Source organism: Polyodon spathula, chromosome 2 (genome assembly GCF_017654505.1).
Source record: "Polyodon spathula isolate WHYD16114869_AA chromosome 2, ASM1765450v1, whole genome shotgun sequence".
In the NCBI taxonomy this organism is placed as follows: Eukaryota; Metazoa; Chordata; class Actinopteri; order Acipenseriformes; family Polyodontidae; genus Polyodon; species Polyodon spathula.
Window position 1 is genome coordinate 42637185 of NC_054535.1, and position 72089 is coordinate 42709273.

At 39.8% G+C, this 72089-nt stretch overlaps 2 protein-coding genes across 5 annotated transcripts in view; one reads left to right on the forward strand and one right to left on the reverse strand.

Annotated features, from left to right (window-relative positions):
• Window positions 1-1959: 1959 nt before the first annotated feature.
• Window positions 1960-55528, reverse strand: LOC121296738 (protein FAM160A1-like). Of its 4 annotated transcripts, none has more exons than XM_041222541.1 (15): window positions 55006-55528; window positions 38371-38649; window positions 33047-33142; window positions 31688-31747; window positions 30644-30847; window positions 28680-29333; window positions 25930-26088; window positions 20638-20724; window positions 14889-15056; window positions 14525-14604; window positions 13677-13879; window positions 8269-9285; window positions 5323-5501; window positions 2713-2824; window positions 1960-2580 (listed from the first exon to the last, which is right to left on the reverse strand). In XM_041222541.1, the coding sequence occupies exons 5-15, from the start codon at window positions 30746-30748 to the stop codon at window positions 2345-2347; spliced, it is 3000 nt and encodes a 999-aa protein (XP_041078475.1). In that variant the 5' UTR covers window positions 30749-30847; window positions 31688-31747; window positions 33047-33142; window positions 38371-38649; window positions 55006-55528; the 3' UTR covers window positions 1960-2344. The 4 variants fall into 4 exon arrangements, with proteins under 4 accessions (XP_041078475.1, XP_041078467.1, XP_041078469.1 ...); XM_041222533.1 differs by having other exon boundaries at window positions 33042-33142; XM_041222535.1 differs by having other exon boundaries at window positions 31688-31867; window positions 33042-33142.
• Window positions 55529-63537: 8009 nt separating this feature from the next.
• sh3d19 (SH3 domain containing 19) overlaps window positions 63538-72089 on the forward strand; it is a 44183-nt gene continuing 35631 nt past the window's right edge. The window contains exons 1-2 of the mRNA XM_041269958.1: window positions 63538-63682; window positions 70658-70695. Of these exons, the coding sequence (XP_041125892.1) occupies window positions 63538-63682; window positions 70658-70695 (183 nt within the window). The remainder of the gene's footprint in view (window positions 63683-70657; window positions 70696-72089) is intronic.

Here is a 72089-nt window from a genome sequence, read left to right on the forward strand (position 1 = left end):
CTGGCAGAAGTCGGTAGTTGTGTTACTTAATTAGCTGTTACATATTTGAATCACCATGATGTGCACGAGTCAAATACATAAACACTAATAAAATTACACTTTTTGCATATTGGAGATTGTTTTGTTTAGTTGTTAACTTGTGTCATTGTACTCTATTGTACCATATTTCTGAAGAAAGAAAAACAATTTTCAAATTTCAACATTTTTTTTTTTTTTTTTTTTATTGAATAAAACAAAACACCTCATTTGTAAAAGTTCACGAAACAACCCAGTTGTTGTTTATAGAAAACTATTTACCTTTGAAGCTTTCTCAAAGAAAGTGCCATGGTCTTGATTCAGTTTAACACAGTGGATTTCAGCACAGTATGCTGTGCAAAATGTTAATTAGAAGTAATTAGTCAGGTAGTTCTGTTCCTTTAAAAGCCCTCTTAAAATAATCTTTTCAAATGTTATAGATCACAAAAAGGTGTAAACAAAGCATTGGAGGCCAACTTGCTTGCTGACATCACATAGAAATGAATTATTAATTAATTAGTACATGTACATATTCTTCCCCCACATTTAATTAATCATTAAACAAAAACCAATGAAAGACCAAAGTACTTTACATATTGGATTGATTTATTATTTTTATAAAATGTAAAACATATTTGATGATCTATAAAATACTTACACCCTTTGCCAACTAAGAAATTTAGTTCAAATCTGTCCTCAACTACATTCAACTTGCATATAGAGGGTTTTTTTTTTTTTTTTTTTTTTTTTTAACAATGTACATGTGCAAATAGTACTAAAGTAAGGCTAGCACATACACTATGCAATCCAAAAGAACGAAGGCAGTTTTAAAGAGATTTTTTTTTTAATGAATAGAGCAGAAATAGAGCTGTAATAATTAATAACCAATCTCCTTCAATTAGTTAAGGCATTAGCAGTATGTATAACCCACTTAATTCCAGAATATTTGTTCTCACCAGCAGCTGTCAGGTAAACAATAAATAGTGTGGTTTAGTTTACAGTGAGCGATTGCGATACCCCTTATCAACCTTCTTTTTATTGTAGACCTAGACTCCCCTCCATCAGGGTTATTGATGTTAAACCCCTACAGTTTCTCATTACCTGGAACCTAGCAACCAGCAACGATTCTCTGTGTGGGAGTTAATTATTTATTTTTTACCTTTAACCATTTCTCTACCGGAAAGAGAAACTTTGGGAGGAGGAATCCTATGCATGGTGTTCCTGCACTGACTCGCATGCATTCCAACAGACCGTTTGGAGTCTCTTCATGGTATCCTACATAACAATCTACTGTAACAGCAGCCACCTGAAGTTGCAACAAGAGGCATTCCAGGGGCCATCTGTAACACATTTGTAAAGAAATGGGCTTTCTAAGGGAGAGTATTTTTGCAGAATGAATTTTTAAATCTACCAAATCTCCCCACCAATTTCCAGTTCTAACCTTCAAAATCAAGAAATTCAGCTAAAAAAGCATTACGCTCAGCAAACACTTTCTCGATCTTACACGGGAATGACAAATCCATGTTAACAGATTACAGATATCCCAAGAAAAAAAAAGTTCACATCAAAGTCATTAAAGAACAGCTTCCACAGTACTACCTACCCTCCTGCTGGTATTTGGCCCACCATGTTAACTGGAACTCACCAGACTTTTTCCACCCAGTCGATTCTGAGACAACACCTTTAAAAGGATAAAGTGATTCGAGTCTGCCACGAGTCATGTAGATCTCCTGGTTGATGGGTATCAGCAGTAGTATAAGGCCACAAAAATAACACCAATGTATCTGAACCCCTGGGCTGCCAGCCACCATATAGACTGTCAATAAATAATGTCTTCCTTCTTGACTTTTAATTCAAGAAAAACATGGTCACAGAATCCATGCTGCATGGATCATCCACTGAAGAGGCAAAAAAAAAAAATACAGAAAATCAATGTAGTCTCAGTTTTCAAATGTCAACCAGGCTTGGGATAGTGATTGCACATGATTAGCCAAGGTGGTTAATATTTATTGTAACCAAACCTCCACAAATAAAACCATGTGTCCACCAAATAATGGACTGTATACTTACAGAACATTTGTTGTGTTTTCTCAAAGTCATTATGGCTATTGGGAGCTGACCAACCATTAACTTGATCAGGGAATAACCGCTGTATTTCCAAACATACCTAATGATATTAAAACACAGTAGTCCTTTGCCCAAATAAAAGGGTTACCTCAACCAAAGAGGTATCTTCTTTATCAAGTAGTGCCAGGTACAGTACATTTAAAAATATATTTAAAAGTCATTTAAAAAGTGTAAAACAAACAAAAAAGGTAAAACAAATAAACTATTCTTCTGTCAATATGTATGATACAATTATGTGTTCTTGTGCAATGGCAGACAGTTCTTTTAGAAATTCTGTGTAGAGTACAGTTGCAAAAACAACATTCCTCGTCTGGGATGGAATATTTGGAAGGGGTGGTGCTTTCTCCCGTTTGTTGCTAGGGAGCAGTTGTGTCCGGTTTTCTCCGCCATCTTGAACCCACTGCCCGTTCTCTGCACCAAGGGGATCCTGAACCACATCTGCAAGAGTCAGAATGTTTTATTCTGAAAACAATCTATCATAAGTACTAAAAAGAAATAAACCTCCGTAGTAATAGGAGTCGTCGTTTTTATAATGTGCACTGTTTTTTCTGAACGTGAAGTAAAGCTAACCTTTGCTGTCAACTCTCGAGAGGAAGTACTGCTGGGCTTCTGTCACCAGGGCAGGGATGTCTTTCTTCGTAGCAACAACCTGCTCAATTTGGTTTTTTACAGCCGCAAGCACCTGGGGAATGCAAAGCAGAGTTTCTTTGTGTGTTCAAGCATGCTAGCTTCTTTACAACATTGACTTCTGGTTTCACAGACTCGGATTATAATTAATCTTGGAATACCATAGTCGTTATAGTAACATTAGATTGTCCAAGATTGGTGCTAATTGAGGTTCCGAACTTAATCCAATTCAGTGTTACTGCTTAAAAAAGTGTACTGCTGTATGTGGTTCTCAATGCTAAGATCCTGATGACTTTATGTACAAGCTTACTAATAGTATCGGTCAGTACCAAAACCATTCATCTGTTATTTTTTCATTCAGTAGAACCTGTCATACCTAGTAGAACTGGTTCTCGGGGTCCATTGCATATGTCAAAATACTGTATCCGAGTGGGAGTCGTTCTGCTGCAATGTAGTTGCTCTACTAACATCGGGGCATTATAAATTAACAATGTCAGGTACATCAGTGTGTCTAAAAACACCAACGTACTGCACGTATACTACACATTTTATTTTTAAAAGTTAAAATGATTGCAAAACAAAGCACTGTAACACAGTATTTGGAAATTTACAAAATAGCACTCCAAAAACAGTTCTTACCCTGCTTTGAGTGTATGGTATGCCAAGGTAATCGGACAGTTTTTTTTGTACTGTGCTGTTAACCCGAGACAGAAACAAGAAAGGACGCAAACAAACTGGCTTTGGAGGTTGATGAAAACATTTCATTTTAGCTTTTTATAGTTAAACTGGACAGTTACGTGAAGTAACAGCATGTACAAAGTGAAATCTGCAACATAATCCATTCTGTCCTACTAAGATCTGAAATTTACTGTTTTAGACCCATAATAAAAAGTGTATTGATCAGTTTCCATCAGTAGCATTCAGTTGGTAGCAGCATGTGTGAATGGCACATGCCAGAGGTCCACTGGTTAATAGAGGGTATCATATCTTACAGGATTGGGTAGGACAGGTTCTACTTTATCTTAAAATTAACTTAAAAAAAAAAAAAAAAAGAAGTGACAAGCCTCCTAGCTAGCATAGCAGACTAGGATATAGCATACAGCTGCAGCAAAATGACAGGCAATATATGGCCAAAATATCACATTAAACCACATAAATATGTATAACAGCCTGCAAAGTCTGGCTAGTTTTTTACAATTATTTTCATTCTTCAAGCCTCTAATTGCACAGACTACAGTGTAGACGAAACAGAGAGCCTTTAGCATGAGCCATTTACTGTGCTTTGTCTTAATGAAATATGAGCTCAGACTAGCAGCAATTATTGTGCTTTGCAGATGACCGGAAAGTTGTTTAACAAGCTTTAAACCTGTGAAAAACCTACACTAGATAAAACACACCCTACCTCTACTTAGGAATAAATCAACCAAATAAGCACCTACATCTTGCAGTACCGAGAGGTGGACGATGGAAAAAGCCTACATGCTGCATCACATTGACATTATGCTTTTCAACTATTTCAAATACCATATTCCTTTGAATTTAAGACACCCTTGGATTTAAGACGTTTCCCACCCTCAAGTTGAGGGGAAAAAAAAATCAGCAAATAAATATGCATTTACACAGATACCTCAATTATGCATATCTAGGCAGTTTTCGGCTGTCTGCCATCACACAGATCATTACAGTTATGTGCTGCTTCTCATTTTCAGTCGCGATTCCTTACACCTGTCTCCCAATTTGTGAACTGTGGTATTGCTTGGCATGTCAAAAAATACGGGAGTCTAATCACTATTTCAGATCTGTCCAAGCTGGTACTGTTTGATAGAAACGCTGAATATTTACAGTATATGTACTGTATTTACAGTATAATCGTAAATCTCAAAAAACTACTCACTTCTAAATCTTTTGTAGTCATTTTCGTATTACTTCAGTATAAATACATGTTAATTTGGATTCATATGTTGTTTTTTTCTGACTTTATGTGAACAAAAAGACACACATTTGCCCGTTTTCCCATTGGAAATAGTGATATTTTGAAATATCACTGTCCTGGTCACAAAAGCAAAGTTTGTGGGGAATAGCCATTTTCTATACTTTTGAGGCATAAGCAATTAGGAAATAACACTTACTACCCAGGAACAAAAATTGTGTTACATAGTGTATTTAGCAACATACTGGGGTCCATTTTAATAATAACAATAAAAAGAGAAAAACATTGTATTTCTTGAGGTTAATAAAAAGGTCTAAACACCAGTGAGATTCATAAAGATTTGGTTGTCTGACAGTCAAGTATTCCACTGGGGCAGTGCTTTTGCTTCAGGAATGAATGTGAAGCATCTGAAGGTCAACTATGGAACCCAACCATGAATGATTCTAGATTTTCACCTCAACACCAAAAAATATACTTTTCACTCATCAGTAAATGGTGGGTTTAAGTGCACCTAGAACACCTGCCTACAACCAACACCATCAACTAGGAGCTTGGATGCAGAGCCAGCGAGCCTTGCTAACCACAGTAAATGGTGCGACTGGCTCATCTCACAGCAGCAGTACCTGGTAGAGGGAGCGAACGCTGGGCTGAAAGACCATGTTGGTGTTGAGGAGGAAGGAGCGCAACAGTGGCTGTGGATAGGCGGCCAGCTGAGCTATGATCTCAGTGAGCAGCAGGTTGACATGAAAGGAGTTCTCCAGCATGTTCTCTAGCCGTGACAAGAGAACACTGACGAATGGCCCTGGAACACAAGAGTCAGTCAAGGGATGAAGAGGCAACACTGGACTCAGTCTGCTCCACTAACTTATTACTTTACTTACTGGGATTTTCACACAGTCACAGGGAGCCACCCTATTCTAATTAACTTACATGTATATAAAAATAAAATATGAAATAGAGACAAGTTTTGAAGTGCATTACAAGGCTGTAGTTTATTTGGAGAGTTTGTGTGTTAGAACATTTGTTTTCTAGTAGACTTTTGAGATTAAGATCAACTAAATTAAGATGTCAAAATGTTGCGCAGGACTGGGTCTGAACAGTGCTGTGGCTCGGCAGGGAGCAATTTTAACCAATGTGCCAGTAGAGTTTTACTGTACATAAAAAAAAAAAAAAAAAAACCACACACAGACCACAATGTTAAAAGGCTTTTCTTTCTGAACAGAAGTTAAACAAGGTAACATTTATATTAAAACAACATTTCACACTTGTCCATTAATTATGACATAACTTAGTATTATATATTAAAATAAATATACTGAACAAAAATATAAACGCAACAAGTGCTGGTCCCATGTTTCAAGAGCTGAAATAAAAGATCCCAGAAATTTTACATACACAAAAAAAAAAGCTTACTTCGCTCAAATTTTGTTTACAAATTTGTTTACAAATTTCTCCTTTGCCAAGATAATCCATCCACTTGACAGGTGTGGCATATCAAGAAGCTGATTAAACAGCATGATCATTATACAGGTGCAGTTGGCATGCCGACTGCAGGAATGTCCACCAGAGCTGTTGCCAGAGAATCGAATGTTCATTTCTCTATCATAAGTCATCTCCAACGTCGTTTTAGAGAATTTGGCAGTACGTCCAACCAGCCTCACAACCGCAGACCACGTGTAACCATGCCAGCCCAGGACCTCCACATCCGGCTGATGAAACTGTGGGTTTGCACAACCGAAGAATTGCTGCAAAAACTGTCAGAAACCGTCTCAGGGAAGCTCATCTGCGTGAGCGTCGTGCAGTCTTGACCTGACTGCAGTTCGGCGTCGTAACCGACATTTCAGTGGGCAAATGGTGGTGGTGGGGCATGGTATGGGCAGGCATAAGCTACAGATAACGATAACTCACCAGACATGTCACCCATTGAGCATGTTTGGGATGCTCTGGATCGACGTGTACGACAGCGTGTTCCAGTTCCTGCCAATATCCAGCAACTTCCACAGCCATTGAAGAGGAGTGGGACAACATTCCACAGGCCACAGTCAACAGCCTGATCAACTCTATGCGAAGGAGACGTGTCACGCTGCATGAGGCAAATGGTGGTCACACCAGATACCGACTGGTTTTCTGATCCACGCCCCTACCTTTTTTTTTTTTTTTTTTTTTTTAAGGTGTCTGTGACCAACAGATGCATATCTGTATTCCCAGTCATGTGAAATCCATAGATTAGGGCCTAATGAATTTATTTCAATTGACTGATTTCCTTACATGAACTGTATATTGTATTTGAAAAAAATACAGGGCTCTAATAATCATAAAATGCTGCATATTTTTATATTATTGAAAGCGTTTAGTCTCCTATTATCTGAAATTAGAAAAACAAACAAAACTCAAAAGATCTCTTAAAAACGCCCAAAAGTTTAGTTGTCATTTTGTAAAGTACATATAAAAGAAGAAGAATCCATTAAAATACTCCTGAACTAAAAGTACAGAAATCTCATATTGCAAATTTTGGTGAACCGTGTTTTTAAATGTGGAAGTTCCTAAATTCTCTTTCTGTGCCTGAAATAATAGAACACGCTTCTAGTGCTACTCTTTCACTGTGCTCAGGCAGGTCTTAGCATTGCGTAGGACAATGAACTTCATAAACTGTAAAAGGATCAATATGTAAGGGACAAACAACGATAAGTGTTGAATCTGTAAAAATAATTCACTGTTGGGTGCCGTTAGGCACCAGAAACTGGATTATTTTCTTACCGATTCAACACTGTGTTGTTTCTGCCACTTAGAACATGTATTCCTAATTGACACTTGTTTGAGATGTAATGTATGTCTAATTTGGTAATTGAATTTGTTTTTTGCTCTTTCGTTATGATTAGTTCAAACAGTTAAAATGTTTGTCTTATTATGGGAATGTTGTCATGAGTTTGTCCCAGTTTGAGTTTGAATTCCCACTTACACAACAAAAGTGTTGGTTGTAAAGATAGATGCAAGGATTATGTTTTAGATGTAAAACATGAAACTGGCATTAGAAAAAAAAAAAAGGAATGCGAACCAAAAACGGAGAGTAAAGTTATTGATCATTTTGCCGAACCTAAAACAGGATGAAGACCTAAATATAATTGCCAGCGATCGGTTTGCGAAGTATTCCAGTGGGGCACTGCACTACTTATTTTTAATAACATGAAATGATAAACTGAAATCTCAAGTCCTTTTCTAAGTGTTACGTTTGATCTGAGCAACACTAATTAATTGATTATTCTGAGAATGGTTTGGTTGAAGAATCAACTTTTCTGTGGATTCATAGCACAAAAACTGTGGTTCGTTAAATCAACAACATATCTGTTACACACACACCCTTCTCTTCAAAGCCATACAACCACCATACAAAGTTCAAGACATCAATTTTAATTTAACTTTGACACTGCAGGCCTTTAAAAGAGGTCTAAGTACAACAACACAACCACCACCACCACAACACCAGTTCCCAGTCTTGGATTTTCTGTACAGACACCAAAAACTATTCAAATCGCAAATATTGGGGTAATCTTTTTGCATCGTTACCTTACCTGTGAACGGTGCTCCATGAGTCCTGGTGCTGACAGAATACACAGCACGGCTTTTGGGCCCAAAGGGAGAAGGCAGCCTTTCTGGATCCAGCATGTCATCAGAAAACACACTGAAATCCACGTCATCCTCTTCCATGGGAGTGACGGGTGATACAAAGGCCCTCTCAGTATCCTCAGGACCTCCACATTTGGCCCCCAGACCCTTGAGGAGGTCATCATACTGGGAGAGGAGGTCATCCCCATCAATGCTTAGGATTCGAAGATTGGAGTTGTGGTCTGGCTCAGAGAGCTTGTGTTCATCATCCAGTTTTCCATTCCTCGAGACAGGATGCCCTTCCCTGCTCAGGCTGACAATCATCTTCTTTTGCTCCACCACCAGTTTGGGGTTTTGTGTGGTGGTCAGACCATTACTGAGGGACTGCGGTTGCTGCTCAGGGACCGTGGGAGCCGTTTTCACCGTCCCGTTTGCACCGCTACTGTTGTGCTCTACGGGATCCTGGACGTCCTTCTGAGCAATCAGATTGTACACCATGACATCATCCTGAAAGTCTGACTCTTCAATGTAAGATCCCTTGACGAACATTATGGCGTTCTTCCTCATTTCCTGGATGTGCCTGGGTGGCTCGACAGGTGTTGGCTCTTTGACACGAGGGTCTCCCTCAGAGAGATCTCCGTCGCCACCCGGGGACATGCCAGTATCATAGCTGTCATCCCACTCCAGCTCTAGCAGTTGGGTCTTCTCCCCTGTGGTCAGATCAGGGGAAACCCGGCTCCTGCAGGCTCTCCGAGAGGACTGTGCCTGCTTGCCCCCCTCCTCTGCTGGCCTGAGCTGGAGTCGCTCAGGAGGAGGGTTTTCCCCGTCATAAGGGGCAGACCAGACTCGACAGGCTTTGATGCAGCGTGTGATGTTGCTGCGGGCATCGTACAGGTAGTGCAAGTAGCTGGCATCCATGCCTTGATACCCCACAATGCAGCCGTATTCTTGGTTGTCAAGGACATTTTGTTCCTCCTTGGAACCTAAAAACAGGAAACATATTAAGAAGGATGGAAACATATTTCCGTAGATAATGTTATGAGGAAAAGGAACCTCCGATATTAAAAACTGAATATTTTAAACTGTTGCATTCTCTACCTTGTAAAATAGGATATGTTCACAAATGCAACTGTTCAGGGTGGCAAAAAGCATGCTTTTAACTCTTTAGCTACTTAAAACAAATTAAAAAAATTAATTACATTTAAAAATCCTTGATCTATGTTTTTCCCTCAGTCATGAAATTAAATGTTAATGTCCCATGAAGTTTTTTTTTTTTTTTTTTTTTTTTTTTACAGTATACACAACTATAAACTCAACAGAACAAAATACAGTCCCCTTAAACTGTTCATACGAGATGGAATAAAGAACAATATTTTTTACTTATAGACTGAAAAAGGCTCGACATGACAAACATTCTCACTTGTCAGAAGTTTGATAATTTCAGATCAAGTGAGCCCACTGAGATGCAATGAGAAATATTTTTAATAAAAACCTTTTAGGTTTTGGGGGATTTTTTTATAGTAATACATTACTTAACTGGTGGTAAAACAGGATTACAGCTACTTATGACAACATCAGAAATAGGGATGGCTCGGTATATTGGTTTTTAGGTACATTATGGTATTAATACTGTTGCTTTTATTATAAAGCACAATTATCGTAATTCAGTTAACACATTTTTTCAACTGAAAACACGCTTCTTCTAGATCAAGCAATGGTACTTTCAGCCTTAGCAAAGTGTCTCAGGAAGATCTTTTTGTGAACTGTTGCAGGCTGGCGAGTAGACAGAGGCACAGAGACAGACTGCAGTTCAAAAAAATGTATACTTTTATTATAAATTAACGCAAAATAAACGTGCACAAGGGCAAAACAAAGATGTGTAAACACAAATACCTAAACAAAGAAAACAAAACTTACAAAAATAAGATTTCCAGGCTGGGCAATGCCTTCACTGGATTCAAAATTTCAAAACCACAAACCTACTTCCTCAGCTCCCTCCTCCCAAATGAGAAGCAGAGGCCTCCTTTTATGTCAGGTGGCTGGGCGCTGATTGATCGTTAATTAACCTAATCAACCCCAGCCACCTGAACATAATAAACCCAGGCAGGTAGGGGGAATTAACCCCATCCCTGCCAATTTAAGAAGGGCAGAGCTTTGCTCTTCCACACACCTCCCATGTACAACGTACACCGGCCACAATCGGCCAACTCCCCCCTTCCCCTCACCACCCCCCCCCCCCCCCCCCCCCCCCAAGAGTCCAATTATGTCCCTTGGGTGGGCTGTTATGGTGGGTGGTGGTGGGCGGGGTTGATGTCAGAGCCCCCAAGCCTTCTTTGGTTGAGGGGGCCCCGGATCTCCAAGGTAGTACGGCGACGGCGGCCCGGCTCCCTCTAGTGGCGGAGGCGGCGACGGCAGCAGACCCTCAGCAACCCTAGAAAACAAAAAGGAGACAGCTCCTCCTCACCCCTCTCTGGCTCTCGGGAAGGCGGCTCACCCCTCTTTATTGGAGTGACCGGGGCATCTCCCATGTCTACCACCAGGTAATTAACCACCATGAGGGCAACCTCTGGGAAGGACGCTGGGTGGTGTTGTTCCTCCCACTGTTCCCACCTATCCCCATCTCGACGCCACAGCGTGTTGATAACTATGGGGAGATCGTGGACGAGGTCTGCCTCAGGGTGCATCAACCAGTCCCAGATCTCCTGGGACGGTGGTGAAGGTGGTGGTGCTGGAGGTAGTGGGGTGGCCCCTGATGCCCAGGGTGAACACTGCATCTCTTCCTGGGCCTAGTTGTAGGGGCATCCTACCCAGTTGTGGCCGTCCTCCTCACACCGGCCATACCAGTTTGCCGGTGGCACATCTGGGCAGGACCACCAACGACGGTCCTCCTTCCCGCACCAGGAACACCAGGGGAAGAGGCTGGCTGGGTCCTCCAGCGGTGGCTGCAGCAGCTTACATTTCTTCAGCTGTTGCTTGTCCTGCTTTTGTCGCAGTCTGCTCTTCTTTCCCATGTTTTTAAAAAAATAATAATAATCATCCCAAAAATTCCACCCCCCCAAAAATAAACTAAATACTGCTCTGAGCCTCTAGGTGGCGCTATCCCACTGCTGACACCAAATGTGACAGGCTGGCGAGTGGACAGAGGCCCAGAGACAGACCGCAGCTCAAAAAAATATATACTTTTATTATAAATTAATGCAAAATAAACATGCACAAGGACAAAATAAAGAAGTTTAAACACAAATACCTAAACAAAGAAAACAAAACTTACAAAAATAAGGTTTCCAGGCTGGGCAATACCTTCACTGGATTCAAAATTTCTAAACCACAAACCACCAAAAAACCACCAACCTACTTTCTCAGCTCCCTCCTCCCAAATGAGAAGCAGAGGCCTCCTTTTATGTCAGGTGGCTGGGCGCTGATTGATCGTTAATTAACCTAATCAACTAATCAACCCCAGCCACTTGAACATAATAAACCCAGGCAGGTAGGGGAAATTAACCTCATCCCTGCCAATTTAAAATGGGCAGAGCTTTGCTCTGCCACATGAACCGATACTGTATTTTGATAATGGTTTTGAAGAAAACTGTCAGACACAGAATACATGTTTCAATTGCTGCGTTCTGTTACCCAGAGCTTGCTGCACCAGCTGCTATCTTTCTGGCGTCACATGCAGCTTTTAGAGAAAACGCCTTTTGCAGCACAACACACATTTTCAACATGCTAGATTTACATTTGTATGGATTATCAACAGTCAGTTTAATGTAGTTAATTAACATTAACTTTATTTTAAAATTATACATCACTTATCACGGATTTAGTAAAATATGTTTGTTTAAATAATTGATTTATTTATTTAATATAGCGTTGACAAGGCTGTCCATGGCGTCATTGTATAATGATAAAATGTCGTTCGCCTCCGCTAACAAGGTGGCAGCGGTAACATTACAAAACTGGGCTATGCAGAATCTGCACAGAGTTCTGTGGCTGTTGAGTGACGTCTACAGCACACCTCCGCGATTCTGTGCGGAACTGCGCTGCAAGAACACGACCAATGTCTCAATTAAAATTAGCACAGACCCGCGACTGCAGCAGGATAGCCTACTTATTATCAACATAGTTTTGTTTAAAAATAAGTTATAACAGTATTCCAATTTTCTTAGGTAAGGGAAGATCTTTTCTTCCAAACTACATGTGTAATAATCATTGGAAGCTTATCGGACATGTGCAGGACTCTGCTGTGTAGGCTGAAAGCAGGAGGCATGGCACAATCTACATTTTTATACAGATTGCACAACGGCTTGGGCAACTGACTCCAGATACCAAGCATAAAATGTGCTGCACAGACCCTCTTTTATGGTTTGTGTTATGAGAATTGCACCAGCCTAATGGAGTCTATCAAGCAAAATACTGCAAGGGCACACTGGGTTGGTACCACTTTTGATCCATTAGTTCATAAGGCAGTAATTTCCTCCTCTTATTTTTCTTTCCTAGTGTTCTGAGGCAAGACACTTTTCTCTAATACAGAAAATGTACAAAATGGGTAAAGTAAGAATGAGCACAAATATCAGGATTATATCTATTGTATTTAATCTTACTGTGTGCGTATGTATGTATGATCAGCCAAAATCTCCAATTAAAAAATAAATAACAAATGGACACTGTTCTACAATGGTCTGTTTAATAAAATAAAAAGGTGCACATAACAGGGCCAGGAGCCCTATACATGAAAAGGGGGCGGAGCAAAGCCCTGCTATAAAGTGTTTTTGTATGTGGAGGATGAGCGATTTACATTGTATTTACTTTGTATTATGATTTAATTATTGTATTTGTGATGGCGTAGCCACGTGTTTTTGTATTTGTGTTGCAGCGTGGATGGAAAGCCCCCATCCACATTAATAAACTCATGCAGATAATGGCCGAGGGGTAAGAGAATAATTAATAAGCCTGCAGTTCTCCTGGCTCGAGGTGGATGTTTGAAAGGAGGAACGAGAGTGAGAGAGTGGATTAAAAACAAAAACTAAAATACAAATAGGAACAGTGACAGCAACTGCAACTGCCCAGCCTGACCTACTGTTTGTGTTTAGTGTTCGTGATTATTATGTTTAAACTTATTTTGCTCTGTGAGCATTGTTTTGTTAAAGCCTTCTTTTGTTCTGTTATTTAAATAAAAACAGCGCAAGCCGCATCTTTATACCCTGCAGTACTGTGTTGGTTTTCTCTTCCTGCATTCTGGCCTGACGTCACCACTTGGCTACCCTGTCACAGTGTAGACAACTAAACTCCAGCAGTCAGACTGTTTGTGCCAATTCCACCAACTAACATTTCAATATCTGTACCTTTTTTCAGTAATCTATTACTAGTGAATGCCTACCCTTACTGTTGAACTGGCACGAATAATTTCCCTGTGACTGGAGGATGCAGCTGGCCTGGTGTTTCTGGACTGCGCAGCTGAGCACAGGGGAGATGCAGCTGGGGGTCAGGGCAAGGATCTTGGCCGCAGACACAGAGTAGCAATCCCTCTCTCTCACCACCCTGCGCTGGCTCAGCATCATGTGATTACAGGGGATCAGGTACCTGGAACCACAAAGCTGCTTTAATTAGTCACGTGGCACTGCAAAGGAAGGGGGTGGGGACTGACCATTCACTGCATTCAATTTGTCATGAGAGCTCAGTGGAGGGAAAAAAAAAAAACAACAATGTCAAGCAATGAATTATTATTATTATTATTATTATTATTATTATTATTATTATTATTATTATTATTATTATTATTATTAGCAGACGCTTTTATCCAAATCAACTTACAAAATATAAAAATACAAAATTAACCATTGAAATGTTTCTTATAAGAAGGACAAATAAAATAGAAAAATAATATGTTCTATATGTTTTCTTATAAACTGGTAAAATCTTTGTAACGCAATCCTGCACAATCATGTGAATGGAAGCTACCTTTCAGAACTTTAGCTCAAAAGAAGGCTGCTTGTCTTTGAACACTGCACACCTAAGTATGGGTCTAGGAAAGATAACTGCAGTCTGAACCACAGCCAGCTATTACAGAAGAAGAAAAACAGCAGTACATCAATGTGCTCATTTTTTTTTCAGTGCAAGAAAACAAAAGGATTGTATTCTTCATCTGAAAAAGCATCGTTCTACAATGATACTTTGTGCAGAGAGTTAATAATGAAAGAAACAATGTTTTGCAAAAGTATGCTGTACCTCAAGATGAGCTGTAACATCACATCCTCACAGTGCAAACCAATCAGAGTCCTGAACAAGGAGAGAGACACGGTGCCAAGCTGTAAAAGAAGAACGGTCATTAAAACGCACAGTCTTGTAGTTATTGTATTTCAAGTTTCAGTTTTCGCAAGAGATTCCTGCTTTGGGATTAATGCATCTGCCCTTCATTCAACAGCAGATGTATTCTTGGGAAGGAAGAATTGGAATCTCGTGTTACTTCTGGGAAGAGAGTGAAGCTCTGGTGGAAATAAACTCTGGTAGAAAGGTGCAACCCTCAAGGATCATCCCTTTTGCTTTTACTATGGTAAATTATTGTAAGGGTTCTCCTGCTTGCTTTCCTGACCTGAAAGGGGGTGTTGATGCGGCTGACCAGGGTGTCCAGAATGTGGACATTCTCATGCTGGTGCAGCAGGATGAAGCTGAGGAAGGTCTGCAGGAGAGCCGGCTCGGAGACACTGCGCAGGAACAGCTCCAGGTACACTGTGGTGGTCATCACCTCCTCCAGTGTTAGCTGACAGAGAGACACACCACCAAGTTAAAATACATTCATGTAGACAAACATCTACAACAGAGCACCGTGTAACAATTTTTTTTTTTTTTTTTTCCTGGGTAGTAAGTGTTATTTCCTAATTGCTTATGCCTCAAAAGTATAGAAAACGGCTACTATTCCCCACAAACTTTGCTTTTGTGACCAGGACAGTGATATTTCAAAATATCACTATTTCCAATGAGAAATGCAATGTGTGTCTTTTTTTTCCGTTCACAATAGAGTAGTCACAAAAACAAGTACATATGCAATCCAAATTAACAAGCATCGTATTATACTAAAGTAAAATACATACTTGAGGTTTGACTCTCAAAGATACTAAAAGTGAGTAGTTTTCTTTTTCGAGTTTTCTTTACGATTATACTGTAAATTATCATTATTATTATTAATAGTATTGTTAGTAATTGATTTCTCCTTATTATATATATTATATTATATATATATATATATATATATATATATATATATATATATATATATATATATATATATATATATATATATATATATATATATATATATATATTGTAAACGATCCTCGCACTCACGGAGTTCGTTGCCCCTTTTAAAGTAGACCCAGGACACAGAAACGGAATTGCTTTAGCGCTGATGCGCACTTTTAATAAACATAAAACAAAACAGAAATAAACACCTAACTCCGTTCTGGAGCTCTCACTATACACCAGCCGATCCCTGACTCACACACAGGACGGCTAAGCCATTAACCTGACAAACACCAAAACACAAACGGGCTTCTCTCAACACTCTGTTCAATACGACTGGACACACACGCAGTCGGGCTCTTCACTCAGCACTTCACCTTCAATACCCTGCACCTGTCTCTAATTTATAATTACGATCAGGTGCCGAGGATTAACTAAATCATTAAAACAATTACAATTAAACCCCATAACACCCAAATGTGCATTCTCACAAGGTTTTTAGCAGGGAAGGATTTTAACCCCCTCCCTGGTACCTTACACATCCTCCCCATCAAGTGTGAAACACTGATCGGCCATACCAAGGCCACCCCCTCCCCTAAAACACAACCACCCACACTCAAGTCCCGAAATGTCCATTTCTGCCCTCTTCCACGGGCGGACTTGAGGGTGGGTCGAACCTTCCGGCACTTCCGGGAAGGGACCCTGAACCGGCGACAAGGGACCCCACCGGGATGACAGGGCCGACCGAAGTGACGACCGGGGAACAGGAGGATGCAGCAGTGGACAGAGATCTCCCACTGGGGACCGGCGCAGCGATGTCCGATCACCCAGGGGGAGCGAAGCAGCGAACAGGGGGAGCAACAGCGACGTCTGGGTGCTCGAGAAGAGCGGAGCAGGGAACCAGGGGAAGAGCTGTGGCCAATGTTGCAGACTCCTGGGCTCCAGGTCCAGCGCAGGAAGGTCTAGGAAGACCGGCAGGGTGTCCAGGAGCAAGGGGCAAGGGACCGCAACTGGCAGTGCCGGACTGGTTCGCTGGGGTGATTGAGGTGGGCACCTCACCTCCTCCTCTTTGTTCATCGCTTCTCCCTCTCTGGGCTCTGGGAGCGGCGGCTCCTCTTCTCTGGGCTCTGGGAGCGGCGGCTCCCCTTCTCTGGGCTCTGGGAGCGGCGGCTGGGCTTGTCTTGCCTGCTCCCATTTTTGGAGCAGCAGATCCAGCTCCGTCGGCTCTGGCTCTGGCTCTGGCAATCCAAGTTCCAATCTCCATCTCTTATTCTGCTCAATCTGAGCAGCCGTGTTTCTTTTGATCATAGCGATCAATTCCTTTAAGCTTTCCATTTTTACTGGGTCATAGGGCCGCCCACACACACTTCTGGTACCATATGTAAAACGATCCTCGCACTCACGGAGTTCGTTGCCCCTTTTAAAGTAGACCCAGGACACAAAAACGGAATTGCTTTAGCGCTGACGCGCACTTTTAATAAACATAAAACAAAACAGAAATAAACACCTAACTCCGTTCTGGAGCTCTCACTATACACCAGCCGATCCCTGACTCACACACAGGACGGCTAAGCCATTAACCTGACAAACACCAAAACACAAACGGCTTCTCTCAACACTCTGTTCAATACGACTGGACACACACGCAGTCGGGCTCTTCACTCAGCACTTCACCTTCAATACCCTGCACCTGTCTCTAATTTATAATTACGATCAGGTGCCGAGGATTAACTAAATCATTAAAACAATTACAATTAAACCCCATAACACCCAAATGTGCATTCTCACAAGGTTTTTAGCAGGGAAGGATTTTAACCCCCTCCCTGGTACCTTACTATATATATATATATATATATATATATATATATATATATATATATATATATATATATATATATATATATATATATATATATATATAGAGAGAGAGAGAGACACACACACACACGGGTGGAAAGTAACAAAGTAGAAATACTTTGTTACATTACTTAAGTATTTGTTTTCAGGATCTGTACTTTACTTAAGTACTTTATTTTTGGGTTACTTGTATTTTTACTCAAGTACATTTGTTTAGAAAATATTGTACTTTTAAATCCACTACATTTCCCACAATCATCTCGTTACTCGTTCTTTCAATACACTGACTCTTGAGCTGGTCAGGATTCTGATTGGGTAAAGCAGAGCCGCATGCGCAGTGTCTGCTTGCTTTGATGGTGACATAATGTTGATGCCCAACCAGAGACCATTTTGATTTTTAAAATAACCAATCAACAAACACAACATTTAGCTGCGGAGGATGTATTAGTAGTTTAGAAGAGTAGCAGGAATCTACAAGCAGTTTCAAAACAGGATTTTTAAACATTTGATCCTAGAATTGTGTTTTATTTATGCATACAGGTTGTGATTCAAATTTAAATTCCTGATTTGAGATTTAAATTAAGCATTTGAGCCCAAAGGAGCAGGCTTAATCTTGTGGTAATGCCCGCTTCGTGCAGTTACATGCCCGTGCAGAAGGCGAGAAGGCTCCTCAGGGCTCAAATGCTATTACAATATGGATATGTTAAACAAAATAAAAAAATTATGTTTTATCATGATTTTATGTTTACCTCAGTATTTATGTTTTATCATGATTTTATGACAAACTAGTTTTTCTTGCTCAGTTTACCTCAGTATTCCATGAGTAATGCGGTTTTCTCAAAAAGATCTGTGGTCTGTTCAGACTCTTTGGTTTAAACCAAGCGGTGGACCCTGTAGACTACTTCCAGTTGCAGCATGAATAACAGTTTAATACAGTACAGTATTTAATTAAAATATTCTACTTACATGCAGCTCTTCATAACCGGTTTTGTGAAGTGTTTGTTATCGATAACTTTTTTTTTTTTTTTTTTTTTTTTTTTTTTTTTTTTTTTTTTAATAGGATGAGTGCACGTTTGCACAGCCAGATAAATATCAGTATGTTAGGCTACTTTTTTTTGTTAATGTGTTATTGGTAATCCTGCTGCTGTGTTCATAGTTTATTCAAAAAGTGCTGTCAAAGAACAGGTATTGAATGTCAGTCTGCATCCATTTGTTTTACACCTTGTGAATAAAACCACAGAGAAGTTGCTTAGCCGCTGATTAACACTATTTTTGATTGACTAAAAAAAAAAAAAAAAAAAAAAAAAAACTTTATTTGCTATTCTAAATTTAAATAGATACAGTAAGGACAGCTAGGAAATAGACATTGACAGACTGCGTTCAGAGTGTGTGTACAATAAGAAAGGAGATTTTCTTCCACCAAGCAGGAAAAAGGCCAATAATATCATACTGGAGGTCTGCAGGACAAGTTTTTTTTTTTTTTTTTTTTTTTTTTTTTTTTTTTTTTCAGGCAAATTTCCATGAGTAGAATTTAAGGGTAGCTACTTTTTACTTCTGATACTTTATGCTTTCCATTACATGAGAGTAGATGTTAAAACTTCATGCTGATTTGAACTCGGCTTTTGCAAAAAGAAGCACCAACTAAGACGTAGCTTTACAGTAAACTAATGTGATCCATCTGCAGCTCCATCCATTTGTGTTTCTTTCCATCTGATGATGTAAATATCCTTCTGCCTGGTGTTGATGGCTGAAATGCAATGCTGGCTCCAGGGATCAGCTTATTTTGCCTCCCCAGTGCATCAGCACATAGAACGGCTGCGATGCTGGCTCCGGGAATCAACCCAGTGCTGGTCTCCCCAGCGCATCAGCATGACAACTGTCTGGATTGAGCTAAGTAGGGTACATCTCTGAGGTGTTCAAGTGGGCACCTTCCATCTTCGGTGTTTCGTCAACAAGCCCACGACACCTCAAGAGGGCTCAACAGTGATTCTGGCGTCCCAGCATCACCCCCCTCCGTCCCCCACTCAACTCAGCCCAGCTTACTTACTTGTACATCAGCGTTGCTTTCTTTCTATCATGCTTGAGATCCCCAGCCAGAATCTTTCCGTCTCAACAAGAGCCAGTTGCTGCTCCTTTCTGCTGCTTCACATAAGTTCTTCACTATGCGACGCAACTCCTGGCCACTGAACCCAACATCTCTGAGAAATTGGGTTGTGGAGTCTGTCACAAATCCTCGACGACCCACCTCTACTGGGTAAACCCAGACTCTCCATCCTCGCTGTTCTCAAGTAACATGTTTGAATACATTTTCCATCCCTGTATGTATATGTATGTGTGTGCATATGTGTGTGTGTATATATATATATATATATATATATATATATATATATATATATATATATATATATATATATATATATAGTAACCCGACCGCCACTCGTATTCGTTTGTCCGTTGCCCCTTAAAATGACCCAGGATACAGAAAATTCAGTTTTTAAGCGCCGACATGCTAATTTTAATAAAACCAAAGAAACGAAAATGAAAACAAAACCTAACTCCATTTTTTACACACGTCAGAAAGCTCTCTAAAAACAGGACTTCTAAAGCTGTTTACCTGTTAAAACAAGACACCATACAAAACAAAAAACACACAGGTTTTGTTCAAATAACACAACAAGGCTTTCACAGTAGCCTCCTTATTGCTATGATTGAGCACACTTATCAAATCGGGCTCTCCACACAGCACCCCTGAGCAGACTGACAGCTTTCTTTAAATACCCTGCACTTGGCTCTAATTTACAATATTAGCCAGCTCCGGTGATTATTAAACAATAATAAAACAATCCACGTTTTTTGCCAGGGAGGATATTAACCCCCTCCGTGTTGTGTTACAAACAGATAGATAGAGAGAGATAGATAGATCGATAGATAGATAGATGACATATATAGATATATATTTTAGATAGTCCAGTAGGCTGAGGTTTGCAACACTAAAAACACTGGTGTCTGTTGGCAATCACACAGAAGTGAAGAACTGGAATGTACGGGAGCGAGGGAGGGATGGTCCCTCCAGGAAGGCAAGGATGGGGAAGTTTACACTGCACCCACCTGAGCTGTTCCTGCTTGTTGCATAAACAGAGCGGTCAACATAGCACCTTTCACCAGCAGAAAATATGCAGTAATAAAAATGAAAAACAACCCAATTTAGGGCCGAAAACAAAAAGGAAACTCTTCAAACCACTGACCTTATGAAGAGCTGGTGCCAGCACAGGCACCAGGAAGCCATTGTAGATGTAGTTAACCAGCTGGGTTCGGATTGTAGGATGTGCCACCTGGGAGAAGAACACCGGGATGATTAATGACTGGGCAGTGCACCACTACCTCTGGAACACCATCACAGCAACACATCGAATACCAAGCAAGCAATATAATATGAACAGTCCTGAGCTCAATTGTATTTTTTTTTTTTTTTTTTTAAATACTGTGAATGTTTGTACAGAACAAGACAGCATGAGTCTAGATCTGATTTTATTACTAAGTATGTTAGCAATTTACATTTGGGGTTATATGGAGTCATTTGGAGACTGTCTGTACGGCACGTGACGCATTCATTTTTACAGAAGCCGTACACAGAGAACTGCTTATCCATAATGAAACTTGAAATGGACACGCTATAGCACAAGTTTTTAAAAAATACTGAGATCTGGGGGTATATGGCAGATCTCTGTCTGTCTGTCTGTCCATATGTCACTTTTTTACATAATCTGGAGAAGCACTTCGTTCAATTGTTATTAAAACTTGTTTTGAACATTCTTTAGCACAAACCTGATCCTGTGGCTTATATGGAGCCATATGGTGACATTCTTTTTCAAAAAATACAGACAGCTCTTCAGCAGGCAACAAATTTCAAACCATTGTGCCGATAAAACGCTCTGTATTTCTAATTCATGTTTATGAGTGTTTAGTGGCTACCTCTAGTTGAAAGTATACTTCTCACCCACTCTTTTCACTTTGTCAGGCCCGCGAGCAGGAGCTGTCATACAAAGTGTGCAAAGTATACAAAGTATAATCTCAACTTGGAGGTAGCCATCGAACACTTAAACATTTAAGTCAGGACGGAAACCTGATGCTAAATGCACTTAATATGTTTTTATAGAACATGTTGTGGTTCAAACATTTAGAATGCTTTGTCATTGACATTCCAAGTTCAAGACCTACATTTGTTAAAATTAAGTGCAGTTGCTGCTATAGGTTCCAATGAGTGACTTCCAACATGACTTCTAATATATTGTCAGTCTACTTGGAGAGGAGCGCACTTCAAATAATGAATGCTTCCTGCTAGGAGACCATAGAGTAACGATAGAATACTTACAAAAAAGCAACAAGACTTCTGCCAAAAGATATAATGAGGTACTCTCAAACCTATTATATTTACCTCACAAAAGCACATTCGAAAATTGATTTTTTTTTTTTCAACCCACAGTTCGACAGGAACAAGGTTTTTTCCCCATTCTGCTAATAAGTTCACAGGCGCCTTAGAGAAGCAGAATTGTTGCTGCACTTCTACATAGAGCCAGATTGGAAAACAGTAAGGTGTTCAAGATAATTACACGGCTTATCCAGGAGCCTGAAATATCTTAGGGCGTGTAACAGGGTGATGTTACATACGTGGGTGTAACAGGGAGAGATCTGTGCTGACTCTGCTGGCGTGTTCACGGGCTGCAGGAAGAGGGCGGCAGTCGCCCAACAGCCGCCTGTGAGTCATGGCAATGACACGGGGAGGTGGGAAAGGGTGTGTGTGGACTTTCCCCCTCTCTGAATGGCTGGGAGGCGGGTCTTGGGTGATTGTTGGTCCTATAAAATAACGCTCTGTTGTTTCCTCAGGTCTGCCCACTTAGACGCGCTAAGGGTGCGGACGCTTTGATTCGGGACCGGGAATCAGCGAGACAGAGAGAGAGAGAGAGCGGGGAACCCTTGGGCAGACCCCGGCGTATTGTGAAAGAGCAGGCTAGATAGCCGAGAGAGTAGGACGGTGATCCGGGTCGTGCGGGTAGCGGCGACCGGGATAACGCTGCCGAGTGCAGCACCTTTTATTTGTAGTTTTATTACTGTTTTATTTTCCCTTGTTTTTTTCGCCTTCTGTTTTCATTATTATTTCTTTGAGCACCTGCGAGTGCATTTCGTGTACCAGCTGTGGTATTTCCGTGGTGCTGTCTATCATCGTTGATAGGCAGCCCACGGTCAACAGTGCCCTCTGCCGGAGAGAAAAAAGAACCGGTCTAAAATAAAACTGGGCACCTGTGTGGTGTTTCCCGAATACACCTGTCTGTCTCCTGGTCAGTGAATTACCCACACCCCTTCCACAGTGGGTCATCACCAAATAATACCATGGCAAACACACTGGGTGTTGCACAGCGCACAGATTTACTTACAACACAGGTGCTGCAGTATACAGTATGTACATAAAACAGTATATTTAGAATACAAATTAATAATTCAATGTTTAATCACAATTTCATAAGCAGTTCTCCAGATATCAAAAGTATGGTATACAGCCAGACCAGCGTCCTCTCATATCTCTAGAATCTGATACTCAAACTATATAACTAAATAATATATTACCAAGTTTCACGAAAATTGTGTGGTTCTCCTGAAGTGGAAAAATGTGTTAAGTGTGACTTGAGCACTACGTACAGACGTACAACCGCCTCCGCTGCATCCATCCTTAGGGGATTTTATCCCCAGCGGGAGATAAGAATTCTATATGGATTTACGTTATTCTGCTGTGTGTATAAAGTTGCCAGTTTTGTTTCCTGAAGCCAACATTCTAATTTTCAAATATCAGGTGTCTACAGTAAGAATAAAGATAAAGATACGCCAGGGGGGTTGTCCCTTCAAGTCCTGGTCTTTGTTGTTTATCAAAACTCCAATTCTATAGTAGTTCAACCCTACTGTATTAAACATGGTGTAATGGAACAGCCCTCTAGGACTGTATAGACATTACCTTGTTATAACTAAAAGCATATCATTGAATACAAGGCCGTATTTTAGTCTATGGATTCAGATAACATTATAAACCACAAGACTGAAACAATTCATGCAGCGACCAAGAAGAATTTAACAGCAAGTGGTTTTAGATAAACAAGAGTAGCTGCAACTTGAAAGAAACAGCAATGCAGTTCTGCAATAAAAAGCAGAGTAAGAGCAACAAGATTGCTGACTGTGGTGGTTTAGAATTAATTATATCTTGGATACAATGATATCAAATTAGCGTTTTAAGCTTCTTCATGCAGTCTTTGGCATGTGGTGGATAGATTTACAAGATTTACAGAAAATACCTCATTAGTGCTGAATGAACCGATTATTCAGATTGAGCTCCACAGAAATCAGGTGTTGACAGAGGTGAAGGTCATTGGGCTAAGTTACCTTTTAAAAGTGTGGACTTGTGGCGATTGCTGCTTTTCTTAGCCGGGGTTATAAACAAGCAATTTTTATTGTCAATTCTAGTTGACAACAAAAAAAATTCACAATTTAATTGCTGTCGCAAAATTAGCCACTCAAACACTGGAAAATGTATAGTTACTTTAAGCAATTTTAAGATGGCGCCTGTCTGCAGTAAACTTGTTTCTGCAGCTTATGTAGTAAATGGAATATTTTCTGAAAAGATGTCGACGTAGAAAAACTTGAGCTTGGACCAGACTGGATGTGTAGCAGACACAGGCAAAACACTGAGTTTGGAGGTTCTTCAGTTTGTCTTTTACCTCCACTGGTGATTTCCCAAAAATATTTGCTAATTCCTTATATTCACCTTCTTTTTTTACTGCGGTCTTTATATTCTGCACATAAACATTTTCTATCATGAAAGTCTTCCTGCTTGAATGCTGTGGGACACATTACTTGAATATGTTATCAACTGAACGTGTATTACACTATAACTGGACTAATTAATGGAACTGCTGAGTCTTAAAAAACAGGGCAAACTGCTGTGTTGAAAAAGGGCAAACTGCTGTGTCTTGAGAAAAAGGGCCTGTAAAGGTGGGGGTCAGGGGCCCTGCAAGATCTGCCTGTCAATCGATTTCTGATTTCTGTTAAATATTTGTGTACTTAATAAAATACTGCTATTGATTAAACTGTCCTCGTGTCTATGTGTGTTCAAAGTAAATCCTCGATCTTGTAACACATCAATTAAATATTTTTAATAAATGAACTAATCAACCAAGATAAACGCTAAATGATCAATTATTGAATTGTTCCTGCAAGCCACTAATAAATAGTGGGGGTGTGAGGGAGCACCCTCACTGGGGCATGTCTGTTTACAATGAATCGTGTTATATTTAACTTACTCTGGGGTGGTGTTTTTATTGTTGCAATATGAAGCCGTGTTAGTTTAATTCCGTGTGCAGCTTAGCCACAGTATTTCATATCAATAACGGTACGTTGCAAAAAAACAGTATTTAAAACCCTAAATATTTAACATCGAGAAAATAAATGAAGTGTTTGCATGTTTATAGGTACTAATATGCATTGTTAAAAATACTGTGTGTGCGAGGGCAAAGTATAAAAAAAAGAAACAAATGACTTAAATAAGTTTTTATATATGTAACTATTAAAAGATATATATTTTTGTTATAAAAAGAAACGGTACTAAATTGTATAAATGAGGCTGTTAATGTGGGTGTGGCTAGCGCTTTAAAAGGCTGTCTGTCTGTAAGGGGGAAAACAAATTGAAAGGACTGACCAGTATGTGAAACAATGCTTAGTAATACTTAAAAGGAAATAAATGCTTGTACCTGAAAAACAAAAGGAATGCTCGAGTGTCTCTGATCCTGACAAGCGAGACGGACTTGTGGCTTGGACATGTCACCCCGTAACAGGGGGTAATATTCCTACATACCAATGCTCACAAATGACAGCTAACATTGCTTGTACCTTGTGTTCAGCCAATCGCCTCTCTACAACATCAATCTCTCAGTTACTTCAAAACCAAGAAGGAATCAATTATGAAACATACTTCAAGCATAATAAAAAAATTATAATAATAACTTAACAAATTAAATGCAACATTAAAAAACGCTTTGAGGCACAAGTTTGTAAAAAAAAAAAAAAAAAAATTAAACCTCGGAGCATTAGTTTAGAAGCCTGGGAATTCAAATGAAAAAAACTAACAAATGCATCCTCCTTGAAACAGGAACATGACCCTCACCTGTGGAGAGTTTGATCTGAACAACCGGTTAGCGCAGCACTACTCATGACTATTTGGTTTTTTTTAGTTGCCTGACACAGGTGTGTTTTTTTTATTTTTTTATTTATTTTTTTTTTTACTTGTTCTTTATGACTGAGAATTGGTTACATAAAATACTTTTGTTTTTCTAAATGCAAGCTGTGTTTATACCTGGTCCCAACACCAAGTCATACCATTTTCAGAATTTTCTCAATATTTTGTGCCATGTTGCTTTTTAACAGTTTGTTTTCTGCATTAAGTTGCCTAACATTTGATATTTAAAATGTTGGCAGAGAAAGGCAGGTAGTTTTCTCACCTGTATGACAGCATTACAGAATTCAAGGGAGTTCATGAACTGCACCAGTGCAGGGACCAGGATCCAGTCTTCTCTCTGCAGGCAGTGCCACTCCTCGCTGTGCACCTCCAGCTTCGCTGGCAGGGAGGAGTACAGGCCACTCAGCCCCGTTGCCAGCACCTAGCAAAGGGAGGGGGGCACAAAATCAGGTACCTTATTACAACAGGGTAAAATACACCCCCGCCCAGGCTCTCTGATTGGAAACCACCTTATGCCTAAACAGCTACGTCACCAACTCTACTAGATGCAAAGATAAAAAGGGAAATTGTATTTTATTTGTAATTGAGTCGTTTATGTTCATACTGAGTTTAGAGAACCAATGGTCACTGCGTCAGTATCAGTGCTCTCAGGTGAACTGAAGAATGACACTGGCTATGCTACTACTATGCTATCCATTTTTTATTTCCTATCTTAGATTTGTTGTTACCTAAGCCACTCTTGCGTTGTCTCGCCATTATTCCCCAGACCACATTCAAGCGCATCTCTTACACTCTGTGGATCTGTGGCTTGTCATCTCTAGTTTTGTTAAGTGCTTTGTGACATACACCGACAGAAGTCGCTCTAGAAATGAACTGCATTGCCAAGATTAACAATGAACAGTGGTTAACAAAGCCAGTACATTTTACAACATGTCCTATATGCCCCTGTGAACACACACGGGCATCACGCTTTTGTGCTGGTGGGAGGATTTAATAATAATAATAATTAAAAAAAATAAAATAAATTAAAAGTCATGATATTTATCTTTATCAGACAGCTTGGGGACTACCTTCTTCAGTGCCAGTGTTACCCCTGACGGCATATCAGGAAATCAGACAGTGCTTCACTTCCTGTTTCCTACAGCTACATACCCGGCGTGTGTAGCAAGTTATTATAGAGCCCATGACAAGGAATTTGACTTTTACCAAAAACATAAAAAAATTCTAAATTATGATACGCAATTTGTTTGTGTGTAAAGATGCCATGAATCTCAGGACAGTCCCCAATGATGTAACTACTGTTGTTTTCACCATGTAAAACTAAAACTGTTGTTTTTATATTACCGAATTTATATATTACATCATTATATTGCACATTGTGCTTACTAAGACTCTGTGCTTGCACTGTATTTTGATCTGAAAAAACAAAAACAAAAAATAAATTACTATTAGTATACCAGTAGTGTTTAATGTCAAACTCCCATTTCTCAAAACGCCTTTCTTGGTCGTTTCTCTTGGGGACCCACATCAATGCCTGCAGCTTACAGTTGCTTCAGAATGGTTGGAACCGCGGTTGGTTTTAAAAGAGGCTTTCTTTTTTACCTACAGCCCATCTCTGACATCATTGTCAGTCTTTCTTCAAAACTGTAGGTGCACATATGTAGGTTTACTGCCAGTTTGACACATACCACTTCGCTCAGGTTGTTTCAACTTTTTTCTCTCATATACACTGTATTTTTGTGTCTTTCAGAACACAGTGAATACTAATATTCTTCTGTTCGTTTGCCTTGCCTGACATTTTATTATTAAAAATTGGCCCGTCTCTGTGAATGTCAATTTGTCTCTTGCTTACCTTCTCCCTCTATGATGTCACTACCAGGATCCTGAAGCTGCTTCAAAACCAAGACAGGAAGTTGGGTCCAGCCTGTTTCAGCCTGTCCTAGCTATTTGACTAATCTTACTGACTGCTTTGCATTCAGAGTCCAGAATTTACATGCTTTTTCTGTAGGGTGTGACACAGAGACCTTTCTGTGTACAGTATTGTTAGGCTAAAACCACTTCACCACCTTTTTTTTTTTCTTTTTTAAACACATCATGGCATTTGCTAAAAATGAACAACTTATTTTTTGAGAGAATTTCAATTTTTCAACATGAAACATCAAATGCCCTCTTTATATTTGCTTTCTCATTACTGTACATATTTGTATGAATATGAAACAAGCTTTCTATTACTAGATTTAATTTATTTAAACATCATTTTTATTGTGTGCTGACATTGGTCAATACAAAACATTCTAATCTGGTTTACAAATACATTTTCATTTTGCATTTCTTTCTTTCTTTTAAAACAAAGGCATTACCTCAGTTTTTTTTTTATCTTAATGTTTGCAATTGGCTTTTTTAGTACTCCCACGCTCTACCCTAGAAACTGCTTTATGAATACAAATTCCAAAACGACTATTAGTAGCTATTATCTAATTTGAATAATTTAGTACTGCAGCATTGCACCATCACACAGATTGCCACATGGCCCACAGGGGCTTCGTTTTAACAGTGCTATTTTAAATGCAGCATTTACCAGTGTTGTCTTCAACATTTATTGTAGAGGGCATTTGGATTAGTCCCTTTGCCCACCTTCATTTAATTCCCATCTCTGCCTGACCACAAGTAAACACATTCAAAATTAAACCATCAGTTCACAAGTGCAACAGGGCAGAGGCTGGGTGAGAACCAGAGATCCTGCACACCACACAACAGCATCTTAACTCGGAGTGAACACAATTAAAAATAGTTACTGTAACTGAAGTAGGTACAAAATCAACAGTACTACAGTTGCATGTCTTTATATATTGTCATTTAAAATATGTAAATAACACTCTCTTTGCATGCAGTTAAGTAACATGAGGTCCTGCTCTCATCCCTGTATATTATCTGATTGCCACCAATCTTCCAGGACACTTGTATGACGCAGAATAAATAAATAAATATATACAAATACAAATAAAAACTCACCGGACAGAAGTAGGTATTCTCTGCAATGTGCTTGGCGACAACGTGGTTCTCGGCGGAGAGAGACATGATCAAGAGCAGCGCATCACGTGCCTGCTGCCCCACAATGCCCTCGCGGTGGATGAAGGGGATGAGCAGGGAGAAGATGAGAAAGTTGGCTGCTCCCTGGTCCTCACTGGTGTGGAAGAAGAGCTCTAGTATGGAAGGGTCCTTGGCCAAGATGGAGCAAAGCTGGTTGAGCAGGATGACCAGCGCATCTTCCACGGCAGGGGTGGCTGTTCCCGAGCAGGAGCTAAGCAGCATCATGAGCGGCTTTAGCACAGGCTTGTGGTGCAGCAAGGGCTGCCGGGACTGGACCACCAGCATCTCGTACATCTTGAGCTGCTCGATCTTCATGTCGTCTGTGAATTCACGCCGCAGGCTCCACAGGAACAGCTTCTCCATCACATTCTCTGTCACAACAAACTCCAGGATGGAGCCCATGGAGCCCACTTGCCCGCTCTCCTCTTCCATCAGCAGTAACAGCATGTGCTCTACGTAGTTCTGCACTGCACTCGCTTCGTCGCCTGGGATCGGCCCAAAACGCAGCCCCCCGCCACCAGCGCCAAAACCACCACTGCTCCGTAGAGGGTCATGCTTCTCCAGGATCTTCAGCACCTGCAGTGAAGTAGTACAGGGGCACTTCGACACTGCACTAAACACAATTGGGTACAAGCCACATTTCTAATTTCTGAGAGGTTATGACTTGAATATGAGCCGTCTTGGTGGCAACAATCATTCCAAACATAAGCCATTGTGAAAGAATACACAAAAGGATAAGAAGGTCCAGAAATGACAGGTTCTACTGTATTTAAAACAGTGGCAGTTTTTAGATTTGCCACTGTCAGTAGAGCAGACCTCACAAGTCCCTGAATTCCCAAAATAAAATATGTAATAATACAAAATTATTAAAAGAGTAAGCAACAATAAGCATTGTGGTGGCGTGTCCTGCCCCTTTGTGTTTATTAGTGTTTTATGTTGTATGTAGTGTGTTAATGTTGGTGTTTATGTATAAAATACACAGAATATAAATATGGGTTATGAGCACGAGTGTTATAAAATGTAATTTGTATTTAGACAAGAGGATGGCACAACTCACGCCAAGTGCATATTTAAGTGGGTATTGATATGTGAGCACGGGAGTACACAGATTAGTTCACGTGCTGGGATTCAAGTGAATAATTAATTGGTAATTGAATCCCAGCACAATTGTATACATAGATGCATGAAGCACTCACTCGAGGTTGTGTGTTCGTTACTGGAGAATGGGTGGAGTTAGGAGAGAATTATAAACAACTGCTACAACGTGCTGGAAGTGCCAGTGCCGTACATGTTTGTTGGGTTTGTCCACGTCTGTTTTGTCTGTCTGTTTGGCCAACACACCCTTTATTTTCAGTGTTGTGTGTTTTGTTTAAACTCTCTTTGTTTGTATTATTATTTAATAAATAAACTGAGTGCCACTGCTCAGTTTTCACCCGCCAGCAAAAGCGTGTTTTGGTTTCTGTTCCCGGTTCTGACATCACCCCTGCAAAGGCACCCTTTCACAGGCATACATTATTTTAACCTAGAAATGAGGTAGATTAAACAAAGGTAAGTGCAAAGCAAACAAATAAATGCCAGACATTTATTTTAAAACTAATAATTGAAAATAAATATTTTTAAAAAGTAGGTTTTTAAAAGTATGCTTTTGTGTTTAAGCCCGTGGTGCTTTGAGCTTTCATCAAAATGTACAAGCTTGATTATGTTGCAGTTTCAAGCAAAGTTTTATGAGAGGTGAAAACGAGGACAGATGGAAATAGAGCACTGTTAACCACAAAGGGAAATGTTCTCTAAAACTATAGTTGCAATGCATTCCCCTATAGCCCTTATAACTGTGTTCAAATGAACATTATGGACAATGCTATTGAAGCTGGCTGGAGATGTTGTACCTGAGCCCAGTGATTTTTAAATACAATCATGCACGTTTCTGGATCCACTCCCTTCAGAATCAGGGACCGATTGTCCTTGTTTGCACGGGCAACAAACGAAGCCATGGTATTCACTGCAGCTTTCCTAGATCATAGCGGGGGGTTGGTTCAACAGTCAAGTTCTGAGTCACAACACTTCAAGGACAGTGGCCTGTCAGCGGAAACCTGTATGCAAATTAAATTAAAAAAACAAGTTTAGATGGGCTTTAGGACATACGTACAACTACAAACCCAGAAATGTATAAAAATGAAATTTAATTCATTCAAAAAAAAAAAAAAAAAAAAGTGTGCAGCATTATTTCTTACCTGAATAAATTATGAGGTTTGATTTCTTACCTGTTAAATACTGTATATTATTTTATATGTTTTGTATAAAAGTTGCAGTTACATTTAACTCACAGTTGCCTTATTTGAAGGGGGCGGAAATTGTGCCACGCTAGTGATTTCTAAAATCATCTCCCTTCAGAAATTCACATTTTAGAAGACTTTCAGAATCAATCCCAATAGTTTAAAAAGGGTATTCTAGTAAGTAAGCCAGGTAGTAAAGATCTAAGCAGAAACAGCTACATAAAATTGTATTAAATTATAGAATATGTATGTAACTGAAGAATGATGTCAATTAAAAGTAGTCATTTTAATTGTTACCTGCTTATAACATTAGTTAAGGTGAAGCAACAGTAAAAGACACCTGTAAGCATGAACAGAACATGAACAAAGTTGTCCTTAAAGTTGCAACGGCAGCTCTCTGCTTTTTCATATGCATGGGCACCCACTGAAAATTAGCATGATGAAAGTAGGCAATCAACCAAAACGAAACGGCTTTCTGATGTTGGCATTTTAGTGGCAGTCATCAAAATGCCGCTTCAATGACACCATCATCGCCCCTTTCAGGGAGCTGTTGCTGCCAACACTAGATGTGATAGCTAGATAGACAGATATAAACAATTATAATTTCATCAATCCATTCATTGTTTCAAATCGAAGAATGTACATCCAGACACTTACTCTGTTTGTGGGGTTCAATAGCTTATTGCAGGATATCATTATGGTAGCCCTGGTTGGAGGCTGGAAAGACAGGAAATTTGATAGATCCATTTCAGCCAAAATCTGCGACCAGGAACATACAACTAGGCATTCAGTTCGGGTATAAAAATAGTACCAGCAGGAACCTTTCCTCTCAGACACCTATAATATAGAGAGACACCTATAATAATAAAGAGATCTGCCCTTAAAAACCAAAAGTGCATTAAGATTCTGGTGTGTTATTGGGATTCCAAAGTTTTTATAAGTTATCAATAGAGAAAGAAATCTTTTGGTCATTGAAAAAAAAAAAATAAGCAAATATGTGTTTGTCACGTCAGGCAGCCAAGCACCCAAGCTTCCAGCCCTGACCTGACCCTTGTTTACATGTAATATTAACGGTGGCTTTAAAAAACAGCGCCTCTTAACGAGGAAGCGACTTCCGCACCAAAACAGTTCTCTGGGCTCAGGGTTGCTGTGGATGGGATTGCTTGTTACTGAAATAATTTCTTGAAATGCACTCCCAGAAGACTTGTCTGATTCTAAAGAGTTGCAACATATCACATGTTTAGGAATACAACAAGGCGATTAGGTGGGAAAAGCCTGCCTCCCTTTGTTTTCTATCTCCATTTTCCTGCCGCCTTCTCAGACTCTAGACGGACAGTTCCCAGAGCATTTATGAATTACCAGAAAATGTGAAAAAAAAATCTACATATACAAATAAAAACTACTGTAACTATAGAACAGAATCTCTATTTAGGATAATTCTATAATTTAATTCTAAGGATAAAGCAAATTATGGGTTTACCTGTATATCACGTGTTTTTTTTTTTTTTTAAATAAGGTACCGATTCCAGTAAATTGGTACATATAACATATCTAATCTAAAATACTGTTCTTGTATCCTTTAGAATATGAACAACTCGACCTAGAATTATGGAGGACAGACAGTTTGTTCACATTCAGCATTTAAATCAGGAGCTGTTTCTACAAGCATAAAACTTATTCAGAACTATAAAATTAACCTGAAAGGCTTTAGCCTATGTCTATTCAGACTCCCTGATCCTCTCTTCTTAAACATGATTTGAACTACGAAAAAGAAGCAGAATGTAAAACTTGGAAGTATTTGCAGTTGTAACTGAATACTTAAATTACCCATGAAGTCACGATTGTGGTCTTGTCATGGGACTAAAATGTCTGACCAATGACAGGTTCTAATTTGACAGGAATTAGCCAGCAAACTTTAATTCCAATTGATTAAAAATACAGATTATATGCATATATGTACAAAATAATAGCAGCCATTTATGAAGACCGCTGGAAAAAATTAAAATCCTACCTCACTTCAATCATAGTTGCTCTTGGCAATTAGGAGAAATTTCCACTTCCCAGGAAAGATGCTATCTTCAAGAGTCTAACCCCCATCCAGGGAAGAACCCACTGTACATTAAAAAAAACAGGAATTTTAGACATATGTAAGCATAAAAATGTTATTTCCTCAGCTAACGCGGATCATTCTGCAACAATATTGACCATTTGCATACTGCACATATATCCTACAAGTATGAACATCAGTGACTGTTTTGGGCATGTATTGAGTGAGTTACTAAATTTAATATGCCAGAAGGAATCAGAACTCCAACATTAAATAATGAATCCAAGCAGATACCCTTAACCCCACCCTGCCCAGAAGCCCAGGACTCTCCTCCACCCCCTGGGCTGCTGCCGTGCCAAGACCAGTCCCAGCATGCATCTCATTAACAGATCCTAATGGGCATTTCTCTCTTCTTCCCCTGTGCTGCTTCTGACAGCTCAGGAAAAACTTAATCCAAGAAACAGGCTCACAGTATTTCTCACCCACAGCTTAAAAGAACTGTCCTCAAACATTGCACAGTTCATATTTGCAACAACAACTGAATTATATATACTATACATAAAATATATGCACCTCAAAACACTCCACATTTTAGAAAGTAAGTGAAGAGAGAAAGATGCCTGACTACAGTAGACCAATGTCCTGTGTAGGGTTGTGTTTGGTTCCTTTTGCAGTTCTAGTGCTTCAGTAAAATATGTACTAAATACCTAGTGTACAAGACAGTGTAGTTCTGGTCACCTCGCTATAAAAAAGATATTGCTGCTCTAGAAAGAGTGCAAAGAAGAGCGACCAGAATTATTCCGGGCTTAAAAGGCATGTCATATGCAGACAGGCTAAAAGAATTGAATCTGTTCAGTCTTGAACAAAGAAGACTACGTGGCGACCTAATTCAAGCATTCAAAATTCTAAAAGGTATTGACAGTGTCGACGCAAGGGACTTTTTCAGCCTGAAAAAAGAAACAAGGACCAGGGGTCACAAATGGAGTTTAGAAAAAGGGGCATTCAGAACAGAAAATAGGAGACACTTTTTTACACAGAGAATTGTGAGGGTCTGGAATCAACTCCCCAGTAATGTTGTTGAAGCTGACACCCTGGGATCCTTCAAGAAGCTGCTTGATGAGATTTTGGGATCAATAAGCTACTAACAACCAAACGAGCAAGATGGGCCGAATGGCCTCCTCTCGTTTGTAAACTTTCTTATGTTCTTATGTTCAATGTTAAGTGCTGTGGTAGAATATGTTTGAAAAAATAAACATACAAAATCTATGCTAAAACTAATCATTTTAATTTAAAAAACTGAGCACCGTCCACCCCTCCCTCCTCCAGCTGGTGTTATCCAGAGGCAAACCTTTAATTTCTTCATTCGCCATCTTGCCAGCAAAGCACTGTATAGCGTAAGCTGTACCAAAAGAAATGTCTCGAAACTGCTCTGCTGTTTAGATTTTTTTGTTAAATGCCCAGACGACAAAAATAAGTAAATAAGTTGAATGCAAACTGTGCAAGCGACTGCTGATGTATCATGATGTATCATCCATTAAGCATTTATATCCAAAAGTACATGCTTAATTTCCTATCTAAATCCATGTTGTGTCTCCAGCTGTGCCTTCTTCCCTCACGTATGGGTTTATTAACCAATGAGATCTGATGAGGTGTAAACAGTCCCACAGATAACACCACAGCCAAGCAGCCTGTCTCATGATAGTCAGGACTTCAGTGTATAGTACTTTACATGACATCCATGGTGTCTATTTTTAATTAATTTTTTTAAAGTTACTTCCCAAGACACTAGCTATTGGCAGTAAACTACCTCAATGAAGAGAGCAAATCAGCATCTGGCTGTTATTTTCTACCTGGAAAAACAAAGTTAAAGAGTTTCTAAAGAACAATGCATGCTGAATCCACCTGTGCAGTGACTAATATAGAAACTGATGGTACAGTTCTGTATCTGTTACTGTCTCCTGGGTGAATCAAACCAAGGACTAGGAAAATCTCCCAGTGTCTACAGCAGCTTCCCAGTATTTCTTTTGAAAAGAATAATCGTTCAAAAACTGGAGTTCAGAGCTGCAGAGAACCTGTTTTTTCTGTTCTTTCCCTTTCAAGACTGAATGCAGTCTCTTGCAATGTCCAAATTCCAAACTATTCTTACTCTACATGTGATGCAGCTATCACTTAGAATTTTAGGATTGAGACATCAATACATTATCTATCTATCTATCTATCTATATATATATATATATATATATATATATATATATATATATATATATATATATATATATATATATATATATATATATATATATATATAATATATAATTTAGATATTTTTATTTAACATCATGTAATCAACTAAACTACAAAATTATATTGCAAATATCTACCGGAACCCAGAAAAGTGGTACAGTATTTTATGTTAGATTGCAAAATGTCTTATCTTTCAATTTCTGTCTTTCTATTTTTGTCTATTTTATTTTTGTATTTCTGTCTATCTTTCAATTTTTTCATTAAGTATATGGAAAACTCCACAGTGGTATTTAAGTCAATATGTTAACATAACATTATTCTTCAGCAGGTTTCATTTGACTTTATAAAGCAAAATGAGTTAATTTTACAAGGCAGGGTTCTTCAATGGCGGCCCGCCAGATCCTTCCGTATGTCCGGTCTGATGCCAACTGCATCAAAAAACTGGGCGTTTTTTCTGCAAAAGATGGGCTGTTTTTAAAATAAGTTTTGTGGTAGAAAATGTTGCTAGACAGGTTGTCTATTTTTGGGCGGTTAACAAAACGCTGCTTGTTTTTGTGTTTTGTTTTTAACATGAAATCTCTGCCATGACTGACACAACATGACTAACATAACGCATCCAATCAGAATTGGAGTAAGAACAGCACACACACACTAGAGGTCTTCACGGGTCCAAATTAATCAACCTGACCCGACCCGATATAAAATTCTTATTAGACCCAGATCCGACCCGGCCCTGAAAAAAACAGTGGAACGCTTTTCCTTTCCCCAGCTTAAATGCACTAACCAGATACAGTATTAAAGTAGTGTTTTTTTAAAAACAATTATTTTTAGTACCAAAGAGAGCCTCTTTAATAGCAACTTTATTATTGAGTAAACAAAATCAGACCCGACCCGAGTGTTGCGTGACAATTTTGCACAAGACAACCCGTTCGGTACGTGGTCAGGTCTCGGGTCCAGGTAGACCTCGAATACACACAGATATATTATGATTGCAGATTAAAAGTACTGTTATAAAGATGTTAGTGAGACCAGACAGTCAATAATAGTAAAATCACTTTAAATGTACAAGGTTTTAATTCGAAACAACTAAACAGGCTTTTAAATCATGTAAGTCTTCACTTAAATGCCGAATGAAGAATGCTAAAAATGACAGCACAAGATTTAAATAAATGACTAGTCTGTATTACTGTTAATACAATAACAAATAGCAATTGTAATAGTGTGTACTGCATTTATTCTTTAAATTATAGACTAATCATTTATTAAAATGTTGCACCCTCGTTTGCATGCAATTTCTTCACACTTTCACACACAAATCCCGTTACTGAGCTGCCTCAGATGTCTAAAAAATTCTTTAAAAATACCCATTTCATGGTATAATACCGTCATAACTCTTTCACACAGCCAAAGGGATCCCGAGAGTAACATCCAAACCTCTCAGTCAGATTGTTTTCACTGCAACGGAAACAAATCCAATAAGCTGAATAACGTGGGTAAGCTACTTTTTTTTTTTTTTTTTTTTTTTTTTTAATAAAATTTGGAATCGCCAGTTGTGTTTTTTTGGTTTTTGGTCCCATTTTCTCACCAATTTGAAATGCCTAACTTTTCCAGTGGGTCCAGTGGGGATTTTTCACATTTCCAGTGTCAGTGCATTCAATTTTTCACCTAAAAAGATGATGATATTAATAATTGGGGAGCCTGGGTCCATTGGAAAAAAAAAGAAGCACACTGTTAGTTGGATGGGAAAATGTAAATGTGCAAGTAAAGAATAATATTATGTGAAGATTGGAACTGTTTTAGGCTACCAATAATCCTTAGAATAATTAGAACTGTAAAATGCTGCCTGTCTCACTGTTGTGTAGATTGTCTGTGGAAGGTTCCCAGCCCAGAATAAAGAAAAGGAGACTCTCGCTCTTTACACTAGGAGGCCTTTCCTTGCCTGTTCTTGAGAAATAGTTTTTCAGCTGCAAGGCTATATTCGGTCCAATTCTTGAATTTCAAAAATGTGAATGCCTGTTGTGCCCACACCATGAAATCATTTGGAAAACAATCTGACTATTCATTCTCCTAACTAGCCACAAAGAAAAATGTTTAAACATTCACAATAAAATGTCTGGTATAATGTTTAAAACAATGTTAGGGTTAGACAATCATTATTTAAAACCGGAGAACAAAGCTATATCGTCCACAAAAAGAGAAGCAACTAACAAGGCCTTGAAGTGGCATATTCAATGTAAGGAAGAACATCCTTCTTGCTTTGTATCATTGGTGTATTTTTAATAATACTAATAATAATAATAATAATAATAATAATAATAATAATGCTTTGTTAGATAGCGTCTTTCATTGTAACGATCTTAAAAGCTCTTACAAAAAAAATATAGTGTCACAAATAAGAAACAAGCCAACAGAATGCATGACAAAAACACACCACAAATCAGACAAAATAGCAGGTCACAATTAAAAAATAATAATAACAAGATCTATGTAATTTAATAACGAACAGAATGCTTTATATATTATAGCCTAGTAAAATGGGTGTGCAGTAAACACTTAGTAAACACTGATATGACATTAAATAACTTTGCTATATTATATTATTATAAGCTTTCTCAATTATTTTCAGCAGATTGAGAGATCTTGCTAGGAACACAGGATCGATGAGGGAGGCAGTTTTGGAAGAAAAAAATCCAGGTCAGCTGTTATGCTAGTTTCCACTTAGTTTACTTTAGAAATGTCTTAACTGACTCAACACATTATTAATCATGTGATTACATCTTTACAAAAAAACTAAAAATAATAAAATTCGCCCAAAACCAATTTCAGTTCATGGTGCCGCTTGTCAATTTCAGTACAAAGACTCCAGTGACTGACTGCATGTGGTCTAGAGAGCAGACACACCGCAATACAAGGAAAAGTTGTGTCGGGAACATTAAAGGATGGGGAGAAATAAAATAGACTAAATGCCGTTTCACCAAAAATAGTGGGTGAACCACTTTTCCAAAAAAATAAGAACACTGCATGGATAACAAAAGACACGGTTACTTACTCAGAAATTGTGTTAAAGATAATAATAGGAGGCGCTATGTTTTTGTTTCACCTGCTTGTGTCCAATCCGCCCTCAATACCTATAAAAGCTACTTAACCAAAATATTGTCCTAAATATTATTGGTGTTCCCACTGCCTGTATGTTTTGCTTTCCTCCTTTTTGCCTCTTTTGGATTTAGTTTTGCACGCTAAATCCATCCATTTCTTTCATGCTTCTGTTGCCGTTCTCTCCCCAACCCCGAAAGGTATAGACAATGTCGACCCAAGGGACCTTTTTGACCTAAAAAAAGAAACAAGGACCAGGGGTCACAAATGGAGATTAGACAAAGGGGCATTCAGAACAGAAAATAGGAGGCACTTTTTTACACAGAGAATCGTGAGGGTCTGGAATCAACTCCCCAGTAATGTTGTTGAAGCTGACACCCTGGGATCCTTCAAGAAGCTGCTTGATGAGATTCTGGGATCAATAAGCTACTAACAACCAAACGAGCAAGATGGGCCAAATGGCTTCCTCTCGTTTATAAACTTTCTTTTCTTATGAAAGCATTTATTTGATCCGTGATCATTTGACACCTTCTTTTCTTTGCTAGTTAGGGTTCCCAACCACTTGCCAAATAGACGTTATTTGTTTTGACCAATAAGTTACATAAATTGTATTTATTTCTTCATTTGAAAAATTGACTCTCTTTGTCACACCTGCCATTGTAAGTTAAAAAAGTCGATTGTCGAGTGACAGATTTTTCACATTGCTAAAAGGGACCGCAAGGGTTTTATGAAACGCTCGCAGCAAGGACCTCAAAGTCCTCACAACGTCCTTGCAAATTGCAGATTTTTATGAAAACGGGCCCCTAGGCCACTTGCAGGTAGGCCCACAGGCACCCGGCCAGTCTACATGGGTCACTGGTTCGCTGGGCGGCACATTCTCGGGAAATCCCCCGATCACATTAATAATTCCTTAACTTCTTGCGGTCTCCAATTACTACCTCATTCTTGACCATCCATTGTACTTGGGGGGAAAAAAAATGAAAGCGTGTCACACAGACGGTAAAAATACCCAACACGACCGGTATAGTCACTTGGGATGTTGACTTTCAATTCATGCCCACTGCTCTGAGCTCACTGGGGGCCTGGCCAGCAGGGTTGCACAGAACTTAGTGTACAGCAGTGATAAATTCAGTCCTGGGGACATGCTTTTAAATGTTTATTATTTGTTATGGTTTCTTTCAGGAAGTAGGCAGGTTTTTGTAAAAGTAGTTTTCCTTCATTACAAATGCTAGTTGCTCGTACGCACAGTTAAAAGGTTGCTGCTATCTTCATAGTATTTATGTTCCCTAACGAGCGATATTTATTGCCAACGCCATAATACAGGAACAGGTGTTCACTGCACTTTATCTGATAATAACCTTTCTCCTTCCTTGTTTACAACTTACTCTACGTAAGCTATCCTCAAATCAATAAATGTTAGTGTAGTCACACACACTGTGTGCACGTTCATTCCCCGTCATGTCAGTACACTCCATAACGGTATTTTTTTTTTTTTTTTTTTTTTTAGTTTACAGTTTACTATTATTTAAACTTCTTCAAATAATTACTCCTCTAACGTAACATTTATCTTTCCTTAACGTTGCTGTTTAAATGCTTGCTGTTCAGCCTTGTCCACTGCTCACATGGAAAATGATTCAAATGTATTTATGCGCACAAAGTGGGGTGTAGTCTGCCCCTACCCCTTTCACCTCATTATGGAAAGTCTGGTGCTGCTGTTATGGCAAACTTGCCATGACCCCGCCACTGATTGATATGCTTTCATTACTTAACTTGTATGCTTGTTCTGCAGTAATTTTTCAAAAGAGGTGCAAGCAAGTGTTAGTTTTAGACAAAAAAAAAAAAATGAAATTAGTTGTCCATTTTAATGTAATAGTTTTAATAAAATTAATAGCAACAGTGATAAATATATTTGTATTATTAAATGGCAATCATAAATCGATTCATTGTACCCCTGTACGCACATCATGAGCGCCCTGTGGCCCCCCCAAGACTTGGAAATTGCCTTCCAAGATTTGGACATTGCCTTATCTGGCCCTCCAGTGAATGTAATTGAATATTTCTGCTATAGGAGTGATGCAAAACTTTTGTCAATAGCTGTACAACACGTCAATAATTATACTCTTAATTTGTTGTGTGGTATTAAATGGTTATGCAGAAAGGTACATCGAGACCTGCAGACTATTTGCAGAGGTGTCCTGTTGGCAGGCAGCTGCCATGCAATTAGTCAGCATATAGCCAGCTGAATACAAATACCACATGACACTATGAGGAGATTCCATGTAGCAGAGTGTAATATTTCACACAAGAAAAAGCTTGGGTCACATAAAAGCTGTGACCAGAAGAGAGTTTATTCAGAGGGTTTTTTTTTTTTTTAATGTTTTTTTTTTTATTGTTGTTCATCTTCAACCCTATCCGAATCATTTGGCAGCCAGCCTCTGAGAACACTTCCTGGCTCAGAGTACTCCAGGTCACAGCAGCCCTGACTTACAAAAGTCATTGCACCGTATCAGTGCCCAAAACAGAGGCAATAGCAGGAGTCTGTAAATAGTTTATGGAGACCTCTGTTCAGGCTGTCACCATGCAGAAAGGAAAAAGGTTAAATTTGGAGTATAAAATTATAAACTGTGTTGTTTTAAAAAGCAAAATAACAGAAAGGAGTCAGTTAACTAAAAGCAGTACATGTATTGCCTACTTTTTTTTCTAATTTTCTAATTCTAAAAACACTTTTGCAGTGCTAAAAATGTTGCTCAGTGTACAATATCTAGTGAACTTAAAGCCCTAAATTACAGAACACAGTGTAGCTAACTGGTGGCATGGTATTTATCCTTGCAATATCTTTTCCAGCATAATTCAAATTGGATATTTTTTTACACATGCACAGGGTAATTTGTTAAGTAGGGTGTGCCACCAAATACATTCCATACATATCATTATTCCTAGGAGCGTGGAATAAACGGGATATCCTTTTGCCAGAGATATGTACAGGGCAGGAGACAGCAACAGTGATTATGTTCTTGGGCCTCTGCCCACAAGTCACTGTGAAAATCTGGCAGGACGTCAAGTGGAAACAAGACACTATCTCAGATTACCAAAAAAAGGATAACTGAACTTATAACCTGTTCTTTTAGACAGCACTCTATAAAAACGGTGAGAACATTTAGAAGCAGCTCCTTTCACTTAGCTGTAGGAGTCCTACTATACACTGATGGATTATCAGATTTGTTTCAAACATTTATAGCAAAAACAGCTGCTTCAAAAAAGGGACAGGAACAAGTGTGGGTAAACACATTAGTCAGTGCAGAAAAAAAAGAGACTAAAAATCGATGGAAAACTACTGATCATCAGCCTGAAACGCTACTCAAGCCAGGTTTCTGGCAGTGTAATCGAGCATTCGTACGTGTTCTGTTGTCCAGGAGGCTCCTGAGGTACACCGTGCTGGAACACCTGCTCTATGGGGAGGTGGATATTTGGAATGAAAACCACCTCAGTCCACTGCAGGCAGCACGAATGGTAAATAAAGAGATAGTTTTACCTGTCAGGCGCTTTCCATACCAAATGTCTGCATACTGTATTTACTGGTTTAAAATACCTTGACACGTACATTAGTGTTTTTTAAAATTTAGTGTGTCCAATTATAAATCCCCCCCCCCCCCCGATTTTCTCCCAATTTGGAATGCCCAATTGCTTTTCCCCTCACCGTAGCAATTCCCAACATGGCTCAGGAGACTCAAAAGTTCAGTGGACGTCCTCTGATCCTACGACCAAGCCAGCTTCCTTTTTCATCCAGGAACTCGAGTGCAGGTGTCTGCTCTGAGCTCACTGGGGGCCTGGCCAGCAGGGTTTGCTGTAGAGCAATAAGGAGAAACAGTCCCTGCCAGTTTTACCTCCCTAGCAAAGACCGGCCTACTCCACACAGTCAGGACAAGAACCTTCGCTGTAAGACCCACCATGCACACCACGTGGCTGCGCTTCTACCTGGCAAGCTACTCAAGAAATCCAATTTCTTCATAAATATTTAGTATTTTTTTATGTAAAGATTTATTATTTGCTTTACAAAAGCCAAGGAATAAATAGTATGTGCAATAAATTAATTATCCAATTAAAAGTTGTTTTACATCTGCCATTCCCCTCCAATTCGTGGCGGTAAATGGGCACTGGGTAAAGTCTAGTAAAAGATGGATAGATCCGGACCCTCCAAGACGAGCATAAACCAGTGGTTGCAAAGCCTTAGAAATCGCTTTAATTCTGGTAACCCCACTGTAACTAATATATAATTTTAAATGTATTACTACATTAATACCAAATCATGTTTTTAATTTACAATGAAGGGAAAACATAATACATGGTTTCATTATTAGAATTTTGGTGACGCAGTATATGTTCCCTTCATTGTAAATAAAAAGGTGATTTGGTATAATTAAAACACTATCGATAATAAATGAATAATGGTTGTAGCAGCAGTTTAAATATTCTGCAAATATTCTGTCTAATAGTTAAAAAGCACAGTGCTTATGGGGCTGCAGGGCTTGTTTTCAAAAGGTAATGGCACAGACATTTCTCAGGTACAGTACGCCAACACCATTTAAAATGGGAAGTTAAACAATAGGATTACATAGAATTCACATCTGCATTGTTCACAGTGCAACCTACATTATGTCATCTTATGGCTGCGAGAGCTGCAAATTTACAACCACACCCAACTCATCTGAAATACTGAACAATGCTGGGATAGGCCAAGGTGTCGGTTTGCAGCACCATGCTAATCATACATTTTACAATAACTCAGTTTTTCCAAAATTCTATTACCTGTGCAAAGCAATCACGTCTGTATGGTACCAAAATAAACCACTGTACATAACAAGGCTGACATTCTCTCTCAAGGTTCTAGAGACCTTGAGAAACAAATCAAGATAGGACTCTCATGTTTATATGTAAGCAGAAACCTTTGCTAGAATCACAACCTTGCAACTCAGAGTTTATTGCATGTCCTTTATGGATTTCTGTGCTCTGAGCCAAAAGCATGTACTCAACCATGGCAAGATATTTGCATTACATAAGCTGCCATGGCAACTGAATGATACAATGAGTCATTAATATGTCACTGCTTTCTGAAATATTTACAGGTAATGTGACACAGGGCAAGAAGACCCTGTTTATTTATAGTGTAGCCCTGCAATTGCTTTGCAACAGAACAAAGGCAACATGGAAAAATGGCTGAGACTGAAGGACTCAACCAAAGTTGTCAGCCATAGATAAAATGATACAACAGAGTGCATATTTTTGGTTCACTTTATACATTCTCATGTCCAAAATGAATCCAAATTTCTTGAAAGAAAATCCTTCAATAAAAAGACTGCGCCCCCCCCCCCCCCCCCCCAAAAAAAAAAAAAACCAAAAAACACTACAAAAACAAAAAGTGCCGTGAGGACGACTCGCACTACTCCGCTAACAACTGAGGGTCTCATTACACACCTGTCTGCTATACAGGGTGATATCTACCATCCCGAAACTAACTCCCTGTCACTTCAGAACAGAACGCAGCTGGGTGTCAGGTGCTTGAAAATAAGTCAAACCGGATTGTACAGTTTTCTTTTTTGTTTACTGCATTCCTGAGGGAGGATTAATTTTGTTAACAGGTCAGGCTGTATTACTGGAGGGTACTTTGTTATTTTAAAATCAATACCAGTAATAAATCAATAATACATGACTAACAAAGGTCTTAAGGATCCATTGTCATAGGTTTAAACTTTAGTGTACATTCATTGGTTTTTCATTTGCTTGTTCAACTACAAAAGGCACAAGTAATATGTTATGAATACATGTCCATGGCCATCGTTTACCGAGAAGAAACAGCAATGGCAAACAATGAAAGAAAAAAGTAAAAAAAAAAAAAAAAAAAATATTTATTTATTTAATTAACAAAAACTAAAATTCAATTTTTTTCCTTAAATAAATGTTCAATCTTCCCTGTTTACAGCACCTTTTAAATACACCTTTCTCCTAAACCAAACACTTTCAGTTGTGCCTGAAATTGACTGAAGTAACTTAAAAAAATGATGGTGATTAAGTAGATTCAAGAAAATGCACAGAGTCCTTTTCTTCAATCAGTTGTTAGGTTTACAGGTACAGGACAAACAGAATACTCATCATTACAATGTTTGCATGATATTAAATACCCTTCTGTATAGATGGTCCACCTCCCGTTTCTCTGACACTTAACCAATAGCAAAGTTACTTTAATTTATTGTGTGTGTGTGTGTGTGTGTGTGTGTGTGTGTGTGTGTGTGTGTGTGTGTGTGTGTGTGTCTGTGTGTGTAGTCTAGTGTGACGACCTCTGAACTCAGTGCATTCTTCTGACGCCTAGTGCCCAAAAGGTCCATACATCTGCTTTTTGTCATCTCGAGACCCTTTTGATCCCAGTGGCATTATCTCTTTGAATCTCTCTGAGAACCTCTGGGTCCAACGCCAGTCCCTGGGAGCCTTTTAGCCCCTTTATGCTTTGCATTCCAAAGTCTTAGAGCCTGGCCCCTTCTGATCCACAGCATTGTTATCTTGTTAGCTTGCAGTCAATGCTGGGCGAGAAACTTGTAGACGCAATGTCTCTATCAATTGTTAGCAGTACATGCAATTTGAACCAAACAGTCTGCTATCTGCAATATTAGTCTCTTTTCAGAAAAGAACACCAGTATAGCTCTCCCAGTCCACATGCGTAGCAAACTGCTAATCGATTCTCGATCCATGTTTTCCAACATTGACTGATTGGCTAACATGAGAATGCAGCAAATGGCTTTTTCACAAATGGTTGGTCAGTCAATTAATTAATTATTCCCCTAGGTAGGCACCACAACTTAAAAAAACAACTTTACGCTCACTTTTTGGTTTTTAAAATCCAACTAAGTAAGGTTTTGGTAGTTTCAAATGTGTCACCATAACAACGAAGTCCCAAGTCCCATATGCAAGTTCATAACCCCTCAGCTCCAAGCTAGTGCCACTAGAAGCCCACATTGTTGCTTTTTCCTCTAGTTCACTCCTCAGAGAATGCACAATTGAAGAAATATGCAGTTTGGATAGAGCTATGTGGTACTTTAACTTCACCAAAGTGGCCATAAGCAATGCTCGAATGCATGACAAACGCAACTTCAACAATCTGCCAAAAATCCCAAATCCCCAGATTCCAACATATTTCGCTTGATGCTTGTAGATCTCATTAACATCAATCCAAACATATTTTTTGGGTCCCTTTTTCACTTTAGGTTGACCTTTGCAAGGTCACAGGTTGAAGGGGAAATTTTTAAAAAAATAACGGCTATCGTTTCTGAACTCAGCGTGTCTGAAAACCCCCAGTTGAATTTTTCTAGGAAAATCTGAGACAGACGGGCAACAGCACTGGTTGAGCTGTCATGGAATTACCTATTATTGTAACGTCTTGCTGTAAAGTAAAGACACACACATAGACCACGCCCCCCTGCTGCTATGCTCTCTCTGCCTGCGTTCTGAGCAAGATAATGGTTTGTATTACTTTTTGAAAACGAACAAATATCCAAATAAATATTTAAAAATTATGAGCGAATATCCAAACATGTTCGTCCTAGAATTAATTATTACAGTGTTACTGGTGTCTAAAATACAAAAATGAAACCTGTCTAAATGTTAATCCATCCCAGGTGGCACTGCTGCATGTGACACCAGGTAGACCGTATCCTAGCAACCTGAGCAGTTACAGTATGTAATTTAGCTTGGGGGGTGGGGGAGACTCTCAAATAAGAATTATAGGTGCATCTACTGACTTTGTAGTGCACCTATTGAACGGAAAAAATTATAATTCCCTGACTGCAAGCAAAAATGTAAACGTACCACCAAGCTTCGGGATAAATTTGAGCTGCCCAATTTCAAATGCAATTCAAAATGCTGAAAAAAAGTACAGAAAAGTTATTTCAAGTGATCAGGGAAGATAGAAAACAGCCCAGAAAGGTCAAACAAATCCTACAGGTAACTTTTATGAATGTGACACTGACTTTTTAAATTATACACATTAGCAAAATTTAAAAAGGTAGGTGGACAACTTAATGGAGTGAGGCAATAGCTACACTACATAGTTACAACTGTACCTCTTCTTTTATGACATGTAGATTATTGTGTATAAGTGCATGATGTCATGGGAAGCTAAGAGTGGAGATAACAGACTCCTTTGTTACTGTAACATTTCAAATTCAGGATTAACCAAATGCCGAATGGCACAACCTCCTGGCACAGAGAGATAAGGTTAAGTACTGTGATCTGTTTCCACGAGACAATGCCTGATGGAAAGTCATACAACGTGAAAAGGTACGACATACAAATTGTCTTTTGTAAAGAGTTTAGTGATAGGGATTTACAATTTTATCACATGCTGAAACAGAACATAATTTACACTTGAATAAATGCCAATTGCTACTCAAATACAATGGTAGGTCTGCCACCCTAAAGAGGAAGTTTGAAGATATGTTGCTCAAATCATTTTATTTTTAAAAAGGAATACCCTGTATACAAATGTTAAAATGTAGTATTTTGCTTTTTGTTTAATGGGTTATTCACAACTATCTCAATGAAAGTTCCCCTACTGTGTTTTGCCAATTTGCACACCGTGGGGTGCCATTTGTGCAAGCTCACCTGTTGCACAAAATAAAGCTTCTCCTGCTACTAAGTACATTTGTGGGCTGCAGTACTGTGTCATAATGAAGTGGGTTCAAGGATTCAGAGCTTTATTTATACAACATGTGCACTGATTATATCTCTCACTACAGCAGAAACAAACAAATGCAACACAAATGGGAGCACTTTCTTTCACAACACAGGGAATGGATTTAAGCTTTGAGAATAGAATAAAAACAAAATACAAAAAGGCAGTAGACAAACCAAATACACCACATTTCACAGCTCCATCACACAAAACACCCTATTAGCACAACAGCTATCTAATGCAAAAAGATAAGCATGCTATCATCTGTGTTTGACAGCCCATTCAATATACTGACTGCCTCTGCAAGCATATATTACACTATATATTGCATAACAAATGCAATGACAATCCTTCCAACTATAAAGTCTGTTTCAATGTCTTCAAAATGTATTATGTATAATTAATGTACATCTAATTGGCAAAGCTAAGAAAAAAAACTAAATTGTGCTCTTTGCTATTTATTAGCTTCATAATAAATCCAACATGTACTTAACAAAAAACTGGCACAGAAAGAAGCAGATACTGTGATTAAATCAACAGTATGCTTCTCCTATGATCTATTACTTGCTCTTGCTATTTTACCAAAGCATAGCTACAATTTTCTAAAGATGCCCCATTTCCACACTGGAGAGAGGGAGAGGCACACAAAGGCAAACCTCCTCTCTCAAGTTTGCATACAGAAGGGTGAAAGGTCTGTATGTGTTATTCTGGGAGGCTCTTAGAAACCAAATCATTCATTTCAATGAGCTTTTTCCTGGAGGATTTGCGTAATAAATATGTCTGTGCATGACACTAGGTCCCAGGGGAAAGAACAAGATTCTAATTCCCCAATTCAATATCAATATAGGAGATCCCACCCATGTTTTCAAAAGATACCACCCAATACATTTTGACATGTATTCGGATACAAAAATCAGATGTTTGTATTCACTACAAATGACAAAACACCCTGCACTTATTTACCGTCTCACCAGAATTAATTAATTTCTATATTAATTACTATAATAAAATATAATTAAAAAAATTATTATTTTTTTAAATCATGGGCTCAACACAGCAGCTCTTGGGCCTCTATTTAAAAAAGTTTTAGACAACAAAAAGTAAACAAAACCACAGATTATGGGTGCACACACATAGTGATCTCTACAGAACCTTGTCTGGGACAAAAGCACGCTGTGCTGCTTTAGAGAGAGCCAGAATCTCATGGGACAGAAAAAAAGGCAAGCACGTCACCATGAAATGCCTTGCTTATACAGTACCCAACTTCCTGAAAATGTTGTGCAGTGTTTTTTGTATATTATTTATTTTTTGTTGCGACTTAGTTATGTGGAATGTAATTCCGCCTTCACTTTACTACGTCATTTCCACGTTTGTTTTATTTGAAGTGTTTAAAGTTCAATTTCAGTCTTCGTTCGTTTGTTCAGCTACAAAAAGGCACAAGTAAACCTCATGTTATTACTTTATGAAAATGTGTCGATGACCACTGTTTACTGTGAAGAAACAGTAATGGCAAGGAATGAAAAAATAAATAAATAAATAAAATGTGGTGTCAACTTTATGTACTATTAATTTCGGGAATAACCAAAACAACGTTTAACTTGAACTGCTATTTGGCATCCTTTGCTTTTTAGTTAATTCACTGGGGTAAAGCAAGGCCTACACAACGTATTCTTTACTCCTGGGATATTTTTCTATTTTAACGTCTTGCTGTAAAATAAAGGCACACACACACACAGGGCCACGCCCCCCTGCCTCTGCTGTCTCTGCCTGCATTAGGGCAATATTAGGGCTTTTATTAGTTTTTGGAAAAACAAACAAATATCCGAATGAATATTTAAATTATAAGCAAATATCTGAACATGAAAATCCAGTGTTCGTCCCAGCACTACAGCAAATACAAAATAATCTGCCATATGCAACATATTCTCCATCTCAGAATATAAAGCAGCTTTTGGTTATGCTACTTAATTACACAGAGCTTCCACTGGGACATATTTCAGATAGGCTTACTGAGGTTCTAATAAAAAACTAAATATGTTCTAATAAAAAAAGAAAAAATTAGGAGGAGAAACAGATTTTAGTTCATAAGCAAATGACTACAGTAATGTCCCCAACCTTTTCAACTCTGAAATATTAATGTGTCAATAGAGGGATAGTTCTGGATATCGGATTGCTTGGTCCAAGCTGACAAACACATACATGCCTATTCCCTCACTGTCTGCACAAGCCATCTGTCCCAGAAATGTTTCTTAATACCACAGTCTAAGCCAAGCTAAGTATTTTCTAACCCCTATCTAACAAGGATCAGAAATTTCAGGATCATGAGTGTAACATCCCCTACAGTGCAGCATCCACAAGCCTCACTATATTAATATTTCACAGAACTGCATGAAATGCAACGGTTATATGTGACTCATTGAAACCCTGTAAGAAATGATAATCTTCAGCTCTATAAACTTTGTTTTACCGTATAGCAAGAGTAAACCTAATTTCTAACCAAGGCCCCCCAATAATGAGATGCAAAGTATCTGAATCACAGCATAAAACTAATCATAAAACCTAAATAATAAAAACTACACTCATTTAGTGTCAAATCACCCAAACAGTTCCATAAAAACAAAAATGCCTACTATTTTTTTTTTACTGTACTTGTCATTTGAACTTAACTGTAAACCTGCCGAATACCATCCCCCATTGAACGATACCAGCTATTGATTTTAAAAAAGCAATTTAAGCTCAACAGCACTCTTTTTTAAGCAGTTAAAAAATATTGAATATGTATAGGCAAACACTTTTTTTTAAACAAAGTAACAAAAAAATATACAGTATATATTCTGATGTTTACCAAACTGCAGCTTTAGTTTAAGTCAGCCTTCATTTGTACAAAACTTGCATGTAAACACACACATCTCTTACCATGTTAAATGTATGGTCGACTCGTCATTTTGCACTTTGTTATGCGTTGGGAGCGGGAGTGTTGATGACATTGGTATGAACTTTCAGTTGAACTAGGAAAGCGAGTCAAAGGTTAACTACATAACTTTGTTGTTTTAATTGGCCTTGATTATTTTGCTGGCGCTACAATGAGGGAAACTACAATGCTTATATTTACATTTGCTTGGCTTGGGAAGTTGGCAGGTGGCGGTGAGCGGGGTGGCGATATAGCGGGTATACATAGCACTGTTTTATATTGGTGACATTTGTTCAGAGAGAGCAGCTGGCGTTATGCGAGGGTGGCGTTATAAAGGGGGGCGGTATGACGAGAGACAACTGTACTTGGCTTTTGGTCATTATATTTACAAGAGAACTGCTCTAGTTTTAACACATGTGTAGAGTTCATCATTCCAAGGCAAGTGACAATATAAAATTCCCTAATTTAAGTTTATTACATTGTAAAAAAAAAAAAAAAAAAAGATTGTGTAATTTTTGTTATACATAATACATGTAACAGAAAAGACCCAAAGAGCTGATCATTTCAAAATAATAATTTCTATAGGTAGAATCTACTTTTAAAAACATACAGGGATCTATTTCCTTAATAGTGAATAGGATTTGTGATTAGCAGGGCCAGTTCACTAGTTGCTTCATCCCTACAAATTAGTATTAAACATTTTCACCTTACAGAATATTAAGATTATGCAATACTCATCTATCCAAAGAGTCTGCATAGCTGCACGTGTGATGCTCAATCTGTTTAAATCTAGACTGAGGCAAGGTGTGGGGTAAAACAAGAAGACACTCCAAGAGTAATTAAACCATAATCTAAAGAGAATTTAGAACAAGAGAAAACATTGGGTCTCATAACTCCCTTGGGTATGTGGATGACTGATCTTGTGCTTACTACCAGCCAAGGGCAGATTCTACAGTATGTATTTTTTTTAACACACATTTTTCTACCCAAGTATAATGCCCAATTCAAATGTAGACTCATCGCTGCATTGCAGTGAGGTGGTGGTGGGGGTGGGGTTCCTGCAAATTTACCCCCCGAAATTTAACCAAATTTAACCAACAGGGACACTTTTGGCCAATCCCCCCAGCTTGAAAGATCTCAATCAAAGCATCAAGACTGAACACAAACTGTAAATATAGCCAGCAATAGACACAGCTGAGAGGAGTTCCAGCTCACTCAACAGGAAACAGCATAGTACTGTAAAATATAAAAAAAAAAAAAAAATCATCTTTTTTGACTTCATAAAATAATATAATATGCTAAATAATGTAAAGAAGCACCCACAGCTTGGGTGTCTGATATTACAGCCATGACATTATACAGTGAGAATTCTTTCCTGGTTTAACAGCATGGCTAGTAATCATCTGAAAGCAGTGGGAGATTACATTAACAATCAGTTACCTATGCTTATTGACACCAAGTACAGCTAACACAGGTCATGTAATGTGGACAGGCTTCAACGGTCAACAGAATCAAGCCATAGGCGCCAGAGACGGGTGGGGCCAACGGGCCACTGCCTACGCACTGCCCATCCACTTTTGCCTTGCAGGAACTGAGATTCACTACAATATTGTATTGTAGTGATTTTGGTGAACGCTGGCATCACACAGGCGGAGGGCGGGCGCAAACGCGAGACCTCTCGCACTAAAGCATAGCGGCGATACCGCTGCACCAAAGAGCCGGCTCCTTTGCAAGGTGTGTGAACTTTGTGTGTGACTCTGTCACCCACCAGCCCTGCTGCTGCCTTCCCCTGTGCACGCTACACTATGTTATCGGTCAGGGAGGGGTCTTCTACAGTGCTCGGTTACGTGTTGATTCTGTTATTTGCTTCAGCTTTTAAGCACTTTATATTCAGTTACAGGAAAATAACTCTTTAACAGACATTTTGCAAAAAAGTGGTTGCTATTTTAAAATACTTTTCTTTCAGTTATGAGAGGTACAAAATGTATAATGTATTTAATTACATTTTAAGTTCAGTCAGTGTGTATTTTTTTCGAGGTTTATGCTCAGGCTTCACAAAGAAGATAGCTTGTGCATATAGAACAGTGGTCTGTGTTTCTCTGTTGACACGGTTTTTATCAACAGCTTTTTCTAGAGATCCAATCCTACATAAGTACTCGGGCTACTAAAACTCTCTGGTGTCCATCTGAAAATGAGGCTTTCAGCTGCTCAGAACGGCCCATCTGCCACGTATATTGCACTGAACAGGCAAATCCCTTAGCTCCTGGTGCACAAAAGCACATCTATATGAGTAGTACTTTCTGTTCTATTCTTGTCCTTATACAGTACTCAATCACAATATAAATACAAAATACGAAAAAAACAAACACCACAATTCCGAACAAGCACGTTTCCATGTATTATTTGTGCAGCCATGCCTGTCTGCAATAGAGACTGTTGCCCTTTCCAAACAGACTCAGAAAGGTGATCCTGCAGTGCATAAACAAATCACCTGGCTACTGCTTGGACAGTAACTAGAGCACACTGCACTCCTCTTTAGCTCTAGTTGCAGTGTTCATATGAACCAAACACCAGCCATGCTAGAATAAGAAGGTGGCAGGTGGGGGCGGGGGCTTGTCCCAGAATTCATGTTAAAACTAGACCGACAGGTGAACAAAAGCAAAGCATCACAGGTGGAATTGTGCAAGGGAAATGGCACCTCTGATAAACAAACGCCAACAAATAGCATTATTGTAGGACACTCTAAATATAATGCAAGTAAAGAGAGTAATGTGCTTGGTGTTAAAACTATAAGCAGCAAATGAAACACCACTGTGACTCTCCATCAGTGCTTCTGAAATTTAAACAGATAGCACATAGCAAATAAGGGGGTACAAATTGTATATAGCAGCTGAGACAGGGCAAGGTTAAAGCCAGTCAATTAGATGTCAAGGCTGCAAATGTTATACCAGCTGTACTAAGAGAGTATGTGCAACAGCTGCTTCATATCAGAGATAGAGAAGCAGTGCAGCACACCACAACAGGAGCAACAGCAATGCAAATTCACTGAACGTTTTTCCTACAAGCAGTCAGAAGTGACACTTGACTGAAGGGGGAAGAGGTCAACCTACAGGAGACATATCTGACAGACATCAATGGGCATGTACAATAAATCTAAACTGTGGAAGTGAGCATATTTGTGTTTACATTTATGAATCTGCAATGCAAGACATCATCCTATATTTGGAAACTTAGTTTAATGATAATATCGCAGATTTACACAATTTTCAAAGTGCTACTGTTGAACATAAAAAAAAAAAAACCCTTTGCTGTTACTTTTTATAGCGCACACCAAGGTTTCACAGATCCCAGATTACCACTAATCTTGGACGATCTAATGTTACCTCAAATAAGAGAGTCCAAGATTAGTGTTAATCAGGGTCTACAAAACCACCCCTTAAGGTGCTGGTGTTTACAACTCTATACTGCCAGAAGTGACATTCATCAGGGAACAGGCACTCCTGCAGTTTCAGGATCTGCTTCTCATTTTTAAAAGGTCAGTAAATTGAAGTTTGACCTTTTACATATCAATCTTTTGACTGTGGGAAACATCTTATATAAATCTAATTGCTCCCTTACAAAACAATCCTACATTTACTTTAAATAGCAAGTGAGGAAATGAACGACTTTGTGTTCCATTACAAAGGGTTCTCTGTTAGATTACCACAGCCATTAATCAGATCTTTTTAGAAAGGGACAAACGTGGGTTCAATTCCTCATCTGTACCCTTTAAACCAGGATTTAACCAATTGGCAAGCCACACAAATACTGTAACTCCCCCCCTCCCTTCACAAAGTCAGGATTATAAAAGGTAGAAACATACAGAAGCAGATCATGTATACATGACGTCAAAAGCACACTACAGACTGGCAACTACACACATAATGTTTCTATACTATTGTCACAAAGACATTGGATATGACCAGGACCCCCAACAACCGCCAAGCCTCAAGATTACTGAGTTAACCCAATAAAGCCTTTCATTTCGGGCAGAATCAACCAAGGTTTTCAGGAACATTTATTGTAATGTGTCAACTAATACTAGAAAGTAAAATAAAGTAAAATAAAACAATGAAACATTGAATTACAGGCAGTTTGCTTATGGGCGTCGTCAGGTTGAAAGTTGGCATGGCAGTAAAGTCTGAAACCTTGTTAGTGGCACGAGAAAATGTTGTGTCTAATCAAGCCTGTAATAAAACCTGGATTGCGTGAAACTGTAGATTTTATGTTTCAGTATTTAAAGTAGATTGCTACTCTAATGTAATTAATATGCTGCTTATAACTTACATTGCCCTCTCTGTGAAATAGGCTGTATATGTAGATATTTTTTAAAAATACATCTAAGGTTATGCACATCAAACAGTGCATTTATTTTATAAGTTTAACAAGTGTTTTGTGTGAGCAACTTGTGTTTTTTGTCTTTTAAACTGTTCGTGTTCCCATTATTGGATTTTTTGCCACAGATATGTGCGTGATTCATCAAGCTCCACTGCTAGCAATATTCTATTCAGATTTGGGGCTGCCTGTCAATCTTTTTAACTGCCTTATTAATGATGCTATTCTTTAAAAAGTACAAGGTGTATTTAACAAATTGTTTTAAGAGTTCGACTGCCATTACACAAATCTGCTCATCCCGGCTCCACGCAAGCACTTAATCTACGGTTTACAGTCTCTCTCTTACACACACACACACACACAGTTTGCCCTTTCCCAAGGGATTAGGGCAAACATACAGTCTTTCGTTCTGTAACGTAAATGTAAACTTGAACATTCTGCTTGATTTTTTTATTTAAGAAATGATCAGATTAAAAAGGTTACAAATACGGATAAAGTTACATTACAACCAGATAAAGTGTTAAACTATGGCTAAAACAGGATGTTCAGAAAAAAAAAAAGAGTTCCACACTGTTACCTTTACTCACCATTCAGCTGCTTCTAATTTTGAGCAGGTTTCCTTGTAGATTTTCAATCAACAATTTAAACAAATATCTCCTGGGTTGCAATTTGCATTTGCCTGGGTTCACTTCAGGTAAAGGCGGTTGTTGTACAGTCCCTGTTTGTGTTTTTAATATATCCTTCAGACAGCGAGAACACACAGGAGTATTTCCTTTTAGAAAATGCTGTAAATCCTCAGATCTTGTGAACTCGTGTTTGTAATTTTTTTTTTATTCGTGTAACGGTATTCGATATTAAGAATTTAAAATATGTTGTTGATTCCAGAAAATGAGAACCACTGTGTGACCTACGTTACAATTATTTAGGTGAGTTTCGCAAGTGCCGCCTTTCGCTCCTCCCTCCGTTGGTTTCAGCTGTCTCGTACCGGGAAATTGGGATTAGCAGTTTAAAACTTCAAAACTAATATACTTAACGGCTTTTAAAGATGACATAGCTTGCTAGTATTATGTGTCACTTGAAAATAAAAACTCACACGAGGTGTTTTAGTTTCACTTGCAGCGTTTTGTAACCCAACACCAGCTAGAAAAAAAAAAAAACGGACGTAACGAAGTTTCTGTAACAGGTGGAAAAAGTATCCGCCTCTCTTTCTGAAAAGCTAATTATAATTGCGTTTAATGATTGTTCACATTACCTTTGTAGACAACTGTAGCTATGACATTTTCTGATATTTTCTCAAAAGCTTAGGTCAGTTCCTGACCTGTGTGGGCTGTTACAGTGCATTTTTTCTCCATGAATTGCACATTCCACCACCATTAAAAGTGAAATAGATAAACGAAGTACTACTGCTGACATTGTGTGAATTAAAGCTCTTTGTAGAAATTAAACAGTGTAGTGTTGGGGAATCATGAAAGTAACATTCAGTAAAACTTAAATACTCACTAGTTTCGGACTAGTATACTTTCCCCTTCAAATGGACATTTAAAACCACCGTAATGGGTACTTGATGAAACCAGATAAATCTGATCTGTACAGCTAGCTATACATACACACTCAATGGCTAGTGTTAATCAAAATGTTGACTGCAGATATTATTTTTTAATAAACAAACAAAAAAAAACAATCAAGTTATTTTTCTGTATTTGGTTATCAGCTGCTATAAACATAGTTGGAATCAGTTCCCATAATGGTTGTCTATTAAAGAATGCTGCAGCATTCCACCAAGTGATTTTGAATACCCTCTAGTGCTAAATGCACTGTGCCATGGTGGAAGGGTATTAGTGTTCAACAGGTTTCACATAAGCTCGCTTACAGTGTGTGTTTTGTCCCTCCTCTTTCAAGTCAGTACTCAGCTGATAAGAGGCCTCTGATAAAACCCTAATGAGGTACCATAGGGACATTCAACAATAGCAATCAAAAGCAGTGGGCAGCAAAAAAATGGAAGAGTGGTTCATATAGGGAAAAGCAGTTTTGTGAAGACTCTGAAGAAGTTGACATTTCAAGACAACCCTACAGTTACTGTACTATAGTAATAGTGCGGCTGTATCTATTTTGGTGTGATTTTTAGTTGTTCCCTTATCATTCATGCTGTAAAACTTTTCATTTGTAAAATACTTGTCGTTGTAAAACAGTTACAGAAAGCTGTGTTTGCACTCCTTATCTTGCATTTCTTAGGTCATTTCAACTAGAGAGTAAAATTAGTGAAATGTTCACCCAGATCCAAATGGTCCAGGTTCATCCACTTTTCCAGAATTATCTACACATAAAACAAATCATAACCTTAAATCACATTTAAGGCAATTTATATAGTATTCTCTGTTGAATAGATTTAAGTGTGGATGTTTCCTGAGCACGTGTTATCAGACAAATCAACAAAAAGCAAATTATCCCTACACTTTCTTTCCTGTCATAAACCAATTAGCTATTTCCTTTAGTGACACCATAGTACAGGCTATTTTACCTTAATGACTGACATTCTTTGTAGCCAGCGACATGCTTTGACCTGTGAAGACACTGCCATGGTGAGTGTTAGTAAAAAATAAATAAATAAAAAAAACCTTCCTGTAACACTTTATGTTCACTTTAAATCAGGGCAGTACAAATCCTTGTGCAGCAGGTACTAGGGTCCCACTTGACCTGTGTGCAACAAAGGAAGTTTAAACATTCAGGTGAGCACCACTGCACTTTTGCCAGTGAAAATGAAGTCTATTCAACTAAATAAACAAACAAATTAAGGGACTTACATGAGAGTTTAAAAAAAAAACCTTCGTTATTACCCCTAACCACAAGTACAGAGCATAATCTTCTCAGAGTATCACGATAAAGCAACAATACAGCATGTGTCCTGATAGGGAACAGCTGTTTTTTCTTGTCATTTGGGAGGCAGGGTCTAGACTTTAGCTATTACCCTCTCAACAGGAGGCCAATTGGTTGATAAGTAGGCCTGTATGAACAGCAGTGAACAGCGGGGTACTGTTAAAACCTATTCTGCAATGTCCGTCACAGCTGCCTTCATCTCTTTCAGGCTTTATCGAGAAGACATAACCATATGGCTATTTTCCAGTTCAGCCCCCTTTTTTTAACGCTTACAAAATGACTACAACCTTCCTAACCTCATTCCCCAAACTGTACTTTTATTTAAAAATAACAATACTATTATTCGTGGTGGATTTGTAGAGGATTATTAATCTTCCTTCAATGCAAAGTGCATCATCAGATCTAAAATTAAAGAGAAGTTACTGTTTAAAAACTCTATACTGTACAGTACATTTGTAGCAGCTGCTGTGTCACACAATCATATTCAGTGTTGTAGTTTTACACAACTTTCCTCCCAATTCGTATCCATCACCCTTTTCAGAATATTTTAATTCTTACCTTGTAAATATCCTTATACAGACATGTGTTTTGTGTGATTTTCTATAATTTACAATGCTTATTGAGTCACTATTCCTTAACAATTTCCACTTTTAAAGTCAGAATTTCTGAAGTGCGATGGTTTTGGAAATAACCACTAGTAGTGTGCAATTGTTATTTTTGTCCCCTCTGCAACTGTAGCAACTATTCAGTAAATGGAAAATCTCTTTACCGAATCATAGTTCCAGAGGGGACATCCAGTCCTTGTCTTTGTTTACATTCTTCTTTGTATGGTGATTGTATTCTGTGTATTTCTAAAGTGTTGCTTCTAACCCTGGTTTTTTCACCCAGTAATTTCCAACTTTCTCTTTCACATTAGTTTGTTTTAACAGCCATCATGCTGAAGCACGCAATAAGTACACTCTATATATATATATATATATATGTCTGTGTCAGTATAACAGGAATGACATGATTAATCCAGATTTATATAATGTTGTATGTCTAATACTGAAATTCTACAATACGTGGTTTTTGCTGTAGTTTAATTCATTTGCAGTATAATTTAAATGATATGTGCAATTCTTATTGCACCATGAACATATCCACAGGTTTAATAAAGTATAATGACATGACCTACATTTTTAAGTTAATGGACTGTATTTCTATTAAAATCTTTAATATACACATTCACACTCTATCCAATATGTATTACCTGATATGGAATTCCAGAACTAGGTCAGAGATGGAAGTATGACTCTCATTCCGCACCACTTTGAGATGCTCTAAGTTATGCAATGCATTACTATTAAATGCAGATGAGTTTGATTCTGGCTGCAGTCTGAAAGCTTGACTGAGACCTTGACTTTTACTGCCACACCATATTGCTCAGTATCTTTTCTGTGGCATGTACTACTCATGCTTATCAAAGGATCTCCAATTGACAACTGTTCTGTATTAAAGTGCTTTGGTAGCACTAGACAACGGTGCAATTTTTTGCCGTCTCTAGTCATTTGGTACTCTGCTAATGTTTCTTCTTGGGATTCTTCAGGGTAATATACCAGTACTGGTATTATAATGGTGTCCCAGTAGTCATTTTTCTGTAAAGGGCAATAACTTAATAACATGTTTTTGTAGATTTTATTTTATTTTTTTAATACCAAGCTTCTGAATTAGTCATACATTTTTGTAGTCAGTTCTTTAATGACAGTAATTGTGCTGTCATAAATCATGGTGATTACTGTTGTTTCTATGGAAAGAACATCTTTCTTGTGCACCTGGAATTGAAGTTTCATTAATTATTCACTGTTCCTACTGTATACTGTAAGATTGAGAAAAAAAAGTGAAAATTAATTTTAACCAGATTTGTTATATTATTGGGTTAGGAAGGATGTTTAGAGCGAATACCTAAATGCCTGACAAATATTGACCAGTATAAGACACAGCTGATTTTTTAGAGCATGTTATTTATAGTACTCAGCTTGGCTTGCTTCAACCACCTATACATGGTTATCTGTGCAATCTAGGCGGATTCCCAGGTACTCTAAAATACTTACAAAATCCAGTTGTAATCCTATCAAACTACCCATGTGTAACTTTACAATAAGACTACCTTACCAATGGTTTCTCTTTTTTACGAAAAATAAACTAATGGGCAAAGATACACATGACAATATATTAGTTTACCATATACAGGTCTGTAGTTTAAAAAGACCTCAGTGTGTTTCATGGTCATTTAAAAGCAGGCAGTGGCATCTTGTGGTAAACTACTATAATTACAATCCTTTGGATGTTTGACAATATTTTACCACCAGAACGTGGTCGGGTACAGTAGGTTGAAAATCAGCATGGTTTAATGGACCTCTCAGAACTATATTTCCCATCATCCTCCTGCTCACACATGTAACTGATTTACCAGTGAGCAGGAGGATGATAGGAAATGTAGTTCTGAGAGGTCCATGCAAGTACGTGTGAAGCCATCTTGAGGCAGGGAATGCAATTTATTATTTTTTTTAAAAAGTAGTTAAAATGTAAAAAAAAAATATATATATAAACAATGAACACACCTTACTTAAACAGTTGTAGCAACACATGGGAACATGTAACACAATAAAATAAAAAAAGTCCTTATATACCCTTTAAATTTTTTTGCATGTTACAACTCTATGATGGATCTATATATATGTATATGTGGAAGGGGTGTGGGTAATTCACTGACCAGGAGACAGACAGGTGTAATTGAAAACACCACACAGGTGCCCAGTTTTATTTCAGGGGCGCGTTGGGTTTCTTTAGCCCGCAAGCAAGGGTAAACAGTTCAGGCGCACTCGCAGGTGCTTCAAAACAATACTACAAAAATCGAAGGCACAAAGAAACAGGAAAAATAAAACAGTAACAAAACTACAAAGAAAAGGTGCTGCACTCTGCAGCAATATCCCGGTCGCCGCTGCCTGTGAGACCCGGATCACCGTCCTACGCTGCCGACTACCTAGCCTGCTCGGCTATCCTTATTCAGGGATCTGCCCAAGGGTTCCCCTCCCTCACTGTCTTGCTCTGAACCTCCATTCCGTTCCGTTCGGTCGTGGACCAGCGTTTCTGCGCACTCTACGCGTTTAAAAGGGCAGATCTGAGGAAACAACGGAGCGTTAATTTATAGGGATAACAATCTCCTAAGATGCGCCTCTCAGCCATTCAGAGAGGGGGAAAGTCCACACGCCCACTTTCCCACCTCCCCGTGTCACTGCCATGACTCACAGGCGGTTGTTGGACGACTGCCGCCCTCTTCCTGCAGCCCATGAACACGCCAGCAGAGTCGGCACAGATCTCTCCCTGTTACAATATATATATATATATATATATATATATATATATATATATATATATATATACAATGACACAAACAATTTTATTACATTATGTTTCATACTAAGAGAAAAGTACGGTCAAAGACAGGACAAAATTAGGCATTTCCATCTTATCCAACTAACATCAAGTGTGACACATTGGTAACCTGTATGTCACAAACAGAATGTGGAGTGTTGAATCTGTTCTCTGGATTTTTCTCACTTCTCTTCAAGCAAAAAGAACTCCTGCACTCATTATGATATAAATGTTTCCCAAAACTCACCACTCCAAAACATAACTGAAGTATCATTGTCTCTGTAATATAATGCAGCAGCCAAATGATTTGTACAGCTTTGGGATTTATTAATTTTTGGCATTTGAATCAAATTCCGCATTATATTTGTGTTGTCTATATACAGTCGCAGACAAAAGTATTGGCACCCTACACTTATTATACCATAATTAATAGATTAAAGACAAGCATTTAGTAAACTTTTAGTAAAACAAAAAGCAAAATACACCATTTCTAGTCATTTAACAAATTTCTTCCAGCTCAGACAGATTGGATACGCAATATTTGGCTAGTTTTCTTTTCAGCTGTCGCCTTGGGCCCGCACAAAGACGGATCAACACTGCACCGCTGTCACGAAATAAACTTGTATCACTGTGGCAGGATGGCCGCAGTGGGCAGGTGTGTGGTGATGTCACGGACCAGGAAGAAGCCAGACAATACACAGACGTGGGGTTTTTGGTGAAGCTGAGCGCTTGCTTGCGCTCAGCATTTAATAAGTAAACAAACAGAAAATAAAAAGATTGTAACAAAAAAAACACAGGACACGGCACTTTATGCCAAAAGTAAAGAGACAAACAAAACAAATAGACACTAACAAAACAGGGTGGACGAACGATACACAAAGCAAGCACGTTTCAGAAAGTCTGTAGCTTCGCTACGCAGTTTACAGGCCTTTTAAATGTTTTCTCGATTCTGCGCTGACTAACCAACAGACCAGTTGGTAGATAATCTCGATTCACCAGAGGCAGTGTCCCGCCCTTCCACAGTATGATTGACGCTCATTGAGAAATACTAGTGTGAAAAAATCGTGCCAGAATGGAGGGGGGAAAAAAAAACGAAATAAATAAATAAATGTAATGTATTTCGATATTTATTTATTTATTTATTAATTTTGGCACAAATTATCCTCCATACTACAGCGAATCAGTTTTGAAAATGCTTTGTAAGTACAGCCTTCTGTCTATTCGATGTTAACAAAAAAAAAAAACATGTAAATAAATTGTGCACATTGAAGAAAACAGACTAAACTAGATAATTTTCAAATGACGTTTCAAGTCACATGATCCTTATTGCGTGTCTCGAGCTGGTGGGCAGGAAAGTCGTATCTCTGATTCACATAAGTTATAACCCTTAAAAAGTCATAGACATTATGCATAAGGAAAAATGTTTTAATTGTTTTTATTGTACATACAGATCACAAATTAACATATTTCACTTATTTTTAATATATGTTAATTTTTACAAAAGTTATTAATTGTATGCTCCAGTGCACATTACCCTAAAATGCATCCCAGCTCAAATTCTGTAAATTTCATTACATTTCATATAACCTCGGCATCGACTGCAACAGCTCAGCACCGACTGCGCTTCCTCAGCGCCGACCAAGATGCCAATTGACTCGGCGCCGACCACAACAGCCCGGCACTGTCCGCGCTCACCTCGGCACTGACACCGACACCGATTAGTGAGTCCACCTCGGCGCCAATGCAGATTACTCGGTGCCGACTACGGCCACCAACGCCAACAGCTTGGCACTGACGCCCATGCGCCATATCAGTGTGCTCGGCAGGATCCTCAGCTGTTTCTCACCAGTGCGACCATTGTGCAGCTAAGCTTCCGAAGGATGATGGACACACCACCTGTGTCAGTTGTCTAGGTCCAGACCACGCAGCCAGGGCACTGGCAGGAGACCTGGACTGCTCTCCTGTCAATGGTTCTCTAGAAGAACTAACCACAGAAGGGCAGCCCTCTCTCCAGCGGATTCCAATTCCTCGGGGCAGGGAAGGATGCGACCTGTGGTCCAGGGTCCTTCTCAAAGGGCTTCCGGAACCCCGTCTACTATAGTGGCTAGGGAGCTCCCCCATACCCCTAGTTCACCCTCCCCTACCCCACCACCAGTGCAGAGGTGTAGGTGTCCCCTGCAGAATCGCGATGGAGACCGCTGAGGTGGCAGCGCTCGAGAGGGAGCTCACCGGGAGGTAGGTGATCACCGCGGAAGTACCGCACCCCTCCCCCTTGTAGACACAGAGAAACGCCAGAGCTCTGTGGAGTGGCGCTTTGAGGAGCTGGCTCAGGCCGTGAGAGCCTAGCAGGCAATGCTAGACACCTTGCTGTAGGCTCAGGGGAGACTGCCCCTGCTACTAGGTAGCCCCAGCTTCCCCAATCCCACTCTCCTTCTCTGGCCCCACCTAGACCCCCAAGCCCTGCAGGACGACTGATACAATACTAAAGAAAGCATATGCTTCAGCGGCATTGTCAGTGAGAGCGGCGAACGCCATGTCCATCTTGGTGTTCTACTAGTCACAGCTAGCAGCAAGAGTGCAGGAGCAGACAACGGAGACAGACGCGGGGGAGCTTCAGGCAGTGACGGGAGCAATGACTGACCTGATGGGGGAGCTAGGTCAGGCATCAGGGAGGTCTCTGGCGGTGCTGGTGGCTGCTCGCTGAGATCTTTGGCTGACCCAAGCCAAGGTGGTGGAGACAGAGAAGGCTGCATTAACAGGCTGCATAACACCAGGGGCAGACATTCGGAGTGACTGTTCATGTGAGCCTTGAGAGGTCCCACGAGGTCATGGAGGTCGCTTCAAAGTTTTCGCGCCTTCCTGCCTATCGCCAGCACCCTAATGGCCTTCCCAGCCTGCCGGGGCAGCTGTGCCTGAATGCCGCCCTCCACCACAGGCCAAACAAGCAAGCAAAGGAAAAGCCGGTGGCAAGGGGTAACCGGTTCTGCGGCTGGAGACTGATGCCAGGGCCTAAAAAATGATGTGCCCCCTCCGGCTGCCACCTTCCCCCCTCACAACCGGACTGAATACTGGACACTACCCATGGCAAGGGTGCACCCAGGACTCCTGGGCGCTAATGACTATGAGACACGGTTACGATCTGCTATTCCGCTTAGGCCCTCCACCCTTCAAGAGTGTGCTCTTTACCACCGTTGGACCAGTGTGTGTGACTCTCCTTCCAAAGGAGGTCGCCAATCTTCAACAAAAACATGCTGTGCGCTTGGTAAACCAAGCGATGCCCTCAGCGGGTTCTACTCCAGGTACTTCCTGGTGCCCAAGAGGGACAGCAGTTTCCGACCTATTCTGGACCTCAGGGTCCTCAACATGTTCCTCAAACAAAGGAAGTTCAAAATGTTGACCGCACAGCGTATCCTCCAGTCTTTCCAGCTGGGCGACTGGTTCACATTGATCGACCTGCAAGACACTTACTTCCATGTCCCGATCCGTCCCGCGCCCAGATAATACCTACGCTTCGCCTTTCAAGGCAAAGCATACGAATTCTGCGTGCTGCCGTTTGGCCTCTCGCTGGCGCCCCTCACATTTTCCAAGTGCATGGATGCAGCACTGGCTCCGCTCAGGCTGCGGGATATTCAGATCTTGAACTACCTGGACGATTGCCTAGTTTGCGTGCGTTTCAAAGCATGCGCCAAGGTGCACACTAGATAGGTCATAGATCATGTGATGAAGTTATAGTTCTCCATACATCCACAGAAGAGCAACTTCGTAACGTTTCAGTCCACAGTGTTCCTGGGGATCAAATTGAACTCTGTGAGCATGCTTGCCTCACTGTCGGAAGACAGTATTCGATCGTTGGAAGTCACGCTCTCCCAATTCAGGGAGGATGCTCTTCTACAGGTCAGAATGTTTCAAAGGTTGTTGGGACTGATGGCAGCCACCTCGAGAGTCCTTCCCCTAGGGCTGCTGAGAATGCGCCTGTTTCAAGCCTGGGTGAATACGCTCAAGGTGCACGCAGTCCGTGATCGACACTGGTTGGTGCGATTGTCCAGACAAAGCCAGAAGACATTGGAGTGGTGGCTCTGCCCCGGCAATCTTAGCCTCGGATCTCCCCTCGGCTCCCCTACGGACGCCTTCAGCCTGGGTAATACGAGGTCAGTGAAAGGGACCTTGGCAGCAAGCGCATATAAATGCCCAAGAACTGCAAGCAGTAGCCCTGGCGCTATCTCATTTTCGCCAGCAGTTAGCGCACAAACAAGTGCTGGTCCAGACGGACAACACGACAGTGGCAGGCTACATAACCACCAAGGTGTCCTGCGCTCACCTGGCCTTCACCATGAGGTGCACAGACTGCTGTCTTGGACGTACAGAAATTTGCATTCCATCAGGGCAGTTCACCACCCCAGTGTGGACAACAGAGCAGATTCCTGTCCAGAGGCGCTCCAGACAGCTCGGAGTGGAGACTGCACCCTCAGGTTGTGAATGAATTTTGGGAGAGGTTTCGTACAGCAAAAGTCGACCTCTTCACCACAGTCGAGTCCACTCATTGCCCCCTATCTTTCTCTATGGAGAGAGAAGGGGGTCCCCTGGGAGTAGACGCGCTAGCTCACCCCTTGCCACAGGGGCTCTTGTATGCCTTCCATCCGCTACCGCTATTGCCCCTGACACTAGAGAGGATCAGGGTGTAGAAAGCCCAGGTTTTGCTTGTCGCACCCAGATGGCTGAGGCGCCCCTGGTTTGCTCTCCTCTCCAACATGTTGTTGGGCCAACTGTGGCAGCTCCCACTCTGCAAGGACCTCCTGAGTCAAACGGAAGGGTTATTATGGCACCGGAACCCAGCCCAGCTCCAACTCTGGGTCTGGCCATTGAACGGAGCTTGCCTTTTTTCACACATACAATGTGGCTATTTGGTCAGTAGGGGTCACTCATTACACAATTTATATATCTATATATATATATATATATATATATATATATATATATATATACACACACACACACACACACACACACACACACACACACACACACACACACACACACACACACAGTACTGTGCAAAAGTTTTAGGCAGGTGTGAAAAAATGCTGTAAAGTAAGAATGCTTTCAAAAATAGACATGTTAATAGATTATATTTATCAATTAACTAAATGCAAAGTGAGTGAACAGAAGAAAAATCTACATCAAATCAATATTTGGTGTGACCACCCTTTGCCGTCAAAACAGCATCAGTTCTTCTAGGTACACTTGCACACAGTTTTTGAAGGAACTCGGCAGCTAGGTTGGCCCAAACATCTTGGAGAACTAACCACAGTTCTTCTGTGGATTTAGGCAGCCTCAGTTGCTTCTCTCTCTTCATGTAATCCCAGACAGACTCAATGATGTTGAGATCAGGGCTCTGTGGGGGCCATACCATCACTTCCAGGACTCCTTGTTCTTCTTTACGCTGAAGATAGTTCTTAATGACTTTAGCTGTATGTTTGGGGTCGTTGTCATGCTGCAGAATAAATTTGGGGCCAATCAGATGCCTCCCTGATGGTATTGCATGATGGATAAGTATCTGCCTGTACTTCTCAGCATTGAGGAGACCATTAATTCTGACCAAATCCTCAGTTCCATTTGCAGAAATGCAGCCCCAAACTTGCAAGGAACCTCCACCATGCTTCACTGTTGCCTGTAGACACTCATTCATGTACCGCTCTCCAGTCCTTCGGCGAACAAACTGCCTTCTGCTACAGCCAAATATTTCAACTTTTGACTCATCAGTCCAGCACCTGCTGCCATTTTTCTGCACCCCAGTTCCTGTGTTTTCGTGCATAGTTGAGTTGCTTGGCCTTGTGTCCACATCGGAGGTATGGCTTTTTGGCCGCAAGTCTTCCATGAAGGCCACTTCTGACCAGACTTCTCCGGACAGTAGATGGGTGTACCAGGGTCCCACTGTTTTCTGCCAATTCTGAGCTGATGGCACTGCTGGACATCATCCGATTGTGAAGGGAAGTAAGCATGATGTGTCTTTCATCTGCTGCAGTAAGTTTCCTTGGCCGACCACTGTGTCTATGGTCCTCAACGTTGCCTGTTTCTTTGTGCTTCTTCAAAAGAGCTTGGACAGCACATCTGGAAACCCCTGTCTGCCTTGAAATTTCTGCCTGGGAGAGACCTTGCTGATGCAGTATAACTACCTTCTGTCTTGTTGCTGTGCTCAGTCTTGCCATGGTGTATGACTTTTGACAGTAAACTGTCTTCAGCAACCTCACCTTGTTAGCTGAGTTTGGCTGTTCCTCACCCAGTTTAATTCCGCCTACACAGCTATTGCTGTTTCAGTTAATGATTGTGTTTCAACCTACATATTGAATTGATGATCATTAGTACCTGTTTGGTATAATTGTTTAATCATACACCTGACTATATGCCTACAAAATCCCTGACTTTGTGCAAGTGTACCTAGAATAATTGATGCTATTTTGAAGGCAAAGGGTGGTCACACCAAATATTGATTTGATGTAGATTTTTCTTCTGTTCACTCACTTTGCATTTAGTTAATTGATAAATATAATTGTGGCAGGCTGGCGAGTGGATAGAGGCCCAGAGACAGACTGCAGTTAAAAAAAAAAAAACTATTTTATTATAAATAAACACAAAAATGAAAGGGCACAAGGGCCAAAACAAAGCAATTTAAACACAAAAAGACAAAAAGCAAAACTTACAAAAATAACAATTTCCAGGCTGGGCAATGCCTTCACTGGATTCAAACTTTCCAAACAACCAAAAAAAACCAACCTGCTTCCTCAACTCCCTCTTCCCAAATGAGAAGCAGAGGCCTCCTTTTATGTCAGGTGGCTGGGTGCTGATTGATCGTTAATTAACCTAATCAACTAATCAACCCCAGCCACCTGAACACAATAAACCCAGGCAGGTAGGGGAAATTAACCCCATCCCTGCCAATTTAAAAAGGGCAGAGCTTTGCTCTGCCACACACCTCCCCCCATGTACAACGTACACCGGCCGCAATCGGCCAACTCCCCCCTTCCCCCCCCCTCCCCCTCCCCCCAAGAGTCCAATTATGTCCCTTGGGTGGGCTGTTATGGTGAGTGGTGGTGGGCGGGGTTGATGTCGGAGCCCCCAAGCCTTCTTTGGTTGGGGCCCCAGATCTCCAAGGTAGTACGGCGACGTCGGCCCGGCTCCCTCTGGTGGCGGAGGCGGCAACAGCGGCGGACCCTCGGCAACCCTAGGAAACAAAAAGGAGACACCAGCAGTCCCAGGCGATGCGGAGCAGCAGGCAACCCCAGGCGATGCGGAGCAGCAGGCAACCCCAGGCGATGTGGAGCAGCAGGCAACCCCAGGCGATGCAAATGTGTCATCCCTGGATGGTGCAAGACAGGCATCCTTGGGCGGTGCAAGGCAGGCATCCTTGGGTGGTGCAAGGCAGGCATCCTTGGGCCATAGCTCCTCCCCTCTGGGCTCTGGGAGCGACAGCTCCTCCCTCTCGGGCTCTGGGAGCGGCGGCTCCTCCCTCTCGGGCTCTCGGGACGACAGCGGCTCCTCCCTCTCGGGCTCTCGGGAGCGACGGCGGCTCCTCACCCCTCTCTGGCTCTCGGGACGACGGCGGCTCCTCCCTCTCTGGCTCTCGGGACGACGGCGGCTCCTCCCTCTCTGGCTCTCGGGACGACGGCGGCTCCTCCCTCTCGGGCTCTCGGGACGACGGCGGCTCCTCCTCCCTCTCTGGCTCTCGGGACGACGGCGGCTCCTCCTCCCTCTCTGGCTCTGGGGACGGCGGCTCCTCCTCCCTCTCTGGCTCTGGGGACAGCGGCTCCTCCTCCCTCTGTGGCTCTCAGGACGAAGGCTCCTCCTCCCTCTCTGGCTCTCGGGACGACGGCTCCTCACCCCTCTCTAGCTCTCGGGAAGGCGGCTCACCCCTCTCTGGCTCTCGGGAAGGCGGCTCACCCCTCTTTGGCTCTCGGGAAGGCGGCTCACCCCTCTTTATTGGAGTGACCGGGGCATCTCCCATGTCTACCGCCAAGTAATTAACCACCATGAGGGCAACCTCTGGGAAGGACACCAGGTGGTGTTGTTCCTTCCACTGTTCCCACCTCTCCCCATCTCGATGCCACAGCGTATTGATAAGTATGGGGAGATCGTTGACGAGGTCTGCCTCAGGGTGCATCAACCGGCCTCCTTTTATGTCAGGTGGCTGGGCGCTGATTGATCGTTAATTAACCTAATCAACTAATCAACCCCAGCCACCTGAACTTAATAAACCCAGGCAGGTAGGGGAAATTAACCCCATCCCTGCCAATTTAAAAAGGGCAGAGCTTTGCTCTGCCATAATAATCTATTAACATCTCTATTTTTGAAAGCATTCTTACTTTACAGCATTATTTCGCACCTGACTAAAACTTTTGCACAGTACTGTATATATATATATATATATATATATATATATATATATATATATATATATATATATATATATATATATACACTGAACAAAAATATAAACGCAACATGCAACAATTTCAAAGATTTTACTGAGTTACAGTTCATATAAGGAAATCAGTCAATTGAAATAAATTCATTAGGCCCTAGTCTATGGATTTCACATGACTGGGAATATAGATATGTGTCTGTTGGTCACTGATACCTTAAAAAAAAGGTAGGGGCATGGATCAGAAAACCAGTCAGTATCTGGTGTGACCACCATTTGCCTCATGCAGCGCGACACATCTCCTTTGCATAGAGTTTATCAGGCTGTTGATTATGGCCTGTGGAATGTTGTGCCACTGATCTTCAAAGGTTGTGCGAAGTTGCTGGATATTGGCGGGAACTGGAACACGCTGTCGTACACGTCGATCCAGAGCATCCCAAACATGCTCAACGGGTGGCATGCCTAGTGAGTATGCAAGCCATGGAAGAACTGGGACATTTTCAGCTTCTAGGAATTGTGTACAGATCCTTGTGACATGAGGCCATGCATTATCATGATGAAATAAGAGGTGATGACAGCGGCTTATGGTAGAGAAATGAACATTCAATTCTCCGGCAACAGCTCTGGTGGACATTCCTGCAGTCAGCATGCCAATTGCACGCTCCCTCAGAACTTGAGACATCTGTGGCATTGTGTTGTGTGGCAAAGGTGCACATTTTAGAGTGGCCTTTTATTGTCCTCAGCACAAGGTGCACCTGTGTAATAATCATGCTATTTAATCAGCTTCTTGATATGCCACACCTATCAGGTAGATGGGTTATCTTGGCAAAGGAGAAATGCTCTTTAACAGGGATGTAAACAAATTTGTGCAAAAAATTTGAGAGAAATAAGCTTTTTGTGCGTATGGAAAATTTCTGGGATCCTTTATTTCTGCTCATGAAACATGGGACCAGCACTTTAATGTTGAGTTTATATTTTTGTTCAGTGTGTGTGTGTGTGTGTGTGTGTGTGTGTGTGTGTGTGTGGTGTGTATATATATATATATATATATATATATATATATATATATATATATATATATATATATATATATATATATATGTGTGTGTGTGTGTGTGTGTGTGTGTGTGTGTGTGTGTGTGTGTGTGTTTTCATTGTATCTTTTCTTAGATGATCCATCTAATTTCCTAAAATAGTGAGAAAATGCAGCCGTTTCTGACACTGTTAAATGATCTGTTTCGCTATCGGTATAATTCACACGAGTCCACCAACATGGCTGGCGTCTCTGTTAAGAACGGTTGCTAGGTGATTCATGACGTCTTCGAAAACGATCTGTGGTTTGCGCTTCTATTTAGTGTTTCAAAATTAACTGTTGTATAATTAATATGTAACAATAATCAATAATGTTTTTAAAAAAGAATACATATGATCAGTAATGTTAAATGCAATTTTGGAGTAACAATCAGCTTGACCTATAGCAGGTCTGCGTGTTGTGGTAAGTAAATCAGTTTGTTGTTGTTGTTATATTTTAGGCATTGATTTCCGCATTGTGTCTTTCACAGTAGTGAAGGTTAGGTGGTACAGTGTGGTGCTGCAGCTGTCACGTAATAAAAAAGACGGTTTTCATAAACGCGTGTCTAGTTTATATAGATTACGTTCCAAAATACTGTAATCTGTTTGGAATAAATATTTTTTTTTTTTTTTTTGTTTTCCTACTGACGCTACTAAGGTGTAATTACCATTCGAATTCATCTTTTAATTAACTGCAGTGATATTAAAATAATCAAAAATATATTTTGTGTGACCAATTAATCGACTTTGAGGGTTAAATGACAGCCCTCGTGTGGGTTTGAGAGCTAGAGTACAGCGTCGGATAAGTGAGGACAAACAGGAGAGAAAAGTACGAGAAATGGTGGTTTTGTACGGGGAAACCAGGAGCAGCCGTTCCCCGTTTAAATCGAATTATTGTTGTATCATTTGGGACCTGAGAGCGGTGAGGTTTAGTTTTGTTTATTTTGTTTGGTGAAAAATAAACACGCTACAGCGTTTTTGATTTGCATTTCTGGTTCTGGTCGTTTGCATTTTGTTGAAAAAACAAAGTCTATTAATGAAGTAACAGCCTAAAAGCACCATAGAGGAAGCTACTTCATTACAATATTCGTTATCACTTAAACTAAATACAGCATATGTTTGCCTTATTGACGCACTGCCTTTTACACTGCATTTAAAAACCTGGCAGTCGGTTTAGTTAGCTTCTGGTAAAGGATTGAACGCACTGTATAGAACTGCACGATTTCTTTAACGTGTCTTCAACAGAAAAATGCGCCAGCTGCATCAAAGATAAGACATACACAAACAAAATATTTAAAATTTAGCATTTACTGTTTTTTCAGGTAAGCATTTAAATATTTAGGCACATTTGTTGTATTGTAACTCGAGAAAATTATATATTTTGAATAGGACAATGCAGTTGTTTCTGCTTTAATAAATATTATGTTGTGAAATACCTATTTTTAAACGGTGAAATGCCTTGAAATACAGCCCTATTGACTCAACTAGCTTCAGGTGTGTCCATTTAACCCAGGAGTGGATCAAACTGCTATGCAATGGGAGTCTTATTTCCATCCCTGCTGTAGGCTACATCATAAAAATAAGAGATTTAATTTGATGTAGTTGTCAGTGGGAGCTACATGTTTGTTTAGACAAAAGTGCAGCTCCCCCTTTTCCTATTATCTAAGCAGTAAGACATTGGTTGGTTGCTTATGAATTTCTATGCAATTTCCAAAGGAAAGCATGGGGTTTGAGGTACAGTAGTTGTCTGTGGTTTAAAAGAGCATCTCCCCTCTTCCAAAGTGTCCTTTTTAAATAAGTCATCTGTATTATTATTATTATTATTATTTAGTATTTTAACAGACACTTTTATCCAAAGCGACTTACAGAGACTTGGGGGTGAACTTTGAGTCA

Coding starts and splice junctions, on each gene's coding strand:
- LOC121296738 (XM_041222534.1), bottom strand. CDS start 30,748: ATGGCTTCGTTTGTTGCCCGTGCAAACAAGGACAATCGGTCCCTGATT. Junction 26,089..28,679: donor AGAATACCTACTTCTGTCCG/GTGAGTTTTTAT, acceptor TCCCTTTGCTAG/GTGCTGGCAACGGGGCTGAG. Junction 14,605..14,888: donor GCATCAACACCCCCTTTCAG/GTCAGGAAAGCA, acceptor CTTCTTTTACAG/CTTGGCACCGTGTCTCTCTC.